At 44.4% G+C, this 54,224-nt stretch overlaps 1 protein-coding gene across 1 annotated transcript; it reads left to right on the top strand.

Moving 5' to 3' along the window:
- Positions 1-11,115: 11,115 nt before the first annotated feature.
- SLC26A2 (solute carrier family 26 member 2) lies at positions 11,116-40,912 on the top strand. The gene is made up of 4 exons (XM_056124755.1): positions 11,116-11,190; positions 26,765-26,930; positions 30,253-30,979; positions 33,264-40,912. The coding sequence occupies exons 3-4, from the start codon at positions 30,278-30,280 to the stop codon at positions 34,785-34,787; spliced, it is 2,226 nt and encodes a 741-aa protein (XP_055980730.1). The 5' UTR covers positions 11,116-11,190; positions 26,765-26,930; positions 30,253-30,277; the 3' UTR covers positions 34,788-40,912.
- Positions 40,913-54,224: the final 13,312 nt, after the last annotated feature.

Genomic DNA, 54,224 nt, shown 5'->3' with positions numbered 1-54,224 from the left:
ATAATAGTGAATGTGGTGTGCCCCTTTTGTTAAAAAGAGTAATGTTGTATCCACGACTGTCAGTGGTGTGTCACCACTGGGTGTGCAGGACAGTCAACAGAGCCTGACTGTGCCTGAGCCCTCACTATACGGATCCAAGCACAATATCCAGGGGCAGCATCTGAATATTGTCACAGTTTGAATGTTCTCCCCCAAGAAATTCTCCTTTGAGTCAAAATGGAGAGTTGCTTGTTTAGCTTCTCCCCGAAGAAGATAATACTGTTTCCCCTCACTTACCCATGTAAGTTCTGGTTGCTATTAATATAGGGGCCTCCCCAGTGATGCTCCGGAGATCATGCAGGGCTGGGGGGGGGGCGGGCTCAAACCTTGCCTGTTTGTGCCAGGCATGCCTCTCTAAGCTGTCTTACTGGTCCAAGATGGGATATTTATTTATTTACTTATTTATTTATTTATTTATTTTAGTTTGGGGGCCACATCCAGCAAATCTCAGAGGTTCCTCCTGGCTCTGCACTCAGAAATTACTCCTGGTGGTGCTTGGGGGACCATATGCAGTACAAGAATTGAGCTAGGGTCAGCCACATGCAAGGCAAATGCCCTACTTGCTGTACTATCTCTCTAGTCCCCAAGATTTGCTTTTTTGTTGGTAGTGGTGGCTTTTTGGTTCACACCCAGCAATGTGAAACACTAAGGGGTTTCTTCTGGTTCTGCACTCAGGAATTACTCCTGGTGGAGCCTAGGGGACCATATGGGATGCCAGGGATTGAACTCAGGTCAGCCACATGCAAGGCAAACACACTCCATGGTGTCCTATCACTCTGGCCCCCAAGATTCGCTTTTTTATTGTGAATGTGATCTTTTCAATTTAGTCTCATGAAGTGTACATGTTACCTGTCTCCAAGAAGAATAGGAATTTTTTTTAAGATAAAATACTGAGAGTCTCCATTGTGAGACTTGTTACTGTTTTTGGCATATCGAATACGCCACGGGTAGCTTGCCAGGCTTCACCATGCGCGAGAGATACTCTCGGTAGCTTGCTGGGCTCTCCGAGAGAGGTGGAGGAATCGAACCCGAGTCAGCCGTGTGCCAGGCAAATGCCCTACCCTCTGTGCTATCACTCCAGCCCGCCTCATAATTAGTAGGAACAGAAAACAAAATCAGTCAACACAGATCCCATAGAAAAAGACTTTTTAAACATGATTACAGCACAATTGAACTAAGGCCAGACAGCTCTTGCATCAATAACTGCAAATGAGCTGAACAAACTCTTCTCTTAAAGTCTTTTTTAAAGAGCCTCCAGATTGGATCACAAAACTTTATCCAATTCCACAGTCCGTGAGTCCCATCGAAATGGCATCATTCAGGAGGGCAGGCACAGAACGACCGACAAAGGTTTTGGGGAGGGGGGCGGGGAAGTGAATTTAAAAAGCCAAGGTTACCAGCTTCACAGATAGAAGTGAATCCAGAATACACCAAAATATTAACTGCCTCAAAGTAGGAAATCATGTGCTACGAAGAGTAGGTACGAATCTATGTGCCAAATAGCATCGTGTCACCACTCCCATGGTCAGCGCTGTAAGTACCATAAAAAGAAATAGACTAGAAGACACCGGGAGGAGGTGTTAGGACTCCCTGTCCATGACAAGTGAGTATCGATGTAGAAGACCCCACAGAATTAATGGGGTAGGTAGGATTGGTAGATACCGCACTGTAGCACTGTACTCCCATTGTTCATTGATTTGCTCAAGCGGGCACCAGTAATGTCGCCATTATGAGCCTTGTTGTTACTGTTTTTGGCATATGGAATACACCACAGGGAGCTTGCCAGGCTCTGCTGTGCGGGCGGGATACTCTTGGTAGCTTGCCGGGCTCTCCAAGAGGGACAGAGGAATCGAACCTGGGTCGGGTTGGCCGCATGCAAGGTAAAAGCCCTACCTGGCTGTGCTATTGCTCCAGCCTAAACTTCCAAAATTGCCAAACAGTCTCTGCTTCCCAAGACCCACGAATATCAAACTCACAAAATCACTATAGAGTATATGACCAAGAAAACGTCACTGAGGTTCAAATAAACCAAAAAGACAGCATACTCTGATCATAATAGAATCAACCAGAAAAAAAATAATATTGAAAAAAAATACTGGCTACCTGGGTGAATGAAGGGAACCTGCATTTATTTTCTCAAGTGCTCTTTCTTGATTTTATCGTCTTCATTCCACATAAACTATCCTAGAATTCTATGATTTTTAATTTAATAATTACCGTGAAAGAATCTGGGTCACCAAATATTCTTTCAAAGACTTCTTCTGCTTCCTTAAAATTGCCATTTTCCACACAAACACCTATAGCCTAAAAGAGAAGGGTAAGTACAAAATTTAGCTTGCTTCTTGAAGTATCAAATTATTTAACACCAAAATGACTTATACGTTTAAGAGATTTCATTTTTATTTTCATGGAGTTCAATCATTTCTGACTTGATATATGCTGTAAAATAATTTTTGAAAGATGAAGCATTTTGAAAAGCCATGAACTACTTTCCTTGACCCCCATACACATGGACACACATATTCTGTCTCTAGAATTTAGCCTAAATAAATTATGACCTAAGTTGTATATATTAAGGCCCACCTAAATATTAATTTTGAGCAAAAGGGTAATGAGAGGGGCTAGACTGGTTTTGTGATTGTGTCTTAGTATTTATTCAAATTTGCTAATTAAGATCCCTGGAATATTTCTAACAGAAACCTAGGAAGCCAGATGCTTTTATACTTGTTTTAGGGCCACACCCAGGGTTGCTCTGGGGGTGACTTGGGGCATGCTTGAGGGACAATATGGTGCTGGTAACTTAATTGGCCTTCCACATGCAAAGCATGTGCTTAGTTCATAGACCTATCTCTGGCCTCAAACCAAATGACTCTTTTAGGCATTTTTTAAGTGATATCACAGGTGATAAAATGTTGACTATTTCCATCTCAGGAACTATGTTAAGCTTGGGATCTCTCAGTTCTGCAGCAAATTTAAATGTATGTAAAAAACGGTAGAAATAATATTACCTCATTTCATAAGGTTAATGTAAGATTAAAGAATTACATATATGAGGGGCCAGAGAGGTATTCCAGCAGTGGGGCACTTGCCTTGCATGTGCCCAACCTGGGTTCAATCCCCTGCATCCCAGATGGTGCGCCGAGCACAGCCAGAAGTGAGTTCTGAATGCAGAGCCAGGAGTAACCAGTGAGCATCACTGGGTGTGGCCCAAACTGCCCTCCCTCATCCCCCCAAAAGGAAACATATATAAAAGAAATGTGGAGACGTTACTGGTGCCCGCTCGAGCAAATCAATGAACAATGCGAGGACAGTGCTGCAGTGCTAGAGTTTTAATAGCAACCAGTAGATAAACGGTACATGTCTCGTGTTACTTAAAATTTTCTAGTAGCCAATTTAAAAAGTAACTAGGGAAAAGTAAGACTAATTTTAATAGCATTTTATTTCACCCTATATTTCCCAAAAATAATCATTTTAAAGTATTGATAAGATTATTTTTGCACTCCCCTTTTATACTAAACTGTAAAATATACATTGTATATTTATGTCAAAATTCAGATCTCAAACATTGTTTTGTTTTAGATTTTTGTTTATTTTTGTTGGGGGGGGGACACCTGGCAGTGCTTAGGGCTTGCTCCTAGTTCTGTGTTCAGGGATCACTCTTGGGCTCCAAGAACCATATGGAATGCTGAGGATCAGACTTGTATTTGTAAGGCAAACATTTATACCTGCTGTACTGTTGCTCTGGTCCCAGATCATATACATCTTAAGGACAATCGCCAGGTGTGATTAATGAGTACTCTACTGAGTAATGCAGGTAAAGAAAAGAGTTACTGCTTATTTATCCACAAGTTTCTTATGTAATTGTTATAATTTTTTCAATATAATGTTGAGGTAAACAGGACTTAGCTTTGCAGTTTTAAAAACAAAATGTTGCCCAGAGGGGAAAGGGTGTTGCTCCCTTCCGCCCTCCTCCCTCTGGAAAGAAAGATGGCGGCCACATGGGAGCCTTGTGGACAGCAGGTATGAGCCGGGGGTGTGGGGGCGACTAAAACTTCATGGGAAGGGGGGCGTTCCGGTCCGTCCTTCACGCCCTACCGAGGTCACCAGTTGCCCCCCACGAGCGGCTCTCCAGCACAGCCACGGCCCCAGAAGCACAAGGACTTAATGCAGAACCCAGCAGCTTGGAGCAGAAAAGTGAACGGACTATGCATTGATGCAGGCCATCAAGTCTGCCGGAGGGGAAAGGGTGTTGCCCCATTCGCCCTCTCCTCTCTGGAAAGAAAGATGGCGGCCACATGGGAGCCTTGTGGACAGCAGGTATGAGCCGGGGGAGTGGGGGCGACTAAAACCTCATGGGTCGGGGGGCGTTCCGGTCCGTCCTTCACGCCCTACCGAGGCCACCAGTCGCCCCCCGCGAGCGGCTCTCCAGCACGGCTATGGCCCCAGAAGCACAAGGACTTAATGCAGAACCCAGCAGCTTGGAGCAGAAAAGTGAATGGACTATGCGTTGATCCAGCCCATCAAGTCTGCCGGAGGGGAAAGGGTGTTGCCCCATTCGCCCTCTCCTCTCTGGAAAGAAAGATGGCGGCCACATGGGAGCCTTGTGGACAGCAGGTATGAGCCGGGAGTGTGGGGGCGACTAAAACCTCATGGGAAGGGGGGCGTTTCGCTCCGCCCTTCACGCCCTACCGAGGCCACCAGTTGCCCCCCACGAGCGGCTCTCCAGCACGGCCACGACTCCAGAACACAGAAACCAATTTCTTAACTATCTGACTTTCAGTAGAAATACTTCCAGGGTCAATAGGTAAAATAGCAGAAATCCAAAACCAACATTTAATTCTTGAACCCAGCTGTAGAAAGCAAATCACTTCACAATGCTTTTTCAGCATGTCTGATTTGGGGGGGGGGGGGGTAAACTCTAAATAATAGTGGTGAATCTTTTATTGAAACAATCTAATCAAAGCGGATAGAGTGTTAACTAGAATTCATCTGCCTCACAGGGACGGGGAGGGGTGGGGGGTGGGGTTTTATTGGGGTTCTTCATGGGAAAAAATAAGTATTGGTAAAGGGAAATGTGTTTGATATTTGCATGACTGAGACATAAACCTGAAAGCTTTGTAACCTTTCCCACGGTGATTCAATAAATAAAAAAAAAAATGTTAATGGAGTAAATTAAGCTAATTCAAAGAGAGAAAAGGTTAGTTGTATTTGGTTTTCAGTGAACCTTCTTTTGAACCTGTAATTCAGTACCTCTAGTACAAGTTTCAGAAGCAGATAAGTAAGTGTGCTTTTATGATAGGAAATTCACCAGGGGTGGGAGATAAAATATAGAGATTAGGACTTGCCTTGTCATGGCCTACCCTAATCTGATATCCTCCAACACATATGGTCCTCTAAGCTTTTGTTTTTAGGATTTAACCCTTTAGAGCTTTTAGCTGAAACACAATATGTTTATTGGGTTTCTTGGCCATACATTTTTGCTTGTTAATCATTGAAAACTCTATTCTATTTATATTTTACAGAAGAGGACACCTATATTCAATAAACATAACAAAACAAACACTGTCCTCCCGTTGTTCATCGATTTGCTCGAGCGGGCCCAGTAACGTCTCCATTTTGAGACTTGTTGTTACTGTGTTTGGCATATTGAATATGTCACGGGGAGCTTGCCAGGCTTTTGCCGTACAGGCAAGATACTCTCAGTAGCTTGCCAGGCTCTTGGAGAGGGGCAGAGGAATTGAACCCGGCTCGGCCAGGCTGACTGCACGCAAGGCAAACACCCTACTGCTGTGCTAGTGTTCCAATAAACATAGGAGAAAATATTTAGCCTAATTGCATTAGAATTAGTAATCAGAAAATGCCAAATTATATATTGAAATAGTATTTTCCATACATCTGTCTGGAAATAATCTTAAAAAAATCTCTTAAAACATGGAAAGTTGACTCAAACAAAGGAATTGTTAGGCTGCCATGCTTCCACTTAATAATGTAAAATGGTATTTAAATTTTGGAAAGCATTTTAGCAATCTGAGGATGCATCCCAGCAATTCCACCTGTAAGTAAATACCATAAAGTAGCTGTTTTCATCTTTTCTGTACATTTGTTGTTGTTTTGGGGCCACACCTGGCAATGCTCCTGGCTCTGCACTCTGGAACTACTCCTGGGCCATGCTCAGGGGAGATAGAACCCAGGTCAGGTGCATGCAATCCCTATCTACTGTACTATTTCCCTCTGGTCTTTTTCTGTACATTTTTAATGCACTGAAACATTTAAAAACAAAACAAATAAAACCAGGCCCCAGTAAAAACAATTGATGGGACAAAATGAGAAGTTTTGATTTAAGTTCTCCGTAGCTTTTACAGTGCAACTAGCCTTGAAAGGATCATTGTTCAAAAAGAAACTTGAACGGTGCCCAATAGAAAAATGTCATAACAAGGTAAGAAAAATAGCCCTAAATATTTTCATCAGGGTAGAGAAAAGGTGGAGTGGGGGAGTCAAGCACACTGGTGGTGCTCAGTGCTTATTCCTAGCTGTGTTCAGGAATGACTCCTGGTAGACTAGGGGGAACCATATGGGGTTCCAGGGATGAAGTCAAGGTTTGCCTTGTTGCAAGGCAAATGCCTCACTTGTTGCACTATCTCTCTGACCTAAAAAATAACTTAATTCTATAGCTACCAGATTAACAAGGATAAATGGCAAGAGTTGAGCAAAATGTAGCAAGTTTCAGGACAATGCACGTGTCTAAAATTGATATCTTGCTAAACAATATTTGTACCTAAGTATAAAGGAATGCATGCTTGTGGCATATTCCATATTCAAGGTAATAATGATGACCTTGAAAAAGAAAATGAGTGTAGAGCAATCAGATTAAGGATTTCAGTTGTACTTATAATGTTTTATTTTTTAAATTGGGTAATGAACATTTAAGTTCATAATTTTTAAAACCTAGTGTGTATCTGGGCGGAGTGGTAGCACAGCGAGTAGGGCATTTGTCTTGCACGCGGCTGACCCAGGTTTGATCCCTCTGTCCCTCTCGGAGAGCCTGGCAAGCTACTAAGAGTATCCCACCTGTATGCCTGCATGCCTGCATGGCAGAGCCTGGCAAGCTCCCTGTGGCGTATTCGATATGCCAAAAACAGTAACAAGTCTCACACTGGAGACGTTACTGGTACCCACTTGAGCAAATCGATGAACAACAGGACAACAGTGCTGCAGCGCTACCGAGAGTGGTGAAAATGAATCCTAAATGGCACATGAGGAAAAGCCTATCCAAAATTAGGAGGCTGGTGGGGGCCCACTTGAGTGGGGTCTGTGCTTCCTGGGAAGAGTGGGTGGTCAGCAAGTGCTGATGGCTGAACCCTGAAGTGACCTCTCACCTTACTATCACTCTGCTGGCCTGCAGGCACTCCCTGTTCCTACTCTTTTTTTTTTTAAATTTTTATTAGTGAGACGGGGCTGGAGCGATAGCACAGCGGTAGGGTGTTTGCCTTACAAGCAGCCAACATGGCCGACCCAAGTTCTATTCCTCCACCCCTCTCGGAGAGCCCGGCAAGCTACCGACAGTATCTTGCCCACATGGCAGAGTCTGGCAAGCTACCCGTGACGTATTCAATATGCCAAACACAGTAACAACAAATCTCATGATGGAGACGTTACTGGGCCCGCTCGAGCCAATCGATGAACAACGGGAGGACTGTGACTGTGATTAGTGAGACATCATGAGGTACAGTTGCAGACTTAGAAATCTTTGTGCTTGGGTTTCAATTATACAATGATCAAATACCCATCCCTCCACCAGCGCCCATTTCCCACCTGTTCCTACTCTTTGGGGAAGTGTTTTGGAACAGAATAAAGGCTCTACTAGAGAACCCTCTGGCAACCAGTCACCTTCAATGAACATTGTAAGCAGTAGGAGGGGGGGATGTCAAGGCATAGGAGGGGGACTGAAGTCTCATCATAGGCACAATGAGGATGTTTTTATTTCTGAAAGGGTCATTACTAGCTGGCACCAGAGTACTCGAGAGGATTCAAAGAAAAGGGGTGGGGAGTGTAAAGTGCTTTGCTTGCTCTTCTTTGCCTGCAATATCAGTAGAAAGGTGAAAGTTGCCATTTTCTAGATGTTTATTTCCTTTCTGCCTTTATAGGTGAGAAAATGACCCTCAGAGATGGTGGGAGACTTGCCTCTCCTGGGTGCTGACTGCAGGGCTGCTGGCGTGCCGTTGTCAAGGAAAAGCAGATTATTTGCAGCTATGCTCTGCATGAGTTGGAACATGGGTATGGGTTTCACTCCTCCCAGGGGTGTTGGGAAGCTAGGATGGGGTGGCAGGTCCAATTCAACTTCATGGCTCCAGGGGCATGAGTGGAACCGTGACCTGAACTGGGAGGATGGGAGTGCCTTGAGCTTCAAGACTGACCTTAGGGTTTCTCGCCTCACCTTGACCTGGCCTGCATGGCAGTGATGTTTCTGGGTTTTTCCACTCACCTCAGAGTACAGTACTTGTCCATTCCATGACCTTCTTAGGTAATAGTATTCTCAGCCACAACTTTAATGGTGATTAAAACAAGGGTGAAGAAAAAGAAAATGAGGGGACCCCCGCCCAAGAGAGAGTACAGCTTTGCCTGCAGCTGATAGCAATTCAGTCCCTGCATACAGATGGTCTACTTAGCACAGTCTGGACCCTGGAGCACTAAACCAGTAGTAGCCCCTTAAACCAGTAGTAGCCCCTTGGTACTATTGGATCTGGCCTCAAAACCTTCCCATCCCCATCAACATTCCCACAATAGAGAGAAAATAAAAGCCATCATACAGGCAAACCTTTCTTGATTCTTGATTAACTCTTGTTCCCTGCAAAGGAGTCCGGGGTGAGGCAGGTAGGGAGGTGATAGTGGAGATTCTTATATTTGATTAACACAGAAAGTATAGTGGTTACGGATAGTGTAAGGGTTTTGGAGTCAATTGGAACTATATTAACATCAAAGGATTGGGCCAGAAAGATAGCTCAAAAGAGTACATGATTTGCTTGTGAAGGCCCCAAGGTTGGGTGGCCCAAAATACAAAAAATTCATGGCGTTGCTAGTTACCATTTAAGAGATGTTGGGTAAGTCACCCAACATCTCTGAGTGTCATTTCCTCACCTAAAAAGAGAGAATCAGAATAGCATACATTGTCAAAACCTGCTATGAAGATTAAATAATGAATATAAAGGGTTTTAAGCTTCAATAACTATGTTTTACATGTTCAATAAAAACATCTAGAAAATGGCTAGTATGGTGCCAGCTAGTAGCTGACCTTTGAAAAATAAAAGCGTTGTCATCATTGCGGCCATAATGAGTCTTCAGTTCTAAGGGAAAGTGTTTGTTTGTTGTTTGTTTGGGGGCCATACCTGACAATGTTCACAGGTTACTTCTGACTCTGCATTCAGGAATCACTCCTGGCAGTGCTCCGAGGGATGTATGGGATGCCAGGGATCGAACTTGGGCTGACTGAGTGTAAGCATCTTTCCTGCTGGATTACCTCTTTAGCCAGGGCTGGTGTTCTTATTCCTGACCTGACTTCCCCTCCTGGAAGTTTTGAATCTGGTGGATGACAGATGCGTGAAGTTCCTCTCTAAATGAGAAAGGGAGTCCCTTCAATGACTATAAGAGGTTTGGTGGAAAGGGAAGGGAAACATAGGCTATTTTGCTTTTTTTTTTTCCTGGGTTTTCTATCACTTCCATCCAATGGTCCCAAGACTACAGAGTAGCAAAATGAACTAAAAGATATACACTGAGTTTAATGGACTAGATCATTAAACTGAGAGAGCAAGCTAAGGTGCTAGGACTGAAGCTAATTAGTTGGGGTGGCCTTAAAGATAAGGTGAGACAGAGGGAAAGGAGGGAGTGGTGAGCTCAGCATTGCCAGGCCCTTGAGGATCTAGTAAGTATGTCATTCTATCTGAAACTTCAAGAAAATAACTGTTTTTTAATTTTGTTTTAATTTATGGGCCACACCTGGCACTACTCAGAGTTACTCCTGGCTCTGCATTCAGGAATCACTCCTAGAGGTGCTCAGCAGATGGTATGAGATGTTGAGGATTGAACCCAGATCAGTTGTGTGCAAAGCAAGTGTCTTACTTGCTGAACTATCTGTTTCCTAGGAATTGTAATTATGTTTCATATTTACCTATGTATCTTTGGTTCGAGGTAAACCTGGCTCTGGGACCACTTGGTGGCTAGGTTTCAGCAGCCAAAGCATGTGCTTATAGGGCTCTCTCTCTCTCTCTCTCTCTCTCTCTCTCTCTCTCTCTCTCTCTCTCTCTCTCTCTGGCTCTTGTGCTATTTTTACATTTTTAGTTACATCTTAAAAAGATTTTTCTAGGGGCTGGAGCGATAGCACAGCGGGTAGGGCATTTGTCTTGCCGGCGGCCAACCCAGTTCGATTCCCAGCATCCCTTATGGTTCCCTGAGCACCGCCAGGAGTAATTCCTGAGTGAAAAGCCAGGGGTAACCCCTGTGCATCGCCGGGTGCGACCCAAAAAGAAAAAAAAAAGTTTTTTCTGGCTTAGTCAACCTTTGCATAAGTTATACCAAGGCAGCACCTCTAACTTTCAAACCAATGGGCCCCCATTCAGGATTTCCACGTTCTCTTGCATAAATAAGGGTGTGTGGGGTCCTAAGGAGTTGGGACAAGGACAGAAACCCTTAGCAAAAGCAGAGCTCTTAAGCAGAGCGTCAAGTCTCTCTTGATCCTTTTTCCTGCAGGTGTTCCCGGGTTCTGACTGAGACTGGACGCTCTCCGCCACTTCGCAGAATCAGCGGACGATTGACTGATTCATAACCCAGAGGCACCGGTCTGGGGGGCACCTAAAAACCCCCGCCACGAGGCTCCATCAGCCTAGACAGCCAATCGCGAAGAAGAGCCGGGGCGGGGCCGCTGCCAGTCGGGGCCGCTATTGGCCGGTGGCCGCGTCGCTCGCGCTGGGGGGCACGTGACTGGTCCGGCCTCCGGCGGGCGCGGCCCGGCCCCGCCTCCGAGCGATGGGCGGGGAAGGGGACGCGGCGCTTAAAGGGAAGCGCTTGGCCGCCGCTCCGCCGAGCCTCTCCGCCCCGCCCGAGCTCACGGTGGACCGCGGAGCCTCGTCGTCGCTCGGGGTGGCCCCCCAGAACCCTGAGGTGAGAAGAGCAGGGTGGGGCGCCGAGCGCCGAGGGGGCGGTGCGGCCGTGGCCGGGCCTGTCGACCGGGGCGGGGGGCTGCTGGCGCGGGAGGTGGGCGTGCAGCGGGGTTTGCTCCTGGCGGAGACCGGGGGGTCGAGGTCTGAACCCCGCCGGCCACGCGGGGCACCGCTCCTGCTGTTCGGCCAGCGAGCTGCCCACCCTCCGCCTCACACACCCTGCCTGTGCCCCTGTCCCGCCGAGCTGCCCACGCTGTCCGAAGCGCCTTCTCGGTCCTACTGTCCGAGTGTCGGGGCCGCGGGGAGGCTGGAGCGCGCCTTACCCAGTCCCAACTCCGGGACACGCCGGGGAAACTGAGGCCTGGACGATGCAGGGGCATTACTCCTCGCTCTGCACTCAGGAATTACTCCTGGCGGCGCGTGGCGGATCCTATGGGATGCTGGGGGCCGAACCCGGGTCAGCCGCGTGTCCCCCCCGCCGACCGGCCACTCTGGCCCTCACTCCGGCTTGGTCCTCCTGTATCCTGTACTTTCTCAAGAGCTGTGGTCAGGTTGAAAGTTTCACTCACTGCATGGAGGCACTGAGCCTAGCCTCAAAGGACACAGCCGCTCATCTGCAGAGTTGGGACCTGTTCCCGCTTCTCCCAAACTCACTCCCAGCACACAGGGCCCTTCTTGGCACAAACTGGAGATCATGTCAAAAGGAAGCATTCAGGAAATACACTCCCTGCTTTCTGTCCCCACCCATAAACCATGCGGAATCTGGAACTAATGTGTTCCACAAGATTGCGCCGAGCCAATAAAGCATGGTCTCAGGCATGTATGCTCAGCCTGAGCCGGTCCCCAACTCTGCCTGCTGGTTAGAAAGGGGCCCAGCTATTCCTTCAGGAATCTCTCTATTCAGTAACTGTCATTTATGAATGACAGTTACTGAATAGAGTAACTATATAACCAATGCTAGATGCCTGTATTCTTTGTTAGCTTTCAAAAAGCCCCAGAGATAATGGAATTCCCATGTGGGTGAGAAACTGATTTTGAGAAAAACACAGTTTTTCATGCAGTGACATAACAGTTGTTGAACAGCAGGACTGGGATCTGAACAGAGCTCTGATTCCCCTAACACCCAGTGACTTTCCAAGTGTGGCCCTTCATTCACTGCCATCATATCAACCAGAGTACAGTCCTGGATCATATCCCTGGATTTTCTTGATAAATTTCATCATCTCAACAGGTCTCTGTAAAAATGTTTGGTTCTCATTGTATCAATATACTGCCTCCTAGAGTAAGCTTTCAGGATGACAGGCCAATCTTGGAGAGATCCAGATTTTGTGTGTTGTGTCTAAGAGGAGCCCAATTAAGCAGCATTAAGGCCAAAACACAAAAACAAAAAAACCCCTAAGAAGTGAAGGGAGAAGCTCTGAACATAGAGAGTAGGATTCCTGTTGGGAATAGCAAAAGCAGGATCTTGACCCTGGGCCAAAGCTACAGAGATAAGTTTCACATTGTTGCTCCCATTAGAAAAGGAAATTGTTACCAGGTGTATGTGTATAATACTAACAGATAAAAATAATTTCATTGTTAATTCTTCTTCCAAATCTGCTTCAGTCTGTTACTTTGTAAACATAGGAACTACTCAGAAATGAATAGAGAACTTGACCACAGGTGTTTCTTTGAACTAATTCTAAAACCTCTTAGGACACATAATTGGGCATTGTGAAGTATTCTGTATGAGGTTGTAAAATTTGGTCCTTGCAAGTGATTAAACAGTTGAGTAAATGATTAAATTTTGGGTTTTTTTCTTGCTGTATAGTGGGAATTCAAATGTGGCCTTCATATTTATTGAAGAGGCAAAGAAGAGATGGATATGAAAAAAATTGGAAGCAGTGAATTATTGTGCAAGAAACTATTTGGTAATTTGGTTAAGAGCCTGTATTATTTTCCTCAGGAGTTTTGTTACTTTGTATTCTATTTTTCTAGAAACAGTATCATAGTGCTTATACTACTGATCTTAGGTGTTCAGATTCCATACATAGGTTAATAATTTGTTAGTAAACAGTATATATATATATATTTGCTTTTTGCATCATACGCAGTAATGACTAGGGGTTACTCCTGGCTCTGCGCTCAGGAATTACTCCTGGTAGTGCTTGGGGGACCATATGGGATGGCGGGGATTGAACCCAGGTTGGCCGCGTGCAAGGCAAAATGCCCTACCTGCTGTACTTTCGCTCTGGCCCCAACAGTTAATAATTTGTGGTAACTATAAAATAAGAATTTTAGCCCGGCAAGCTACCAAGAGTATTCGATATGCCAGACACAGTAACAACAAAGTCTCCAATGGAGATGTTACTGGGCCCGCTCGAGCAAATCGACGATCAACGGGAGGGCCTTTACCTTTTACCTTTATATTTGCTTAACATCTCACGTTTTTATTTCATTAAGCTTAGATATACAGACATGTGCATCAAGTGCCTGTATATCAAGTGTCTGCATTGATTGGTTCAGGTTCTGGGTTCAACGAAAATGAGGATAACTTGTTTCTATATTCTCTAGATTGTGTCTTAGATTGAGAGACATGTAACTTTAAGTCCCAAATATTTATATGTAGTATGTTGGAGATGCAGAGCCTACTATCCTGTGGCATCAGAAAAGAACCATGATGGGTGGTGCTGAAAGGGATGAGGCTTTCCAGGCTGAAGGAACAACATTGAGCAAAGGCCCCAGAGAGAAAAGAATGCTTTGTATTTCCATGAATTGGTGACTAAAACACTGGCACATAAAAATAAGTGAAAGAAGGAAATTGTCAGGCTGCTATAGAGGGAAAAAAACCACATTATTTGAATTAAATTGGGGAATCATTGCAGATTTTTGAAGATTGTATCCAAATGGTTCACTCTCGAGTTGGTCATGATTCTTTTGAAGAAGGGGCAATGTAGCACAGTTGTTTTTAACAGCGTTGCTTCTGTAGGTGTCAGTGTATCTATAGCTTTCAAATCATTTAGGAACAAACAAACCCCCAAGGAACCTGTGTATATAGAGGGCAGAAGTGAATGTGGAGCAGAGTATTAACAAAGGCTGAATTGTTAAAGTGTAAATGAATGAATTGTGAGTAGATTGGTGAAAGAAAGAAGTATGCTTTTTTTTTTTTCAGGTTGTCTCAAGATTTGAAATTAGCTTCAAATCAGACAGGCTTTAAGTTCAGTCTGAATTCCACTTCTTACAGGCAGTATATGAACTGGAGAATCATTTCCAGCCTACACAGTCCACACCCTTTCCAGCCTAGTTTAACCAAGATTTTTCCACATTAAGGAAGATACTTTTTTTGGTAGATGACTCGTTCACATTAATATTAGGTCAGTGTTAAGATTTCAGGTTTCCTAAAAACTTTAGTTTCTATAGTTGCAATTTATTTCCCCACTCTGTCTTCTTTTGGATTTAATATTTTCTATTTTTTCCTATTTATCCTTTCTCCTTTCTTAGCCACACGCTTGGTTATTAACGGGATTTGCTTTAGACTTTAGCCACCTTCAAGTGATATTTTACCATTCCATGTATAGTATAAGAACCTTATAAATATTATGTCGCCTCTTCCTGATTATATATGTGTGTTAAGATATAGATATATACAACATAAATTGGTCATTTTACCATTTTAAGTATATATAAGTCAGTGGCAATTAGCATATCCATAGTGTTTTTCTATACCATTTATACCATTACTACTGTTTCAAAACCTTGAAACAGATGCTCTGTGACCATGAAACTCATCTCCCCAGCTTTGTTAATCGCTATTATAGTTCTATCTCTCTCTCTGTCTGTCTCTCTCTGTCTCTCTCTCTCTCTCAATGGTGGGGATGGACTGAACATACTGTGATGTTCAGGGGCTACTTCTGAGTCAGGAGTTATCCCTGGCAGTGCCTGGGGGACCACATTTGGTGCCTGAGACCAGACTAGAAAACTAGGCTGATTGCTTGTAAAGCAAGCACCTTACCTTCTGTATTATCATTTGGGACCCTATTTTTACTTTTTGGGTCACACCCAGCCAATGCTCAGGGGTTACTCCTGGTTCTGCACTCGGGAATCACTCCTGGCGGTGCTTGGGGGACCATATGGGATGCTGGGAATTGAACCCGGGTTGGCCACGTGCAAGGCAAATGCCCTACCCGCTGTGCTATTGCTCCAGCCCTAGGCTCCTATTTTTGATCTCTCTAAATTTTTATACTATGGTTGCATCATTTCATATACCTACTAGAAATGATAAAGATAAATCATTTATCTATCAAAGAATCAAAAACCAGGTTACATTTTTAAAATGATACTTTGTCTAAATAACTTTTGGTCCTGAGCAGTGCTTGGTTCTGGGGCCACTCCTGGAAATGCTTGGTATGGTGCTACAGGTCAGACAGTTCAATGCTCAGGCCAGTGACGTGGTGCTTGGGTGTTTCAGGGCCTCTAAGGCTATACCCGGTTGGTGCTTGGGATCGAACTTAGAGCCTGGTGAATGCCATTCCCCTTGGAGCTGGCTCCCTGGCTCCTTAAAATAGCTTAAAAATAAAAACCAGTCTATCTGGCTAGAGAGATAGTACAATAGGTAAAGTACTTACCTTGTACACCACAGACCCCAGCTCGATTCCCAGCACTATATATAGTCCCCTGTATACTATATACACTGTATATAGTCCCCTGTATATGCCAGGAGTGATCCCTGAGCACAGCTGGGCATGAGCTAAGGACCAAAAGCAAAAAACAATCAAAAAACAATCTAGCTATCAAAAATGACTTTTTTTTTTTAGGTATAATTTTGGCTCCTTTTATTGAGTCCATTGGCCATACTCATCCACCATATTTGCTACTTACTGTCAGCTGGGCTAGGGATGGGAAATATGAGAGACACAACTTTCAATCATTGTGGTTAAAAAAAATGCATAAGATTGATTTTACTATTTTAACCATTTTGGGGTCAGTGAGATAGTACAGTGGATAAGGTTCTTGCTTTGCTCAGGGCCAGCCTAGGTTCTATTCCTGCCACCTCATGTGGTCTCCTAGTCCCAACAGGAGTGATTGCTGAGCACGGAGCCAGGAGTATGCCCTAAGCACTGCTGGGTGTGGCCCCAAACCCCTCAAATTTAAAAAAAAATTTTTTAATTATTTTAACATACGCACGGGTAGAGCCTGACAGGCTACCCGTGGCGTATTCGATATGCCAAAATCAGTAACAATAACAGGTCTCATTCCCCTGACCCTGAAAGAGCCTCCAATAGTTGGGAAAGACAAGTAAGGAGAGTCTGCTAAAATCTCAGGGCTGGGATGAATGGAGACGTTACTGGCACCCACTCGAGTAAATCAATGAACAACGGGATGACAGTGATACAGTGATAATTTGGGGGGCCAGAGAGAGATAGTGCAGTGGATGGGTACTTGTGTTGCATGCTGCCAACCAGGTTCTGTCCCTGCATACCACAGGGTTCCCTGAACCCTGCCAAGAGTAGCCCTTTAGTGCAGAGCCAAGAATAAGCCTTAAGAACTGCTGAGCATAGCCCCAAAACCAAAATAAATAATTTAAAAAAAAATAATTGTAAGCTAGGTGTTGTACAAAAAGAAGCATGGCATCTTGAATAACTTAATCTAGTTGAGGAGCTTGAACATATATTCATAAAGACAGTGTTGGAGTCTGAAAAGAATAAAACATCATGTTTGTGCAAATAGCCTGTATCCCTTTTATGGTCCTTCAGTTATTCTTTCAATTTTGACCTCTCTCCACCTTCACTTCTGATTGCTTCCTGGACATCTGAATTGGACATCTGAGTGAAATTCCAGGCCCTTGAAACCTGAAATCAGATTTTTTATTGCCTCTTTCAGTTCCCAGCTCCATATTCCTCTCTGCAATTCATTCTTCCTTTTGTGAAGTCCACCTCATGTTTCCTAAACAGTGTCCATCTCCTTGGGGAATCCCTGCCCCTCCTGAGGTTTGCCTCCTCTACTGCCTCCAGCCTGTAATCCACTCTAAGAATGTAATAAACCTGGTACATACTCAGTGTATTTCTTTACCAGAACCCTCTCTTAACCTACTGATCACAGGTAGAAACTGGTTTCTTTTATTCTTTTTAGTGAGAATTTGCTGGCTTTACTATGCTGGGCATTGGTATTGGTATTTGGGTATATCGCACAAATAAGTAAAATATAGTTGATAGTTATATTTTTGAGCTTGGGGCCACACCCAGTGATGCTCAGGGGCTACTCTTTCTTAGCTCTGTGCTCAGGGATCACTCCCGATGGTGCTCAGGAAATCACTTGTTACTGGGGATCAACCGTGGATTTTTTGTGTTTTTTTTTTTAATTTTGTTAATTTCTTTTAGGCACCTTATTTACAATACTGTTTTTTGGTTTTTTTTTTTTTTTTGAATCACCATGAGATACAGTTTCAAAACTTTTCTGTTTGAGTTTCAGTCATACGATGATCTCACACCCATCCTTCCACCAGTGTACATCTTCCACCATCAATGTCCCCAGCACCCGCCCCCATCCCACCCCTTCCCCTGCATCTATGACAGACACTCTCCCCCATACTCTCTTTTCTATTGCTTGTTATGAATAGCATAAGATGTCATGAGTCCTCACAAGTGGCCACACGCTCCTGGAATTCTAAAATTTTAGATAATTAAGGTCTGGAGAAATCTCTGCAGCAAGCTGCTCGGTTTGGAGATTCTTCTGCGTGTCTCTGGATGGTGGCTGTTAAGGAGCTTAAGTAGCAGCCCAAGACAGTTTGTGGGCGTGAACGCCAGGGTCGCTAGTGGGGGGGGGTGAAAAGGAGTGGCCCATCCCCTATTCCTTGAGGCCTGGAGTTTTCCATCACTGAACCCGCATGCCTGCACTTCTCATTGGGTCTGGAGGTTGACAGTCACCAGGGATCTTAGGGGGTAGGTGGAGGGACAATGCCTGCACCCATCTGAGGCACCCCAGTAAAGTTGGCCTGGCTTAAAGTCCGGCGGTATCTCTGCAGCAAGCTTCTCGGTTCGGAGATTCTTTTGTATAGTACTGTTCTTTTTTTTTTTTAATTTATTTATTGAATCGCGGTGAAAAAAGTTACAAAGCTTTCAAGTTTAAGTCTCGGTCATACAATGATCAAACACCCTTCCTTTCACCAGTAATTATTTTTCACCACCAAGAACCCCAATATACCCACTCCCACCCTTCCCAATGCCTGTGAAGCAGGTGATTTTTTTTTTTAAATTTATTTATTTATTTATTTATTGAATCACCATGGGAAAGGTTACAAAGCTTTCAGGTTTAGGTCTCAGTCATGCAAATATCAAGCACATTTCCCTTTACCAAAACTTATTTTTTACCATGAAGAACCCCAATAAAACCCCACCCCCCACCCCTCCCAGTCCCTGTGGGGCAGATGAATTCTAGTTAACACTCTATCTGCTTTGATTAGATTCATTGTTTCAATAAAAGATTCACCACTATTATTTAGAGTTTACCCCCCCCCCCCAATCAGACATGCTGACAAAGCATTGTGAAGTGATTGAAGCAGGTGATTTCTACTTAACTCTCTCTCTACTTTGATTACATTCATTATTTTGACAAAAGATGCACCATTATTGTTTGGAATTCCCCCTCAACAATCAGAACTGCTGAAAAGGAATTGTGAAATAATTTGTTTTCTATTGCTGGTTATGAAAAGCATATGATGTCGTGTGGCCGCTATTGTGACCGCACGATTTTGAGTTTCTGATATTTTACTAATTAAGTCTGGAAGGATTTCTGCCAAGAGACGGATAATTATGAGATTGGTTTCTGTGCATCTGGTGCCATGGCCGTGCCAGAGAGCTGCTCGTGGGGGGGCAACTCATGGCCTCAGTCGGACATGAAGGACGAGCCCGTTTTGCCCCCCTTCCCATGAAGCTGCAGTTGCCCTGTCACCACTGGCTCATACCTGGCTTTCCATCAAATAAGCTCTGAGGCAGCAGCCACCACACTGCTGGGAGGGAAAAAGGCGGAAGAGACAGACACCCTTTCCCTCCCGGGGAGCCATGATGCCTTAGTTTAATGCATAGTCCATTCACATTTCTGCCGCAAGCTGTGCCTCTGGAGCCATGGCCGTGTCGGAGAGCCACTCACGGGGGGCAACCTGTACAGTACTGTTAATGATGGAGTTTCATGCATGCAGCGTTCCAACACCATAACCTCCCCAGAGTGTCTGCTTTGCTTCACCATTTTCTCAGTGTCCCCTGCCCTAATATTTATTTATTTTTAAATTTCTATAGACACAACTTCAAATGTCACAGGTGACATTTAACATAAGAAAGACAAACCAGATACGGGTTTACTGGAGCATAGGTGTGACGGTGTGAAAGTATTTCATTGGGGCAGTCAAGGAAGGACTCTTTAAGGAGGTCATGTACAGGATAAGACCTGATAGATGAAAAGATGCCTGTGAAGGTCTGGGGAAATGACTCGAGGTCTGGAGCACCTGCATGCAGGAGGCCTGGCTTCAGGCTCTGAGCACGTATGGGTAGTATCTACTAAAACAAAAAGTGGCCTGTGAAGATTTGGAGGATGATGATGATTCCAAGCAGAAAAGTTGAGCACGTTCCAAGATCTCATAAGGGGTTTCTGTTTCCGGGATCAAGAAGGCCATGAGTGGAAATGGGGGTGGGGAGATCAGCAGGGTTCAGATATTGTGAACTATAGAGTAAGTCAGGTGAGCTCTGATTGGAGGAAAGGGTAGTGAGAAGCTACTGACACCAGATGTCTTGGACAGTGGGGAAGAGGACAGAGACATTCAGGGGGGGAGGGAGAGATAGGACTTGCTTGATCCAGTGCATATTTGAGTAGGAGGTAGGAAGAAGAAATTGACCCCACTTTTCTTTCAAGTTGATGTTCATCCTCTCTGGAACATAACTTTCTGCTTTTCCTGCTCTAGAAAAGCTTGTAAACTTGTGTTCTTTCTTGAACATCTCTCTCCTGCTCTAACTCTCTCACTCTCTAATCTCATACTCACCCACATATCTCTAAATTTCTTTTAATAAAGACAGAAATTTAGAGATTTTATTTCACCACACACACAAAATAAAAAGATGGAAGAGTGGGAGGCAGGGAGGAAGGGAAGGTGGGTGGGTGGCCCTCAGTTTGGGATCTAGGTTCTCTGCCATGTTGTGTCTACCAATGGTTAGCTTCTAGCCAGTACCTGATAGGTGCTGATGATTTTTTTTTTATTAGTGAAACACCATGAGGTACAGTTGTAGACTTACAAACTTTCGTGCTTGGGTTTCAGTTATACGATGATCGAGTACCCATCCCTCCACCAGTGCCCATTCTCCACCACCAATGATCCCAGTAGTCCTCCCAACCCCCCCCATCCCCCCCCCCCATCCTGCCCCACCTCTGTGGCAGGGCATTCCCTTTTGCTCTCTCTTTCCTTTAGGGTGTTGTTATTTGCAATAGAGATATTGAGTGGCTATCGTGTTTGGTCTATAGTCTACTTTCAGCACACATCTTGCATCCCAAACAAATCCTCCAAACACCCTTTACTTGGTGTTCTCTTCTCTATCTGAGCTGGCTTTTCTCTCAGCATGTGCTACCGGCTTCCAAGCCGTGGAGCAGACCTCCTGGTACTCAACTATTCTTGGGTGTTTGACTCCCACTCTGTTACTTTATATTCCTTAGATGTGTGCAGTCTTTCTATGTCTGTCCCTCTCTTTTTGACTCATTTCACTTAGCATACTTTTCATGTAGAACCACTTGTATGCAAATTCCATGACTTCATCTTTTCTAACAACTGCATAGTATTCCATTGTGTAGATATACCAAAGTTTCTTTAACCAGTTGTCTGTTCTTGGGCACTCGGATATTTTTTCCAGATTTTGGCTATTGTGAAGGTGCCAATGATTTGATGAAGACCAGTCTCTAGCTCAGTTCAGCACTTACACAATCCAGCCTTGGCAGGCTTTGGGAAACTCAGAAAACATCCTGGTTCTGTATCCGCAAGATTCGTGCTAGCTTCACAAATGTTTTTCAGTGCCAAAAGCCTGCATCACAGCTCTGTGTGTGAGATTGGCAACACCAGGGTCGCCAGCACCAGTGAGCGGCCCAACTAAAGCAAGGCCAGGAGAGCCCATGTGTAAGCATGGGGAGCATCCGTTCAAGGGTGTGAGCCCTGCAGTCTCTCTACTACTGGGGAAGCGATGCCTGGTGAGTGCCCCAGCTAACTGCCCCAACTCCAGGCCCAGGTGTGTGTGCATGTGTGTGTGTTTTTGGCGGGCAGCGGCAGCCATTGCAACAACAAAGGGGAGGGGAGGGGCAGCAAAGATTTAAAGAGTTTCCATTTCTGATTCTTCCCGCACCCCTAACCTCAGAACTACTGCTGTTGGTGTTCTCTTCCCCTGAATCCATTTTCCAAGGTCTTCCTCATTCTTTCAACTCTGAGCCAGACTTTAGAGCCCAGGTGAGATTGGTCCTTCCCCAAAGCCTTTCTAAACCTAGTCCAGCTCTTACAGCTCGTTCCCCTGTAATCATTGACACAGATCACAGGAACAAACAAGCTCATGTTCATTTACACAGCAAAGGGTGTGGCATACACAAAGCATCAGAGCAAAATAGAAATATGGAATCATTACATCTCAGAAGCAGAGTTTACCGACCCATCCTCAAATGATTGCTCTCTGGAAAGGCATCTTAGTTTCTCAGATGGCAAAGAGGTTTTATGCACACTGGCTGGAGCCATAGCACAGCGGGTAAGGCATTTGCCTTGCATGCAGCCAACCTGGGTCTGATTCCTCTGCCCCTCTCAGAGAGCCCGGCAAGCTACCGAGAGTATCTCGCCCACACGGCAAAGCCTGGCAAGCTACCCGTGACATATTCAATATGCCAAAAACAGTAACAACAAGTCTCACAATTTGTTGTGAGATGTTACTAGTGTCCGCTCAAGCAAATCGATGAACAGCGGGAGTGTTCATCAATGAACAGTGCTAGACAGTGCTAGATTAGAATCACAGGATGGAGCCAGACCTGTAATGAAGGTCAAGCACTTGCCCTGCTTGTGACAAGCCCTGGTGCTTCCATCCCTGGGCTCTACCTGCAGCAGCCCTGAGCATAGAGCTGGGAGTAGCTCCCAAGACTGCTGGGTATGGCCCACCCTCCCCACCCTCCAAATATGAAATTGAGAAAGAGGAATTATTGAAATTATCTGCAGTAGGGGCTGGAGAGATAGCTGAAGGGGCTCAACGCATGTTTTGCATGTAGGAGGCCTGGGTTCAGTTCATTATATGCTCCATTATGTGCTACTTAAAGTAGAAACTACTAAGTTGTTTTATTTAGAGCTACAAAATTTCAGCTAGAAATGGCCCATCCACTTACAGGCTTTATATCACGACTGACTCTCTCTGGTTCACTGCCCTTGGAATCTCAGTAATTCACCTGGGAAATAGTGCCGGAGCTCCTGTGCAGACAGATGCCTGGATAAAATGTATTCTCCAGATTACAACTACTGAAGGCTCCCTGTTAAAGAAGAAAATAGAGAAATATTTCCCCCTTTTTTGTGTATTCTAAAATGCCACTGTATATGCTTGCATAAAATGTATTTGTCAAGTATTCTAATGTCATTTCCTCAGTCTTTATTTTTTTTTTATTAAAATAACTTTTTTCGGATTGCATTCATCTGAGGGACATAAAGTAACAAAATAGGAGATTAATACCCAAGAATAGCCGAGATCAGTACCAAGAGGATTACTCCATGGCTTAGAGGCCAGCCTGGCATTTTAGGGAAAAGGGCAGCTCAGATAGAGAAGGGAGCACCAAATGAAGGGTGTTGGGAGGATCCTCCCAGGAGGGGAGATGCATGTTGAAAGTAGTCTGTGGACTGAACATGATTGCCACTCAGTGCCTCTTTTGCAGACCACAACACCCAAAAGGAGAGAGAGAACAAGGGGGAATGCCCTGCCACAGAGGCAGGGTGGGATGGGGGGTATGTGTGTGGGAGGGATACTGGGATCCATGGTGGTGGAAAATGGGCACTGGTAGAGAGATGGGTACTTGATCATTTTATAATTGAAAGCACAAAAATTTGTAAATCTACAACTGTACCTCATGGTGTTTCACTAATAAAAATAAAATAATAATAATAATAATAACTATTTTCCCCACAAGTGACCCCTGAGCACAGATCCAGGAGTTGCCCCCCAAGTACTGCAGGTTTTAATCCCCCCTCAAAACTCTCCTAAATAAAATATTTTATTCCTTTATTATTGGTGTCAGGGAGTGCATGTTTGAACCAAGTCAGTGGTGCCAAGGGCCAAAGTAGGGTTGGCAGTATACAGGCAAGTACCTTAACTCCTGTGCTGTTCAGAAGATATGTACCTGGACACAGGATAACCCCATGATCACTGTTTGGACACTCAGTGGTCCACGTGTCCTCATTTGTAATGCGTATATCTTGGGGATAGAAGATGAACCAGAGTGGATATTGCTTTCAAGGAGCTTAATTTCCTTGTAGGTCTTATCTATAACTTGGATTAAAATAACTTTAAATGTAGTTTCCCTACCCCTCCTTTGGGTTTTAAAATATGGTTGAAAAACTCCTTTTTGGGGAGCTGGAATGATAGCACATCAAGTAGCGTGTTTGCCTTGCACGTGGCCAACCCAGGTTCGATTCCCTGCATTCCGAGTATTGCCAGGAGTAATTCCTGACTGCATGAGCCAGGAGTAACCCCTGTGCATCACCGGGTGTGACCCAAAAAACAAAAATAAAAACCAAAATAAAAACCTTCTTTTTGGTTTTGGAATCACACCTAAATGTGCTCAGGGCTTACTCCTGGCTCTGTGCTCAGATATCACTCCTGGTTGGGGCTTGGGGAACCATATGTGGTGCCAGGAGTTGAACCCAGGACATCCCCACCCAAGGCAAGCTCCTTACTTACTCTACTTAGTCTCTGGTCCTGAAAAAAAAATATTTTTTGAGAAAAAATTTAGGGGATGATAAGTAGAAAAGGTAAGAAAACTATCTAGATCAATTGGGAATGAGGGTGAGGTTGAGGGCACACCATTGATATCCAGGGTTACTCCTGATTTTACCCAGGGATGACTCCAGGCCTGGAGGACTACGTAGGATGCCAGGAATTAAACTCAAGTCAGCTGCGTGCAAGGCATATACTATCTCTTTAGCCCCCATAAATAAATAAACTTTGGATTCAGACTGATGGTTGAGTCATTTCCACTTCTAGGACTGTTTGTGAGTTTTTCATATCTAGATCTAGAAAATGGGCATAGAGAAAGGAGAGTTCGGTATGAGTTTATAGATGTCTCCTAGGTCATTTTGAGTTGTAAGTAACTAAAATTAGTATATGTTGGGTAGCTGGATTCTTAAATGTTTATCATTACCTGTATTGGAAGAACCTAATGGGATAGGAATTGTACCATGCTTAAAATACAAAACAAGGGGCTGAAGCAATAGTACAGCAGGTAGAGTATTTGCCTTGCATGTGGCCAGCCTGGGTTCAATCCCCAATACTACATATGGCCCCTAAGCTTGCCAAGAGTGATGCCTGAGCTCAGAGCCAGGCGTAATCCCTGTGCACTGTTAGGTGTGGTCCAAAAACAACAACAACAACATTTTTTTTTAAAACCCTATTCTTGGTATCCTAAAGTCTGAGTTTTATTACATAACTCATTTAAAAACTAAATAATTTACAAAATTGGATTTTTTCACCATTGTAATTGTGATAACTATTGTAATCTATATTTTTAAAGTGGGTTTATTTTTGTTTTGTTTTGTTTTGTTTTGGGGCCTCACCCAATGGTTCTCAGGGCTTGCTCCAGGCTCACTCAGAAGTCACTGCTTGTGGTACTATGAGGTACTAGAGATCAAACTCCTCTCAACAGTAGCCCTGCCGACTCAGCTATTTCTCCAGCCCCTAGTGGGGGTCTCTTGTAGGCGACTTATTATTGTGTCTTATTTTAAAGTCTAACATTCTGCCTTTTAGCAAGCATATTTAGACCATTCATACGTAATATAATAATTTATATATTTGGATTAAGCATCTTGCGGCCTATTCTTATTCCATCTGTTTTTAGTTGTTTTTCCTTTTGAGTTAATTAAGAATTTTTTTATGATTTCAGTTTATACGGTTGGCTTATTTATAACTTCTCTCTTTAGTGATTGGGGTCTTGGGGGGTGGCCCTCCCAAGTGGTGCTCAGGGGCAAGGGGGCCCACCTCGCAATACTTGGCCACCTGAACAGTTGAACAAAGGACTGCTACAACCCTGCAGTGCTGGGATTACCCAGGCCACCTCAGCCAGGCTGGGGTAATCAATGATTTTTAACAGTATTGGGGATCTAAGTAGCCAGCACCCTTATATGTGTAAAAGTATATGTTTTACCACTGAGATGTATCTGGCTCTCATAGCTCTATTTCTTTCTTTTTTAAAATTAATTATTTTGGGGGGGTGCAGAGCAATAGTACAGAGGGTAGGGCATTTGCCTTGCATGCGGCCAACCCAGGTTCGAACCCCAGCATCCCATATGGTCCTCCCAGCACCACCAGGAGTAATTCCTGAATGCAGAGCCAGGAGTAACTCCTGAGCATCACTGGGTATGACCCAAAAAGCAAAAACTAAATAAATATATACAAATAATTTTTTTTAGGAAGGGAGGGAGGGGAGTACCTATGACTTTGCCCTGCTCTTGCTATGGAAATACAGGACAAGTGTCCTTCCACTGTACTATCTCTCTGCCCCCACACCCGATGTACTTCTGTGATAGAGATAATATTTTACTATCTTCTAGTGAGTGTAGTTTCCAGTAAGAACCCTGCTATAGTTCTGTGTTCTATTCTGTTTGAACTGCACCCATTGGTGCTGGGTGGGAGGCTTCCCCCTGACTGGGGACTCAGGACTGTGGTGCCAGGGATCAAACCCAGGCCTCCAGCATGCCACACATGTGTATGGGCCTTTGAGATATCTTCCTGGCCCCAAATTTTATCAATCTTTCTTGGTTGGGAGGGCGCCAGTGCTGGGGACCAAACTGGGCCCCGCAGTCAAGTTTTCTGCCACTGACTTACATTCTTGACCGTTATGGATTTTATCTTTGTCCCTGAGTCTACCCTGTGTGTTTTATCTCAGGGCTGTCTTTAGGATTTTATCTTTCTTCTTTGTTTTCAGAAACTTGAATATGGTGTGTGTAGGTATGAAATTTTTGTTTTACTTTTGTATTTGTCCAAAGGGACATATATATTGAAGTCATATAAATTGAAATCCTACTCTTATCAAGTATACTGATGATGCCATTCGAAGCATTTTTCATGAGGCCAGAGAGAACACTGGGTAGGGTTCAATTCCCGGAATCCCTTGCACACCGCAGGAGTGATTTCCTGAGTGCAGAGACAGAAGTTACCTATGAGCATTGCTAGTGTATCCTTGGGTGAGGGGGAAACAGCATTTTTCCAGCTCTGTTTCAGTATATTTAGTATTTCAACTTAGTTGTTCTTCTCTGTAGCACTTTGTTAAGTACAGCAGCTACACAGAACAAGATCATGATTCTGCCCGTTGTTATTATAATGCCTCTTTCCTATATCTAGGTCCGAGATAGCCCTTTGACTCAGAAATCAACAAGAGCTGTTCCAAAGTAGAAGGATGTAGGGAATACACGCTAATTGACCGGTGAGCAGGAAGTGCTGAGAGCCGGATCAAGACCGCTGAGCAATGACGCGCTTTGCATGCTGTGCCCAGGTCTGACTTGATTAGGTAAGGGGTCTTCTAACTCTGGTTTTCTCTCTATTACTTAGCAAAACCATCAAAGAAACTATAAATTTAAGTTTTGTATACTGAGATAACCAGTGATAATCCCTTAAAAATCCTAAACGAAGTTAATGTGAGTTGCTTTCATGGATTTTTTATTTTTATATGGGTGATGGGTCCTGCTTATGGCATCTTTGAGACATTCAGCTTATAGAACTTCTGAAGGGCCTATTTTTCTGTAACTATTTTATCTATGTTTTATCTATTTATCTATTGTGTCTTTTTTTAATCTCTATTCAGCCCTAGTTATACACTTATTTGTTCATTTATTATGCCTCTTACTAAGACTGTTTTTGTGTGTTTGTTTTTGTTTTTTGGGTCATACCCGGCACTTCTCAGAGCTTAGTCCTGGCTCTGTGCTTAGTGATTATTACTGGCTTGGAGGCCTATATAGGGTGCTGGGAATCAAATTTGGGTCAGCCACGTGCAAGGCAATTGCCCTATCCACTGTATTATCACTCAGGCCTCTGGCCCCTCGTTTTAAAGCCTGCTATCTCAGAGTTATTCTATTACATTTGTTAATGGTTAACAAAGATTTTTTTTTTTTAAGTTCTCTCCAGGAGCTGGAAAACTTCCCGCTGAGCTGATAGGAATTGTGGTTAGGACTAGTGACGCCTGCGCCTGTAGAACTCTTGAGGGTGGGGTGATCAGTGGGAGGGGAGTTTGTTCAGTGCTTTGTAGAAGAGGTGGAATCGTAAGTGAGGAGTGGGTTTGGGCCACCCCTGGCTGTGCTCAGGGATTGCGCCTGCTGCTTAGGGTGTGCTGAGGATCAAATTAGGTTGCCTCAAGTGCCTTAACTTAACCCCATGCTCTCTCTCCAGCCTTAAATAGATTTTTTTTGGGGGGGGGCATCCCTGGCAGTGCTCAGGGCTCCTGGCAGTGGACTCAGGAATCAATCCTAATGGGGCCTGGGGGCCATATCGGGTGTCAGGGATTGAACCCAGACTGGCTGCATGCAAGGCAGACGCTCTTCCTGCTGTATTATCACTCTGGCCCCTTTAGATGGATTTTCAAAGGGCAATACAGGGATCTCTAGAAGGAGGGAGATGATGGTAGCATTCTAACCTCAGCCAACAGCTAACACAGACTCTCAGTTGGGTGAAGTATTTATTAAGGTTTTTTTTTTCTTTGCTTGCATTTTTCAGTTTTCTTCAACCACACCCATCTTTGAACTCAGGGATTGTTCCTGGTGGCCCTCAGGGCTCTGTGTGGTGCTGGGGATCCTACTTGCAAGGCGTTTGCTCAGCCCATCGAGCAATAGCTCAGACCTCCAAGATTTACACTTTGTTCCTTTCAGAATCTTCCTGCCTGCCTGCCTGCCTTTCCTTCTGTCTTTTAGTAGAGACAGAGAGATACAGAGGAGAGAACCCTATAAAAGTAAAACAAATAACATGCCCCAGTTGTTATGCCGGCAGCCCCTAAGTGGAATGTGTCTGTTTCTCTTTCCTCCTCTTTTACAGTAGCATAGATAAGAACCTTCCAGGACCCGTTTGGGAGAGTTGGCCTGTCAGCCCACTCTGTGCTCTGGACCGTGGTTTGCATCATCAGTATCTTACGAACTTCTCTCATCTCCTTCCTACCTAACAAAGATGTGCTTTTATTTTATTTTATTTTATTTGCTTTTTGGGTCATACCCAGTGATGCACAGGGGTTACTCCTGGCTTTGCACTCAGGAATTACTCTGGTGGTACTCAGGGGACCATATGGGATGCTGGGACTCAAACCCGGGTTGGCTGCCTGCAAGGCGAACACCCTACCCACTATGCTATCACTCCAGCCCCCAAGGGTGTGCTTTTAGAAGACTTATATTTTCTTTCTTTTTAAAAAAATTTTTATTAAATAGCCATGATTTACAAAGTTACATATAGTTGCATTTAGGCAACTACAATAATTCAACACCAGTCCCTCCACCAGTGTCAACTTCCTTCCACCAGTGTTCCCAGACTCCCTCTCAACCCCACCCCTCCCTCCACCCTCACCTGTCAACTTGACAGGCACATTATAAAGTTTCATTGGTTTCTGCTTAGATCTCATAAAAGACATATAATATTTCTGCCCTAGTTAACCCTTTAAGTTTTCTACAATTAAAAACATTTTTGGTTTGGGGCCACACCCAGCAGTGTGCTCAGGGCTTATTTCTGGGACCTGAGCCTTAGTCTCTGATGGAGTGCAGGAAACCGTATGGGGTACCAGGGATCGAACTCTCGTGTACAAGACAAAACTCCCTACCCACTCTACTGTTATTCTGGCCCCAAAACCCAAATCAGTGCACTGTAACACTGTCCTCCCATTGTTCATCGATTTGCTCGAGCAGGCCCAGTAACGTCTCCATTTTGAGACTTGTTGTTACTGTGTTTGGCATATTGAATACATCACGGGTAGCTTGCCAGGCTTTGCCGTGCGGGCGAGAAACTCTCGGTAGTCTGCCGGGCTCTCTGAGAGGGACAGAGAAATCGAACCTGGCTTGGCCAGGCCTCCTGTGCGCAAGGCAAACACCCTACCTGCTGTGCTATCACTCCAGCCCAACTTTTAAAATTTCTGGCCCCACTTTTAAATGTTTTTCATTTTTGTTTTGATCCACAGCTGGTGGTGCTTAGGTGTTGCTCCCGGATCTGCACTGGGGGATCACTCCTGGTGGACTCAGGGGACCATATGCGGTACCAGGGGTTGAATCCGGGTTGTTTGCATGCAAGGCAAACACTTTACTTGCTCTGCTTATCACTCCAGCCCTTTCATTTTTATTTTTTAAAAAGTTTATTATTTACTCACTCTTTTCTTTTTTCTGTTTATCTTCATCACCTTAGTAGGTTATTTAAAAAGCATTCTTACACCACAGCAGAGTCCTTGTTTAAGGAGTTACAGGTAGGAGGGAGAGGTGAATGATTAGGACTAAGTTGGTTCTGTAGAATATTTGGGAGTAAAAATCCTGCAAAGAAGACAATCCGTATCATATAAAAAAAGAGGGGACAGGTCACCTGATACCTTTCCTCAAGGAAAAACTAGAAGAGAGAGAGAGAGAGAGAAGATGAAGGAGGATCCCTGGTGGTTTTTATTTGGAGGTAGTCCTATATCCAGTGCATTATTTATTTTGGCTTGGCTGTTTATGACCGAGTCTGGTAAAGATACATAAGGCCCAAGTAAGGAGAATAAAAGTGTAAGACGTCTGCCCCCAAGCAGAATTTCTTTTCTTTGTCCTGATTAAGTAAGATTGCTAAATGTGTGAGAACTAAGAATGAACTAGCTGACCCTGGTATTTTCTCTGGGCTAGGACACCGAAGCATCCATCTGCAGAAATGTCTTCAGAAAATAAAGAACGACATGACCACAAGGACTTGGTTGAAGAAAATGACCAAAGCAGTCCTCCATCTGGGGTCCATCTGGAACTTGAAATGACTTCTAGAACTGACTTCCAGCAATCTGAGGTCAATAACCAATATAGACCTCGTCCTCGGATCCACTTGGAGCCTCAAGAGAAATCAGATACCACTTGCAGTCAGTTTGTCATCAGGAAAATACGGAAGAGTTGCCAGTGCAATGCATCCAAAGCCAAAAAATCCATTTTGGGTTTCTTTCCTGTTTTGCAGTGGCTTCCAAAATACAACTTAAAGAACAACATCATAGGGGATGTGATGTCTGGCCTGATTGTGGGCATTTTGTTGGTGCCCCAATCCATTGCATATTCCCTCTTGGCTGGCCAGCAACCTATCTATGGTCTGTACACATCCTTTTTTGCCAGCATCATTTATTTCCTGTTAGGTACCTCCCGTCACATCTCTGTGGGCATTTTTGGAATACTGTGCCTTATGATTGGTGAGGTAGTTGAGCGAGAACTTCACAAAGCTGGCTATGACACAAAGCTGGCCCAGACTCCTGCTCTGTTAGAAATGGTTTCGAATGGAAGCACAATGAACGAGTTACCAGATGAGATATGTGACAAAAATTGCTATGCAATTACAGTTGGCACCACTGTAACCTTTATGGCCGGAGTTTATCAGGTAAGGAATAATGAAGCAAGCAAAGGAAATATGCATAATATCAGCTCTCGGAGGGCTCTCAGGGATCGTAATCAAAGTTACCTTCATTGAATGCTCAGGACATAGGAATGGTAGAGCCAAAATTCAAAACCGTGGTCTGACTCCACGGGTAAGATAAGTGTACTACTTCTCCTAGCCTATGGATTTCAGTCAGCTACATTTTAATTATTTGGCGATAAAAGTTTAGAACAGAAAGTTGCTTCAGATCCAATATACCCCAAGTACCTCGTAATGGTACATGTCCAGCATCCTTGGTTTGCCTCAGTTTATGTGTGGTTGCCTAATGGCAACATGAGCAGTAACGGTAAGAAAAGAGTACAGTGGAATGAAGGCTGAGAGTTCTCTCTGTTGGGGGCCTCTTGCCTTTGTTTTGGAGCCACACCTTGTGCTGTGGGGGTTGCTCCCAGCTCAGTGCTCAGGCATCTTCTGGCAGTGCTTAGGGAACCTAAATTTAATGCCAGAGCCAGACTGGGCCAAGTATTTGCTCCACCCTGTTGAGCTATAATTCTAGCATCTAGTGAGTGACTTTTTTTTTTTTGGTGATAGTGATTAGTGGGGGGCAAATGGGGAGAGGGTTGGCACAGCCTGTGATGCTTGGGGGCAACTCCCAGCTCTGTGCTCAGGGGTTATGCCTAATCGTTCTTAGAGGATCCCTTGCTGCTAAGCATCATACTCAAGCCTCCTGCATGCAAAGGGCATGTGGTTAGCCCATTGAACCATTTCTCCAGCCTAGGTGAATGACTCCTACTAAATACAGTTTTCTTGGATTGTTGGGGAGGGAACTGCCAAGAGAAATGAAATTCTGGGCTGGAGATATAAATCATTGATAGAGCACTTGCTTTGCATGTATGAGGTTCTAAGTTCAATCCTGATATAGTGGGGGAAAAGAAAAATATGGGAGGGAAGGGCAGGGAGAGGCAGGGAATAAAGGGACAGGAAGTTGCATCTCCCAGGGACTATACTAATCTGCTATTTCTTATCATATGCTGCCCTTATGGCCTCTCAGAGTCCTATCAGCATTAAAATTCTGTCGCAGACATTGGGTCCCAAGATGGGAAAGGAAGAAGAAGCTCACAGTGATGGTACTGGGATGAAGAGAGAGAGAAGGGGATGGTGTGCAGACAGTGTTGGTATGTCTTGCCAGCATTAATGAACAGCACAATAGAATATGAGGAACTGGAAAGAGAAAAATAAATAAAAGTTGGACCTTAGAACACTACTATGTAAATAGTGTGTCATAAACACTATATACTGAGTGAGAATAGTTTCTCATGTGAGATTCATTTGTTTGTTTTTGGGTCACACTCAGGATGCTAAGGAGTTACTCCTGGCTCTTCACTCAGGAATCACTCCTGGCAGTGTTTGGGGGAGCATATGGGATGCTGGGTATTGAACTGGAGTCAGCCACATGGAAGGCACATGTTCTACCTACTGTACTATTGCCCTGACCTCTGTAGTAGTAATTCTTGATTTAAAGAAAATATGATTTTGTAATGCAGAGAATTTTAAAAGGTATTTTTATGATATCCATGGATTTTTTTTTTTTGCTTTTTGGGTCACACCTGCCAATGCTCAGGGTTTACTCCTGGCTCTGCACTCAGGAGTTATTCCTGGCGGTGCTCAGGGGACCATATGGGGTGCTGGAGATCGAACCTGGGTCGGCCGCATGCAAGGCAAACGCCTACCCACTGTGCTATCACTCCAGCCCCAATGATATCCATGGATTCTTGAGAACATTCTTTTTAAAGGCTTTCTGAATCTTACTCAGGGTTAGAAAACATTGTCCAAGAAGGTAAAAATAGAGCTAAAGCAATAGTATAGCAGTAGGGTGTTTGCCTTGCACACAGCCAACTTGAGTTTGATCCTCAGCATCCCATGTTCACCTGAGCACCACCAGGAGTAATTCCTGAGTGCAGATCCAGGAAGAACCCCTTAGCATCACCGGGTGTGACCCAAAAAGAAAAAAAAAGGTATAAATCTAATTTTTTTTGTCTCAGCTGGGCTTATGAGTAATAGTGTGACCTTGGGGAAACTGTCCATCTGAGTATCAGTAGACTGAGAAGATTGTTCTCTGAACATGCTTTTCCTTGTTCAGACTCTGTGATGAACAATATGCAACAATATGTGCTGTTCATATTGTTCAAAAGCAAATTCACGATACACCTTCAGACAGAGGAATGCTATGGTAATGCAGAATATAGATGCCCTCTGCTATGTATTAACACATGTGCATCTTTCCTTCCAGGTAGTAATGGGCCTCTTTCAAGTGGGCTTTATTTCCGTCTACCTCTCAGATGCTTTGCTGAGTGGATTTGTCACCGGTGCCTCCTTCACAATCCTCACATCGCAGGCCAAGTATCTCCTTGGGCTCAAAATTCCTCGGAGTAGTGGTGTGGGTTCATTGATCATGACGTGGATACACATCTTCCGAAATATCCATCAGACCAATATCTGTGACCTCATCACCAGCCTTGTGTGCCTTCTGGTTCTTGTGCCAACCAAAGAACTAAACGATCACTTTAAGTCAAAGTTTAAGGCACCAATTCCCACCGAGCTCATCGTCGTGGTGGGCGCCACCCTGGCCTCTCATTTTGGTGAACTCAATGCGAAATACAACAGCAGCATTTCTGGGCACATTCCCACGGGATTCATGCCACCCAAAGCACCAGACTGGAGCTTAATTCCCAGCGTGGCCGCGGATGCTGTAGCTATTTCTATCATTGGCTTTGCCATCACAGTGTCACTTTCCGAGATGTTTGCCAAGAAACATGGGTACACAGTGAGAGCTAATCAAGAAATGTTTGCCATAGGCTTCTGCAACATCATCCCATCCTTCTTCCACTGCTTCACAACCAGCGCAGCTCTGGCCAAGACCCTGGTCAAGGAATCAACCGGCTGCCAGACTCAGCTCTCAGGGGTGGTGACAGCCCTGGTCCTTCTGCTGGTGCTCCTTGTGATAGCTCCTCTGTTTTATTCCCTTCAGAAATGTGTCCTCGGTGTGATCACGATTGTAAATATCCGGGGTGCCCTGCTCAAGTTCCGGGATGTGCCCAAGATGTGGCGCGTGAGCAGAATGGACACGGTCATCTGGTTCGTGACAATGCTGTCCTCCGCACTGCTGAGCACTGAACTAGGCCTGCTCACAGGGGTTTGTTTTTCCATGTTTTGCGTCATTCTCCGCACTCAGAAGCCAAAAGCTTCACTTCTTGGCTTGGTGGATAAGTCAGAAATCTTTGAATCCGTATCTGCTTATAAGAATCTCCAGACGAAGCCAGGGATCAAGATTTTTCGCTTTGAAGCCCCTCTCTACTACATAAACAAAGAACATTTTAAATCTGTTTTATACTCAAAAACTCTCAACCCAGTCTTGGACATGGCGGCTCGAATGAAATCAGCAAAGAGAAAGGCGACACAGGAAATGGTAACTCTCAGTGCCCACCAGGATGAGGTTTCTGTGCATCTTTCCCTTGACCCCTTGGAGCTCCATACCATAGTGATTGACTGCAGTGCAATGCAGTTTGTAGATACGGCAGGAATCTCTGCACTGAAAGAAGTTCGCAGGGATTACGAGGCCATTGGCATCCAGGTTCTGCTGGCTCAGTGCAGTGCCTCGATGAAGGATTCCTTGGTCCATGGAGAATATTGCAAAAAAGAAGAGCAAGAAACCCTTCTCTTCTACAGTATTTATGAAGCAGTGACTTTCGCAGAAGAGTCTCAGAATCAGAAAGGAATATGTGTGTCTAATGGCCTGAATCTTTCCAATGATTGACCGAGAAGTAGACTGGAAAAAAGAATAATGTCCAGCCAACATATTGATGTCTCAAGGATGTGCGACATTTTCCACACTCGAAGGTTCACCCCACGGGCCATTCCTTTCTTTGAAGTGGATCAATAAATGAAGCAGAGTTTACCTTAGAATAAAACAAAGGCAACATTGAAACTCCTGGCTTGCTTTCAGACACAAGGAATTCTTGGCATGATAGATAAAGAGCCCTTGAACTAACTGAACTGAAAATCATCCTCCCGACTTTAGGTGATATGCATCTAGACTCTTCCTTCACTTGAGGTCAGGTGCTGGAGTCTTCTCCATGGTGGCTGCTTGTGGAAAGGGTACAGGGAAAGGATATTGTGCCTGCTAATATAGTCTTATACTCTCAGGACTGGAGGTTTCTGAAGCTCTGTGTGTGTGTGTGTGTGTGTGTGTGTGTGTGTGTGTGTGTGTGCGCGCGCGCGCGTGTATGCACGTGCACGTGCGTGTGTGCAGGCAGGGTTGGGGGTTGTGGGGAAGCAGACACATTGACTTGCTTCTCTACTGGAAGCCTTTGCAGTGCTCCCAGGAGCAGACCCCACTGCACGCCTCTCCTTAAGGAAGAGCCTTAGACTCAGTCGCCTCAGGAGTCTGAGCCCTGGGCAAGTCTGAAGTCCTGCCTACCAGCCTCATTTAATGTTTTTAATCATGCCTTTTTGTTTAGAGTAAGTAGGTAAGCAAAAAGCTCAGGAGTCAGCACAAATGATGGGAATCCTCTTTTCTGTGGTCTGTCTGTTTTGGGGATTATTTCTCAGCACTAAGCTCCATGTGGACCTTCAGCATATTTTCTCTGGGATCTGCTCTAAGGGACTGTCAGATTACCAGGGAAGAGCTTGCTAGATGAGCACCAGGGTAGTTGGAGACAACATTTTAAATGAGCTGAGGCAAACTGTGAAGGATGGATTGCAGAAAAGGAATGATTGATAAATTTGTTTATGTAGCAGTGAAGCGATGTTTTGTGGTTTTTTCGTCTCATAGCATTTGCACAGGGTAGACTGGGAGCAAACGGTTCTCTCAAATACAAACTTTACAAGAAAAAAATTTTGTAAGCGATAAAAAAATGCACACACGTGATAGAATACTTCCAGAAGAGTGTCAGTAATTGATTCATAGATGTTTAACTGAATGCAGAAGCAGTGCTGATCACCGTAAACCCCATGATGTACAATAAAGATTGATGACAGGGGCCAGAGAGATGTTGCAGTGGGTAAGGCACTTGCCTTACACATGTCCAAGCCAGGTTCAATCCTGACACCACATTAGATTTCCCGAACCACACCAGGAGTGATCTCTGAGTGCAGAGCCAGGGCTAACTCCTCAACACCACCAGGTTTGTCCCCCAAAACCATTGATGGCAGTGATAGCTTTTGACTCTTTGAGCCACTTCAAACTATTCCATGGAGAATTTAGAAACAGTGCATTTATACAAACCACGTTCTGTGGAGAATATCTCCCTTATGGTGGCTGGGACCAGAGAGACAGAGAGAGAGAGAGAGAGAGAGAGAGAGAGAGAGAGAGAGAGAGAGAGAGAGAGAGAAGAAAGAACAGGGAGTAAGGTGCTTGCCCTGCATTTGGCTGACCCATTCAATCCTCTGTATCAAATGGTGCCCCAAGAACTACTGGGAGTGAGCTCTGCAGGATGTGCACCCCCCTGCCAATAAGTAAAAAATTTTAAAACTGGCAGCTGGCAACAGGTTGGGCCTATAGCAGGTTTTGAAAAGCAAGGGTGTTTGACACTAAAAGCTTGTGATCTAGTTCTGTTTGGACTTTAATGCGGTGGGGGGGGGGGGGCTTCAAAAATTAAGGAAGAGGGGGAAACATTCAACGATACTATTTGAAACAAACCATAACTGCAAATATGTAGCAGTGTAGCACTGTCCTGGTTGTTCATCAGTTTGCTCAAATAGGCACCAGTAACATCTCACAACAAATTGTGAGACTTGTTGTTACTGTGTTTGGCATATCAAATGCACCACAGGTAGCTTGCCAGGCTTTGCCATGCGGGCGAGATACTCTCGGGAGCTTGCCGAGGTCTCCGAGAGGGGCGGAGGAATCGAACTCGGGTCGGCCATGCTGGCTGTGTGCAAGGCAAATGCCCTACCGCTGTGCTATCACTCCAGCCCAACTGCAAATATGTAAAGTTTCTTTTTTTTTTTTTTTGCTTTTTTTGGGTCACACCCGATGATGCACATGGGTTATTCCTGGCTCTACACTCGGGAGCCACTCCTGGCGGTGCTCAGGGGACCATATGGGATGCTGGGGATTGAACCCAGGTTGGCCGCATGCAAGGCAATTCTCCAGCCCCCTAAAGCCTTTTTTTTAACCTGCTAAACAATTTAAGGACTGAGAGAGGCAGAGCCATGTGTGGCTCATCTGCTGGGGACCACTTACACAGCTCCCAACTCCACTACAAGTGTTGCTTTTCTGTTGCTAGAGCTCAGACCATCTGTTCACATGAACTGTCTCTTTCTGTCATTCACACAAGGCAGTTTCCCAGCAGTCAAGTTGGATTTCCATCTCTGAGGTGTCTGACATCATGATGGAATGTAATAGTGTCCTAAATTTTGTGTTCTTTTAGAATGTGTTTGGAATTTTAGAAAAGTTGACTGTTTTTATATCTGTGAGTTTTGGGTGATTTTTAGCCAAATATGCCCTTTTATCAAGCTTCATAAATAGAAATAGACACTAACAGGGTTTTTTTTTCTTGTCATTTTGTTGTTGTTTTGTTGTTGTTGTCATTGCTGTTGGGGGCCTGTGGTGCTTGGGGGCGGGAGTCTTCTCCAGGCCAATGCTTGGAAGTTGCTCCTACATTCCATCCCTTTAAGCCAGTTCTGCCCCCTCCTCATTATTTGAATTCCTCTTGTCCCTACCCCAAGCCAGGTCTGGATTGAGACTATCATGACTGATCCCATAAGGAGACTAATGAACATAAGCGCCTCTATAATTTTGCAAACACTAGCAAAGGAAAAAACTGGTCCTGGGCTGCAGAGATAGTACAAGGGTAAAGGGGCTAAGGCACTTGCCTTGTGACCCTGGTTTGATCCCCAGCACATTTGATCCTCCCAAGCTCTGCTAGGAGTAAGCCCTGAGCACTCTTGGGTCTGGCCTAAAGACTATATATGTATGTGTGTGTGTGTGTGTGTGTGTGTGTGTGTGTGTGTGTGTGTGTATGTGTGTGTGTGTGTGTGATCAGTCCACAGAATTTTACCTTTTGTTGACGTTTCTGTTAATAGGTGAATATAAATAATTCTGAAGTATTATGCAATTAGTAGATTCTTTAATTGTGTTTCAGTTTGTGAACAACCAAATGAATGAGACCTTCTGTTTTTGGTAGCCATTTTTGATGGAAAAGAACAAACTAGAACCTTATACTCTGTGTCTGTACTTATACACTGCTGAAAACGTGTGCGGGTATTTAAAGGGATCAAACCTGAAACCAAAGCCTGATTCTCTGATAAAAGTGCTTCTATTTTCTTACTTAAGGACACGGACATGAGTTCACTAGGTGATATTTTATAGACTTTATTTATGCAGGAAATATCTTGCACTTTAAACTTTGAAGTCTTTTTTCATATTGCCTCTTAACAAGTATACTACAACACCCTGAGTACCTTAGAATCGTCATTTAATTGGAATGCACTGTGTACATACTTGGTGGTTAGTACTTTCACAACTGAACTTTTTAGAAAACTTGCCACAATCAGTTTGGTGGTGTGTACCAGCACACAGACTAAAGATGACCTTCTGGAGAGGTGATGGAACGAAATAGTGAAAATGCAGTTTGACCAAGCAGAGGAAAGAGGGACTCAGTGAATAGTGTCTTTCATCTAGATGTTGTGACACACTGTCGGTGCTCCTGGTGGTGACAAAAATGGCAGGTATCTAAGAAAGGCCAAAGGAAAACAAGGTTTGGATAGTCCAACTAAGCTTTTAAATAGTCCTAGATATTGAGGCCAAATTGTGTGGGGAATGGTAATCTTTAAGACTTTTAGGGTGTGGGGCCAGAACGATAGTACAGAGTGTAGGTACTTGCCTGGCACATAGTCAGCCGACCCAAGCTCCCTGGCATCTTGTATGGCCCCTTGATCCCTGTCAGGAGTTATCTGTGATCACAAGGCCAGCAAGAACTAAGCCCTGAGCACTGCCAGAGTGGCCCAAAAACCAAAACCCACTATTATATCTGCATTCTAATATGACAACATTTAACCCAAAGCAGTAATTTTCTGCAGAAATATTTTCTTAGTCATTTGCCATTTGAGAATGTCTTGTCAGGGTGCTGGTTCTGTTTTTAATACACAAGGAAGATCTGGGGTGTAGTAGATTTCATGTGAACTTCAATTCAGTCTTGACAAATCCAAGTTCTGTGGTCCTTATTAATATGACTTCCTCTCTGTATTGTTTTCCTCTCTGTAGTGCGAGGCATGAGGCATAAACTCTTTGATTAGTTTGGTTTGGGGGCCACACCTGGTGGTGCTCAGGGCTTACTCCTGACTCCGCCCTACAGTCAGGGATCACTCCTGGCATGCTCAGGGGACGAAATGGAGTTCTGAGGATCAAACCTGGATGAGTCACATGCAAGGCAAGAGCCTTATCCACTGTATTGTTTCTCCCTCGCCCCCCATAAGTTCTGACAATACCTCAGATGTGTTCCGAGGACCAATGCAGGAGTCTGGAGCCAAGCGTTGGGGCCGTGGTGCTAACCCCAGAAGCTGGGAAAGACTTTCTTTAACTTGGGCACTTAGGAGTTGCTTTGTGCAGAAGACTTGTGCTGAGCCCGGACTAACATCTGAGCAGGCGGAGGCACAGAAGCCCCTGTTCTATACAGGAAATCATTCCATGGTGACAGAATGACTGATGTTTTAGACTTTGCTTAATTTTCCTGTTCTTTAATGTTTCTCTTTTTTCCCTCTATTTTTTTTTTAAATTTGCCTTCTGTGTCTGCTTGTTTTTTTATTTATTTTGGTTTTGAGTGCCACACCCAGCAGTGCTCAGGGCTTACTCCTGGCTCTGCACTCAGGGATCACTCCTGGCAGTAATCGGGACTATGTGGGGTTCCCAAGATTGAACCTGGGCAAGTGGCTTACTCACTGTGCTCTCTGTCCAGCCCCTCCTCTAGTATTTAAAAATATCTGTTCTAGTGATACCTTATTTAAAACTGGACTTAATGAATTAGATCTTGATGGCTTTTAGAGTCAGAATAAATTTGGCTTCTTAGCTGGTATGAAAATTTTAAATAATCATGAATCACTAATTTGAGTGTGATAACAATGAAAATACCATCCTGAAAATTATATAGGTCAAAATGTAACACACTTTTTTAATTTTTTTTTTTTTTTGGGTCATACTCAGTGGTGCTCAGGGCTTACACCTGACCTGGGATTGAATCTGGAACATGTGCAAGGTAAATGCTCTCCCACTGTACTAGCTCTCCAGCCCCCTGGAATGCCACCTTTTCATCAAAGAAAAATGCTTTTATATGTAAATTAAAAGTAAATTTTATATTTCTAAAATTTTTGATTTCTAACTTAAGGAACAGAGAATTTGTATATATGTGGAGATATTTGTTTTTATAAGGTAATATTTATCCTGGTAAGGACTTCTCTCTTGGGGCTGGAGTGATAGCACAGCGGGTAAGGCGTTTGCCTTGCATGCGGCCCAACCTGGGTTCAATCCCCAGCATCCCCCCTGAGCACGGCCAGGAGTAGTTCCTGACTGCATGAACCAGGAGTAACCCCTGAGCATCTCCGGGTGTGACCCAAAAAGCAAAAAAAAAAAAAAGACTTCTCTCTTTTTTTAAGTTTCACAACTGAAACTTTAAAATTCAGTTTTTGGGGCTTCAGGCTCTGATCTTGGGGGACTATTCACTGCCAGGGATTGAACCAGGGTTGGCCATATGCAAGAAGGAACTCCTGTACTATCTCTCTGGCTCCTGCAACTGAAATTTTAAGGTCACTTTTAAATACACTTAGGAACGTTAAATGAGTATTTACTAAGCAGTAGATTTTGAAATATTTTTTTATTTTGGTAATACAAAATTTTAATTATGAAAACTGGAATAATAAAGAACTCAAAATGCCTTTACTGAAGACACATGTTCGTAATTCTACACTGGAACCTCTTATAACCATTTTTGGACTTAAATTATGGCTTTGAAAAAGCTGAGTAATGACAATATCATTATAAAATAAAGTGCCAAATGTCTAACTGAAGATCTTTCAGTTAACAGAAAAGCATTCTAAACTAGAAAAAAAACCTTTAAATTTCAACTTTAATACAATCTCTCTCTCTCTCTCTCTCTCTCTCTCTCTCTCTCTCTCTCATCTCATCTCATTTCTTGTGGTGCTCTGGGAACCATGCAGTACCAGGATCAATATAGGCCTCCTACATACAAATTCCATTCCGGCTGGAGCGATGATAGCACAGCGGTAGGGCGTTTGCCTTACACGCGGCCAACATGGCCGACCCGAGTTCGATTCCTCCGCCCCTCTCAGAGAGCCCGGCAAACTACCGAGAGTATTCGATATGCCAGACACAGTAACAACAAAGTCTCCAATGGAGACGTTACTGGGCCCGCTCAAGCAAATCAACGATCAACGGGAGGGCCTTTACCTTTACCTTTTACCTAAAATAGGAAAGTACTTGGAATCAAACATATCTTGCTTTTCAAGTCAAATAACTGAATAATTACTTTAAGATCTGATGCCATAATTTCTCAAAAATTGCAACAAATCAATCTGTATAACATTCTGCTTTTTTCTGTCTTCCACTGTGATTTTTTTCCAATTGAAAAATTTTTATTGTAGTTAAGAGTGATAGTACAATTAAATGTCATGAATTCTTGTGAACAACTTTATAAAAATAAAATTTAGAAGGAAAAAATGAGTGATAGTACAGCAGATAGTATGCTTGCCTTGAACACAGCCAAACTGGATTTGATTCCCAATAACCAAATATGATCCCCTGCAGCACAACATCTGGTGCCTGAACTCTACTAGGCCCTATCCTTGAGTCCAGAGCCAGGAGTAAGCTCTAAGCAATGCTGGATGTGGCCCAACTCCCTCAAGTTAGGTTTTGGTTTTGAGGGGCCAAAAGATAGTCTGGAGGTTCAGGCACTTGCCTTCTATGTGGTTGACCCTGATTTAGTCCCTCACACCATAGATGGCCTCCTAATCCCCAGCAGGAGGGGCTCCTGAGGACTGCCAAACATGGCCCCTCGCCCAAAATTCGGGTTTGAAAGCCACGTCCTCTGGTGCCCAGTACCACTCCCTACTCAGTATTTGCTTCTTGAGGGATCATTCAGTGCATAGATGGAATCAGGGTCTCCAACATACAAAGTATGTGCTTCAGCCCCTAGAACCATCTCCCTGGATCCCTCCTTTGCAATTTTATAACAAATCAAGATGATTTTGGGGTGACAGGTGAATAAACTCAAATTTTCATTCTGCTTCCAACTATTCAAGGCTAATAACTTTTAGGAACCAGTTTTATACCACCCTTATATTTTTAAATTAAAGTAAGTGCCTTGATAGCTATTCCACAGAATTGTGAGATGAGGGTGTTTGATCATTGCAGTGCATAGACAGAAGGGGAGATGGTTAATAGCTGATCCTTTTCTGCTGGAAGGATATGTTCATTGTGTTTATTACATAAGATCCTTTCACTTGAGATCTAGAAGTGCATTTCATTTGTGGGCTAATAAATTGTTATACTAATAAAGTATTACTCTGTGTCTAAATTATTTACGTCTAAGTGCAATTCAGAGAAACGTACCAGTTACCAGTGTGTTTTTAAAATACTCTTTACATTTGGTGTGTTTCATTGTTACTATTTTTCCCCAACTATAACTTATTTTTATCGAATGCCACAAAATATAAGGAAACTAAGACCACAGAGATGGTACACAGGTAGGGCACTTCCCTTGCCTGCGTGGCAGCCCATGTTCAGTCCCCGGCATTCCTTCCATATGGTTCCCTGACCCCTGCAGGGAGTGATCTTGAGTTTAGAGCCAGGAGTAATCCCTGAGCACCACAGGATGTGGCCCCCCACCAGATCACCCAATCTATGTGCATATGAAAACACAGCTCCTTTTTACTTTGTTGCTTTCAGCAAATCAACCTTGTAGAGGACCCAGAGAAGAGACCAGCCAGTTTGCCTTAGGGCCCTTTCCCTTCTCATCACATGAGACCCCAATACTTGGGAAATCCCAACATCTCAAATTCAGCCCCTGGTTTTGCATGCCCTACTCTGAATTTGGATCAATGAATTTTGAAATATTTTCCCCATCAGTAAACGGAGACTAGCTCCTGATAACCCTAAGTGAGAGAACCGGGTGTGAAGCAAAGGCTGTGTAAGGAGGGACCTGTACCGCCAAAGTACTCCCCGCCCTGTCCCCACCTTGAAGCTGCTCCTGGAATGTGGCCCCTTCTGTCCCACACTGTGTGGAGGGTTAAGGAACTGCACGGTTCACGCCGGCGCCTTGTGGTTCCATCATCCTGGATAGTCACCCCACGGAATGAGGCACAGCCTAACTAGCAGGTGGAGCTAGGGCCTTGTGAAACAGCCTCACCTTATCTGAAAGGTTCTTTGGGGTGGGAAGTGTTTCTAAATAGTATCTCCTTCAACCCTGCACTGCTGACACAGAATCCCTTCGAGCACATTCCTTGGAGTACTTGGTTACCTCCAATGATGCAGAGCTCAGCACTGCCACCCAGCAGATCCTGGCTGGTGTCACAGACTACCCCGTCCCACCTGTTCTCCTGACTGGAAGGTGGTTCTCAGTGCTTCTCAGTGCATCTCTTCTGCCCCCTCGTCCCCGTTCCGGGGTGCACCCAACAGTCACCTGGGGCCCCCTGCCCGCACCCTTCCCCTTGGCTACCCAGGGCTGGGCCTCTGGGCCTCTCCGGGGCTCCTGCTCCTGTTCCCACCTAGCTTTCTGCAGCCCCGCTTCTAGTGGTTGGGGTACATATTGGGGGACCTACAGTGGGGGACCCGCCTGCATTCCCTTGGGGCAGAAGCATGTTGTTACTTACTGTTGCTTGTTTGGGATGTGGCGACTGGAGGCCCAGGCTCCTTATCTGCATGCAACACCTGGGCACAGAACTACCTTTTCCTGAGTACTTGAGAATTTCCTGCTCAGCCTGGAGGGGTGGGGGAGGGGGCAGGAAGCCTTGAATAGTGGGAGGATTCCCCACTTTTCTCATGCAGCACCACTACTCAAGTTTACATTTTCAGATCCAGTGGAGACTGATGATGCAAGCGTGACTCTTCCTGGAGAAATGTTTCACACGTGCTTTTACAGACACGCGATTCTGAAACGTTGATCCCTGGACCCATCATGAGCATTCTGTGTTATTATCCCTTCAAATGGTGATCATAGCCACCCCCTGGGTTTCCGCCTGATCTAGAACACCAGCAGCATAGCATTCTTTATATAAATTGCCAGCGCTGAGGTTGTTGGAAAGCTCTGTCGGGATCCCATGTGCCCCAAACTCATCATTTCTCCCTTGTTAACCTGTCTTAACCATGGTGAGACCCAACTGCTCAAGCCCAAATCCTGGGAAATTCTAGAATTTTCCTCTTCAATTCACACACCAAATCCATTACCTAGAAAGAGTAAATTCGACCTTCTTCTTTCGGGAACGGCGGTACTGGGCAGCGCGGATGGGGGTGGGGCTGCTCACAGGACCATGCGGTACAACAGCGCCTCCCCCAGGTGAAGCGTGCGCACGGCCCTTTGAGGCATCTTCCGGTCTCGAGACTCTTGCTTTCAGTGTTCAATGTCTCTCTCCAAAACTAGGTCACAGGCCTAATGGACTTATGACTTGATAGGTCCCATTACAACCCAGCCACCACGTTAATATTTTATTTATTAAAATATATGATTACTGATACTTGTAAGAATATTTAGTACTGTAGCTTGTAACTGGTTCTTTAGCGTTTTCAGGATAAGTTTAATTTGATGGTGGGCCATGGGGGGCACACCCAGCAGTATTTGGGGGCTGCTCCTGACTCTAAGTTAGGGGGTGGCTCCTGAAGGTGCTTATGGGACCGTGCGGTGCCAGAGATCAAACCTTTGCCTCCTACAAGCAGTAGAATATTCTCTCTCTCTCTCTCTCTCTCTCTCTCTCTCTCTCTCTCTCTCTCTCTCTCTCTCTCTCTCCCCACTCCCCCTCTCTCATCACCAAGAATAATTCCTGAGTGCAGAGCCAAAAGTAACCCCAAGTTTCACTGGATGTGGCCCCAAAACAAAGAAAACAAGTTCAGTCTATTGTTATCGCAAGTATAGACATGTTCATCACTGGTTACTTCTCCAACACTGGCTCGCTTGCAGAGCATAGCAGGACCAATTACACGGCCTGTGGTTATGTAAAGGGTGGGAAATTCTCCAGTGTAGATTAAAGGGTTTGAGGCACAATGATTCCTAAGGTAGTTGTTTGAACAAGCCCTACACTGTATGTTTCTAACGTCCACACCCTCAATATCTGCCTTGTCAGACACTTTACAAACAGCTGCTCAAAGGTTTCTTCAGATGGCTAAATTGGCTCATTACATAGTCTGCCTTTGCCCTCTGGTGGTCAGAAGATGCCACCAACCTTGCACTTCAAAGCGGAAGACCAGGAGGAGCCTCCTGCTTAAATGGATCTGCAACTTTGAAACTAAATTATCTGAGCCTATTTTTTTCCACTGTAGTAAGACTTAGAGGAAATAGGAATTGAAATAGTGTTTGACCTACAACAAGTCATTGTAACTCAGGTTTCTTTTTTTATTTTTGTTTGTTTTTTGCTTTTTGGGTCACACCTGGCAATCCACAGGGGTTACTCCTGGCTCTGCACTCAGGAATTACTCCTGGCTGTGCTCAGGGGACCATATGGGATGCTGGGAATCGAATCAGAGCCACGTGCAAGGCAAACACCCTACCCACTGTACCATCCTCCAGCCCCAGGTTTCTTTTTTTAATGGGAAAGAAAAACTGAGTTAGGGGCTGGACGAAGAAAAAAAGAAGAAAGGAAGGAGGGAGGGAGGGAGGAAGGCAGGCAGGAGGGCAGGCAGGCTTGAGGGACCAGGACGATAGCACAGTGGGTGGGGTGTTTGTCTTCCCCTTGGCTAACCCAGGTTTGAGCCCTGGCATCCCATATGGTCCCTGGAGCCTGCCAGCAGTGCTCCCCGAGTGCAGAGCTAGAACACTGAACTCTGAGATCTGCTTGTGGTATGAAGGGCTGGTACGGCAGGTTCCTGCCTCTGAATCAGAGATTGTTTGTCTGTTCTTTTGGGGCTACATCCTGTCTGTGCTCAGGGATCACTCCAGACAGGCCTTGAGGAAACAGGGGATGCTGAGAATCAAGCGTAGGTTTACTGCATTCAAGGCAAGTGCCCTACTTGCTGTGCTCTGAACCCAGCTCCTGGATCAGGGCCTCTTAGAATTTTTTTTTTTTTGCCTCTTAGAGTTTTTGCACCCCTTTCTGCCCAAGAAACATAACCTGATAAGCACTGCCAGAAACACCTCAGGTTCATTACGTGGTTGACTCTCTGAATAAACATTTGGTCATTGTTCATTCACTATTACCAAATTTTTCACAACACCCACATTCATTTATGGGGCTGGAACGATAGCACATCGGTAGAGCGTTTGCCTTGCACGCGGCCGACCTGGCTGACCCAAGTTTGATTCCTCCGCCCCTCTCAGAGAGCCCAGCAAGCTACCAAGAGTATCTCGCCCCGCACGGCAAAGCCTGGCAAGCTACCCGTGACGTATTTGATATGCCAAACACAGTAACAATAAGTCTCACAATGGAGATGTTACTGGGCCCGCTTGAGCAACTTGATGAACAATGGGAGAACATGCTACAGTGCTACAGACTTTCATATGGGGGCATAACTCAAAATTTAAGAAGTAGGTTCTTAGCAGTATTTTAATAGTAGCAAAGTCAGGTGTAAGCCCTGAGCATAGCCAGGTGTGCACCCCACAAAAAAAAAAATCTAAAAAAAAATTTTAGATGAATAAATAGGGGATGGATAATAATGACAGTAGATAGCATTTATAGAACTGTGCATCTGGAACAATCAAAGTGGGTGCCTAGTTTCAATACGTTTGATTATGAGCAGATTGGTCAACTGGGGAGGAACTATAAATTAGAGGGTGCAGGAACATGAGAGGATTCCCCAGTTGGAGACAGTAGATCAAGAAGGAACAACATCAACCTGTGTAGTTTTGAAAATGGCGTCAAACAAAAACCCAATCACACTAAGTTTGGCCAGTGGAAACCAGACTGCAAAGGCTGTTTCTCTTTTGGAATTGATTTCCGTCTGCTGGAAACTAGTTCATATGCTATGTTAAATGGGTCAGGAACATTCCAGTTATTTACAAAGCATGTGTAAGCACATATTTATGAAATACCTTCATATGAAAGGCACTTTGATATAGCTTTTTATATTAAAGTCTTGTGTGTGTAGTGGAGAATCCTACAGTGGTTCTTTAACTATTCTAGAATTCATCGTTATCAGAGAACTAAGATTATAGCCTGCAGAGCCATATTTGAGACAATAATATTCATGTGGAAAGTTTGCAAATTATTTTAAATAATTTCCCTTGCCTTGCACACGCCCGACCCCAGTTCCATCCCTGGCATCCAGTATTCCCTGAGTAAGTCCTGAGCACTTCTAGATGTGCCCCCTCCCCAAAATCACTTAATCACTTAATCCCCGTTATTCATCGATTTACTTGAGCAGGTGCCAGTAACGTCTCCATTTATCTCGGTTGCGTGCTAGCGTAGCCCAATGGTATCTGTTCGTTCTAGGAACATGCAGAGCCTCAAACCGATCATTCAGGGTCTTGACGAAGAAGTCTGACCATCTTGTAGGTGGGCGTCCACGTGATCTTTTGATGTCCCGTGGAATCCAATCAGTAATGGCTCTAGTCCAGCGGTTGTCTGTAAACCTCATTACGTGTCCAGCCCATCTGATTTTTGATGTCTTGGCAAATGAGACAGCATCCCTGATTCTTGAGCGTTGACGAAGATCAGAACTCCGGATTCTATCTCTCATTTGAGTGAATCGTGATATTCCAAGCATAGCTCTTTCAATTCCTCTTTGAGAGACCCGAATAGCGTTCTCATCCTGTTTTCGTAGGGTTCAGGTCTCTGAGGCATATGTTAATGCAGGAAGAACAGTGGAATCAAAGAGATGTGCTCGTAGCTGGAGGTTCTTTGTCCTTTTAGTTATTTCTTCAACGCTCTTGGAGACATTCCAAGTCGCTCTCTTCCTCCTGCGCAACTCAGATGCCAGGTCATTCATCATGTTGATTTCTCGACCTAGGTATATATAACTGTTGCATTCGGAGATGGTGGTTCCATTGAGAGTGAATGGAGCGTCAGGAACAAGGCTGTTTCTCATAAACATTGTCTTCGTAAGATTCAGCTGTAGTCTGACCTTTCCACATTCATGGTCAAAGTCGTTCAGCATTTGTGCCACTTGGCTGATGTTTGGTGTTATTAAAACAATGTCATCAGCAAAGCGGAGGTGGTGTAGTTGCCGACCATCTATCTTCACTCCCATGCTTTCCCATTCCAGTCGTCGCATGATGTTCTCAAGGGTGGCACTGAAGAGTTTTGGTGAAATGGTATCACTCTGCCGAACCCCTCTCTTGATATGGATGATTACTTCTTTGTAGAATGGTGAGATCTTGGTAGTGAATCCGCAATAGAGCTCATGAAGGATCCTGATGTATTGAGTTTGTATGCCCTGATTGGCTAGGGCTTCCATGACTGCTTCCGTCTCAACAGAATCAAAGGCCTTCTTTAAATCAATGAACGTTAGACAGAGCGGCATCTTGAACTCCCGAAAAACCTCAATGAGCTTAGTAATCGTGTGGATATGGTCGATGTTACTGAATCCTTTTCGGAATCCAGCTTGTTCACATGATTGTCCTTCATCTAGTGTTCTGCTAATCCTATTCAGGATGACTCGAGTGAACAGTTTGTAGATGACAGACAATAGGCAGATTGGGCGATAGTTGCAAATGTCGTGGATGTCTCCCTTCTTGTATAGTAGTACAGTCCTGCTGGTTTTCCATTGGGATGGAACCTTGCATTCAGACAGGTAGTGTGTGAAGAGCCGAGCCAGTGTATTGATGAGTACTGATGGTAAGTTCTTCAGGTGTTCAGGTCTGATCTTGTCTGGGCCAGGTGCTCTTTGTTTCTTTACAGACGAGATGGCATGTTGGATTTCGGAAGGGAGAACATTGGGAATGACATATCCATCATGTGGAATGTGGTATGTGGGCAAGTGGATGTGGCTATTAAAGAGATCTGAGTAGAAGTCATGAATAATCTTCTCCATTGCCCTTCTGGAAGATGTGATAGATCCATCGTGATGTCGGAGGGCAGTCATCTTGGTCTTATAGTTGGTGAAGGACAGGCGGACATTACGAATGCTTTTCCCAGATTCTGCCACATCTACCAGTACTGCTGCTCTCCTGTTTTTTGAGGTCATCCTTGATGGCTTCTCTGCATTGTTTTGCCAGTTCGGATGTTCACTTGTGGTTGCCTGAGGCATGTGCCAAGCCACGTTGGCGAATAAGTTCAAGAGTGTTCGAAGAAAGGCGGTTTTTTGTGGTTATCTCTCTCTTGGCATTCCTTGCACAATCATGGAGGTGCTGAATCATTCGATCGTATTCCTCATCAATGTTGTCAATGACGGCATCTTCCCATGTTGCCGCAACAGAGCCAAAGAGCTCCCAGTTGGTGGTTGTTCTGGGATTCCTCTTCTTAAACCTTGCATTCTTTTCTCCTCGTTCTGTGAGGTAGAATTTTGCACGGAGAAGGCAGTGGTCTGATCCCGTTTGGAATTTTGGGACAACAGCAACATCGGTTAGGCAAAACCGCCGATTGAATATGGTCTCTTTCATTGTGGAACTGTCCATCGGGAGACTCCCATGTCCAATGTTTAGATTCAGCCTTTTGGAACTGTGAGTTACCATGGAAGGTTTTGGTTGACATGATGACCTCAGAAGTCTGTCACCCTGTTCATTCCATTCTAGGCCATGGGTCCCGATGTGGAGTTCATCGGCTGATCTTCTTGGTCCTATCTTGGCATTAAAATCACCGACAATGATCTTGTAGAAGGTGTGATCTTCTTTATAGAACTTTTCCAGCTCCATGTAGAACTTCTCAGTTTCTCTGTCACCATAACTGGATGTTGGTGCATAGACAACAAAGATACAAACTGCCGGTAGTGAGCCACATCTATTCAAGTGTAATCGTCCGACAAAATTATTTTCTAATTGAATCGATATATCATATAATTTTCAAAATAAGATGTAACATGAGAACTGGTCTACAGAACTGGTGTTACCATGTAGAGGCAGAACAGGGGGTTGAAGGGAGAACACTGAGACCATGGTGGAGGGGGAAAGATTCTTTGGTTGGAACGTTGGAACACTGAATATATAAACCCTATCTATCATAAATCAGAGTGTCTCAGATTTTAAAAATAAGACATAGTTGATACATTACATGTGTGTGTCAGTTTTATACACAGATGGTTACCTAAGTGCCTACAAGATGCCCCATGCAATGCTAGGCAAATATTTAAGTTGTTGGGGCCAGAGCAGTGGGTTGGGTATTTACCTTGCATGAGGCAGACCCGGGTTTCATCCCCAGCATCCCATATAACCACCTTGAGCACTGCCAGGGGTGATTCCTGAGTGCAGAGCCAGGAGGAAATCCTGAGTAACACCTGGTGTAACCCAAAAAGCCAAAAAAAATAAATAAATAAGTTGTTAACTGAAGCAGTAACTATGGAGGTATTCAGAGAAAGCAGAGGGTGCAGTTGCTGGAGTCTTCAAGGGAAGAATTCCAATAATTTCTTGAAGAGAATGGCATAGTGAGCCGTTCAGGCTAAACACAGTAGCAGACACTGGTACACAGGGAAATAACAGTGGCCTCAGTGCACATGGAGAAACCCAGCTGGAAATGAAGGTGCTACAATGGAATAATTGTTGTTGGGCCAAGAAGTGTGTGGGCCACACTCAGCAGTGTTCAGAGGCTGCTCCTGGCTCTGTGCTCAGGGTCCATGTGGTGCCAGGACTGAATTCAGGTCTTTGACATGCAAAGCATGTTTACTAGCACTTTGGTCTATCTCCTTGGCCCCTAAAAAAGATATTTAAATGTTGACTTTTTTGGCAATTGTCTTTTAAGTATGGAAGTAGAACCTTCTGTGGTTAATCTGCTTTATACATATCTCAATCAAATGATACAAAAAGAAAAAAATTACTAAGTAGCTTTGCATTTCTATAATAGCCACAAAACTAAACTGAAGGGATGCACTACAACACTAATGAGTATTGTATACTTTCTAAAAATTAAATTTTTTACATTCTTTTTTTGTTTGTTTTTGTTTTGAGGGCACACCCAGAGATGCTCAGGAATTACTTCTGACTCTGCACTTAGGAATTAGTCCTGGCAGTGCAGAAGGGCCATATGGGATGCTGAGGATCGAACCAGGTTGGCCTCTTGCTAGGCAAGCGCCCTACTCACTTTGCTATCTCTCTAGTCTCTTTTATTTTACATTCTTATGATTTAGGAATAGATGCTATTTTAAAAGGTTATTAAGATGACTTTTGCATAGGAGAAATGCCTTATCTAATTATAAATTTATGTAGTTTTAAATAATTTAAGTGAACTCTGCTTTAGCAGACTTCTTTGAGGTGCAAGCATACTTCAAAGGAATAAAAGTGAATTTTTTCAGTATTTTTCAGTATTTTAATGAGGGAAAAAGAAATGTGCCCTCCTTTTAATAACCTGGTCTAGCCTACATCATCCATAGGCATGAGAGGGGCAAAGCCAATGACTTGAACACTCATATTGTGTTCTCTTTCCACAACCAGCCACTCTCCCTGTCTGGAAATTGAGAGGCACACCGAGCTCTGTCCGCCATGATCCTGGCTTAAATGATTCTTACATTAACCCTGCTTTCCCAATCGCTTCAGCTTTCTCCTCTAATGCACCAACCTTAAGACAGAGCCGTAAGCACAAGATACATTTTTTTACATTAGATGATTCCTGTTAATTCTTTGGACAGAGAGGGATGTAATGCTACTGAATACTTGGGTTACAGGAAAGGCGCTCAAGAGAATAAGAAGGTGCCAGGATTGAGCCAGAACAAAAGTATAACGGGTAGGGTGTTTGCCTTGCAGGAGGCATCCCAGATCCCTGCGCACTACCAAGAGTAATTCCTGGGTACAAAGTCAGGAGTAACCACTGAGCATTGCCAAGTGTGGCCCTAAAAAGAAAAAAGGTACCAGGGTTACCAAATCAACCATTATTAATAGCTTTGGACTGAGAACAGATGATTTTTGTAATAGATATTGTTGGGAAGTATTTAATGACAATGGAAGAGAGAAGTGCTAGAATCTAGCTAGACAAACAGGTTTCCAACTACTGGCCAGGTGATTGAAAATCTTTAATTTTCAACTGAGCTACACATGTGGAATATAAAGCAACAAAGACAGTGTATAATTGAAACCCAAGCACAAAAATTTGTAAGTCTACAACTGTACCTCATGGTGTCTCACTAATAAAAATAAAAATAAAATAAAGCATCAAAGAAAGGGATTTGACAATCCCAACACTAACACCCTGAGATATTTTCTAGAAAACTAAGGGGGCTGAGGAGGGGGACCTGTTAGATAGGGGCAGAGGGATCTTTGAACATTGGAGAGAATAGCATAGTAGCTCTGCAATTATAGAAGACCTCAATAGTATTATAAACTATAATACCGCAATAAAAAAATTAACTCAAAAAGTCACAGAGAGACCATTGATTCGTGAGGTGTGGACTCTGGACCATAAGAACATCAACTGGGAACTTTTTAGAAATACCAATTACAATTGGTTGATCCATGATAAGGACTAGGCTCTGGAAATTCCTTAAAAATTTTTTTTCCCTTACCAGGGCTGGAGTGATAGCACAGCGGTAGGGCATTTGTCTTGCGTGCAGCAGGCCCAGCTGAGCTGGGTTCTATTCCTCTGCCCCTCTCGGAGAGCCCAGCAAGCTACCGAGAGTATCTCGCCCGCACGCGAAGCCTGGCAAACTACCCGTGACGTATTCAATATACCAAACACAGTAACAAGTCTCATGATGGAGACTTTACTGGGCCCACTCAAGCAAATCGATGAACAACGGGAGAGGACCGTGACTGTGACCAGTGACCTGAGGCCATAAAGTGACCAAGACCACCTTGGCACATACAAGATGAGAAGGATTTCACTCAGGCCCTTACATCTGACCTGGATGCTTTCCAGACAACTGAGACATCTTTTGGATTGTTTCTTGTTGTAAATTCTTTTTATTTTTTATTTATTTTTATTTATTTTTTATTTTTTTATTAGTGAAAAACCATGAGGTACAGTTATAGGCTTACAAATTTTGTGCTTGGGTTTCAGTTATACAATGATCAAGTGCCCATCCCTCCACCAGTGCCCGTCATCCATCCCCACGGGTCCCAGCATCCCCCCCCCAACCCTCAACCCCCCCCCCCCCAGTCCCATCCTGCCTCTGTGGCAGGGTATTCCCCCTTGTTCTCTCTCTCTTCTTTTGGGTACTGTGTTTTGCAAGAGAGGCTTTGAGTGGCAATCATGTTTGGTCTATCAACTACTTTTAGCATGCTTCTCCCACCCTGGGAGGGCCCTCACAACACCCTTCATTTGGTACTCTCTTCTCTATCTGAGCTTCCTTTTCACCTAGAGCCTGTGGCTGGCCTTCCATTCTTAACAGCAGATTATCATAATTGCCTTGTGGGCAGCACTAGTTTTAACCTGCAGCCTTACACTTGCTGGGTCACTAAGTCATTTTCTGGATTCCTCGTGCTAGTGATCACAAAGAGGAGGGTTGTCCTGTCACCTCAGTGCATGTGATGGCATGGGGTTTTGAACTCAGGCAAGCACATTGAGCCATCTTTTTTTTCCACTAGGGGAAAACACAAATACAAACACTGTCCTCCCATCGTCATCCATTTGCTCTAATGGGCCCAGTAATGTCTTCATTTTTTTGAGACTTGCTGTTACTGTGTTTTGGCATATTGAATACATCACGGGTGGCTTGCCAGGCTTTGCCTGGCTCTTGGTAGTTTGCCGGGCTCTCTGAGAGGGGCGGAGGAATCAACCCGGCTAGGCTGGGCTGGCTGACAAATGCCTTGGGGGGGGGGGGGGGGGCGGGGAGGGAACAGGAACATGGGTGGTGGTGGTAGAAGGAATTTCATCCTGTCATCCAGTGGTGTTCAAGGGTTCCTCCCAGAAGTGCTTGAGGTAGCAGGGATCAAACCTGAGTCTCCAACATGCAAAGCATGCATTCTGTCCTGTAAGCTATCTTCCTGGGTCCTGGAAATTTGTTAAAGTTCCTCTA

This window comes from Sorex fumeus, unplaced genomic scaffold, assembly GCF_029834395.1.
Source record: "Sorex fumeus unplaced genomic scaffold, SorFum_2.1 ptg000051l, whole genome shotgun sequence".
Lineage (NCBI taxonomy): Eukaryota > Metazoa > Chordata > Mammalia > Eulipotyphla > Soricidae > Sorex > Sorex fumeus.
Note: the sequence above shows the minus strand (reverse complement) of the source record. Positions and strands in the feature narration are given on the sequence as shown.

Excerpts from the sequence above, each read along its gene's own strand:
- SLC26A2 (XM_056124755.1), top strand. The coding sequence starts at position 30,278 with ATGTCTTCAGAAAATAAAGAACGACATGACCACAAGGACTTGGTTGAA. Across the intron at positions 30,980-33,263 it reads TTATGGCCGGAGTTTATCAG|GTAGTAATGGGCCTCTTTCA; the intron begins GTAAGGAATAAT and ends CTTTCCTTCCAG.